This window comes from Triturus cristatus, chromosome 5_1 (assembly GCF_964204655.1).
Source record: "Triturus cristatus chromosome 5_1, aTriCri1.1, whole genome shotgun sequence".
Lineage (NCBI taxonomy): Eukaryota > Metazoa > Chordata > Amphibia > Caudata > Salamandridae > Triturus > Triturus cristatus.
In genome coordinates, this window is record NC_140587.1 from 417,320,402 (window position 1) to 417,392,490 (window position 72,089).

At 46.1% G+C, this 72,089-nt stretch overlaps 1 protein-coding gene across 1 annotated transcript; it reads right to left on the minus strand.

Annotated features, from left to right (window-relative positions):
- Window positions 1–2,189: 2,189 nt before the first annotated feature.
- Window positions 2,190–45,527, minus strand: POLR2K (RNA polymerase II, I and III subunit K). The gene is made up of 4 exons (XM_085605180.1): window positions 45,391–45,527; window positions 45,061–45,136; window positions 10,320–10,412; window positions 2,190–2,328 (listed from the first exon to the last, which is right to left on the minus strand). The coding sequence occupies exons 2-4, from the start codon at window positions 45,119–45,121 to the stop codon at window positions 2,306–2,308; spliced, it is 177 nt and encodes a 58-aa protein (XP_085461306.1). The 5' UTR covers window positions 45,122–45,136; window positions 45,391–45,527; the 3' UTR covers window positions 2,190–2,305.
- Window positions 45,528–72,089: the final 26,562 nt, after the last annotated feature.

Consider the following 72,089-nt stretch of genomic DNA (forward strand, 5'->3'; position numbering starts at 1 on the left):
TCTAACCATCCATCCATTTGTTGTTTCTATGAAGGTATCCCTCAATCTCCAAGGTCTAGGTCTGTGGTCTCTTTCAGATACAACACAATGTAGTCTCTCCCGGTGTAGTTAGGACTCTTCTTTGAATCCCCAGTTGACAACTGGCTCTCAAAGAGTGTCCCACAGACGTTTGTTACCGCCCAATGGATTCCCTGCTGTCCCTGTTTTTTTGTCACTCTGTCCTCTTACCTCAGTGCTTAAAGTTAGGCACCAGCCCCCCTACTGTCTGCTTCACTGTTCTGGTTTATAAAGGGTTAGGCTCTAGAAGATAAGCATAAGTATCCAGAGACCTCCCGTACCACCCTTCATGCTTCTGGAGGGTCTTAGGATACTACCAACCTCATTCTTTTTCAGGACTACCCATGCTTGCCACCCTCTTGGTTGTCACACCCTTCTTCAATTCCAGCCTCCAGGTGCTACTCAGATGGTGCAAGGGAGCGCCATTTGTCTTGCAATATTCTGCAGCAATGAACATGAGGGCGTGTAAGATTCAATGTGGCATGACAGACTTGAAAGGGACTGGTCTGTTGCCCCCGATCACAACAGTTGCAAGATCTGCAGAAGCTTCTTTCGTTAATCCTTTTTTATTCTTAGCTGCACATGCACACATGGATGAGCAGGAAGGAAGCAATAACTGAGCTAACCTGCCACCCAGGGGCACCAAAGGTGAACTCAGGGAGCTGGAAAATTAAAAGCAGCTGATTCCTACTGCTCCCAAAATGTTTGCATGCACCGACAAAATAAGAAAGCGGTAGAAGAGGTTGCACTATATCGCTGTCAATGCTGTTGTCTCAAAGTCCAGGGCAATACTCACAACAGGAAACTTCAGGGCTCAAGCGGAATACCTTTGTTATGTTGTTATCTGAGTTTATATAGTGCACAGCTGCCTCAGCAAAGAGGCGTCCCGGCGCTGCCAGCGTCAGAAGGATCAGGGCTAAGAGACAAAGCAAGGCGCAAGGAACATACCGAAGGACAAGAAATGACTAGGCAGAGGGAAAAAGAAAAGTTTTGATTGCTTTCCTAAAGTCCAGCAGGCGATCCTTGCTACGGATCTGGGGAGGCAAAGAATTCCATAGCTTGGCTGCCAAGCAACAAAAGGATCGGCCCACGGCCCAAAGGCGCTTCACACGGGGGACTCTAACCTTAAAAAGGTCATCATTTTTGATGGAACTCCTCCTCGAGATTGTGTAATTTTGTTCCAAATTTAGGTAACCGCCCTAAGCCCATAGTATTTGTAGGCAGTTACCTTCAGGAAATACTGGCAGCATTACACTGGAGCCAATATTGGTAAAACCTCAGCGTGCTGGTCAAATTTCCACCCTTTTCCTATCAAGTCTCCATTATCAATGACATTTTCTCATCGTGGCACGAACTTAGAACATTCTTCATTTTGGCCACGCACAAACTTCTGGTTTATACCCAGAGACTTTAGAAGGCCGGAGCAAGTAAACTAACCCACAATTCACTGGTTGTTAATTAAGCAGCAAATTAGGTTCAATGCAGTCTGGTATTTTAAGCTGAGCCAATAATCACAGAAGTCTTTCTCACCCACAGGTTTCACAGGCATATTGCTGCTTGAGTCCTCCGTTGTTACTTAACTCATAATCTGCTCAATGATCCAAAATTCAGTATACCCGAGGGTGGCAGAACTTCTAGAGTCAAGTCAATGGGCACTAACTTGACGCTCCATAACATCATGAACCTTGGCAAACCAGAAAGTAATCACCTCTAGGGATCCCTGTCCATTTGGATTCTAGGACCACGAAGCCACCAGAGTGGGAACATTAGTATTACATAAGCGCTAGAACTGAACAGGAGCATTAAATGCACATATTGTTTCTCAACAGAGCGAGGTCATAATTCAATTAATAAAAGTATGAAGCTGCAATAAGCCATGTTTTACAATTAAGGACTTAAACAGACTGCAAATCTCAAAGGAAAAACATCCTGCTGAAAGATTATTAGATTAACAACAATCTGTATGGAGATAAAAATTTGAAAACAAAAACAATGTTATTACTACAATGAAAAAAAACACACTGATTATTCCAAAGAAAGTGTTAATTTTTTAACAGTCCATTTTTAACGTTGAACTGCATTTCTAAAGGAGCTGTACCCACATCAGATACTGAATGATCAAATGAAACAAATCGTTTTAAAATGTTTAATAACAGTTTTAGAAAACACAGGTTCGTAAATCAGGACAAACATTTTGCATAATCCAACAGTGAAAGGGGAAATCAGATTCCAAAGTAATGCTGGTGCATCATCGTGCATCAAAAACGACCACTGGTACAAGATGAGTTAAGGAACAAATACTTGCAATTAGAAATATATTACAAATTACAAAGGTAGGACAACTCAACCAGGCCATTACCTTTTGTTTAGTGAAACCATGTTAGTGTCTATATACAAAGAGCGAAAGGCATTGCACATAGAGAATCTAGAATTTAATAGCAAATTTTGGGGCCCTTATATACCAGACCTGTTTGATCAAACTGGTTACTAGTGTCACCAGATGTTTCATTTATTAAGGCACCTATTCTTAGGAATAAAAACGCAGACAATCTAGAAAACCCACAAAACTTTGACCTTACAGGGTCTCCTCAAACTCAAAAGGAGTATGTTGGCAGCACTGAAAACATTACAAAGGACCTCATTTTTTGCATGCATATATACACGCCAAATAAAGTCACCTCTAACCTGGGTTTCCTATGAGACCTATATGAGAGTGAAGCTTTTGAAATGAAAAAAGCCCCAAAGTACTGATAAACAGGGAACTGAAGAAGCTAAAGCACTTCACTAAGAAGACAAAGATAAATAACTAATATTACCATCAAGGTGTTCTGATAACATTTATAAACCAGGATCGAATACAGAGTGGTTTATAAATGTTACCAGAACCCCGAGATGGCAATTTCGGACTATTAAACATTAGTCATTATATATTCTTTATATGGAAAGATTCTTGATTTTAGTACTCTTCAGAAAGATTCATATAACTTTGCTTTTTGCCTAAGACTGCAGATAGACTGTCAATGTTTTAGTAAAAATGTGTTTTGTTGGGGATAATATGCTTATATTTAAAATGCGATTTACGCAACGTGTATTGTTGCAAGTTAAATTTTAACTGGAATGTTCATTGTAAGGTAATTAAAAACATTGTGCTTTTCTTTTGGTGGTAGATTGCCACTATAGAAAATGTTTGGCCTGCAAGGCTGATTTTGTCAGTTGTACTGATCAATGCTCTGAGGGCAGCAGTCATTGTGTAAGCATTTTCCTTCTTTGTCAGCACAGAAAGAAAGACAAACTCCTCTGTTAACCATCCATTTAACTTTACTTTTTTAGGAAAAGCGAATTCAGCAATGCATTATGGGAACATTTTCAGTTAAGATCTCTTTTCTGTGAAATATGAGTTTTGAAACCACTGGCAAACATTTAATAAGAATGTTTACCCATGGTAGTATATATGGAGGAAGTCCGCCTTTTCTGTCTGATCACCCCAGTTTTTTAACCCATTTTTTTTTTTGCTGGCTTCAGAACTCCATACATTTTAGTCCTGCTAACCAGTAGTAAAGTACTTATGCTCTCAGATTATAACATGGTTGAATTAGCATATTCCTATTAGGCATATTTTCCTGCACTAGAAGGTACAAAGTGTACCCACGGCTTAGAAGTAACTGCCACTAGTGGACTGCAGCACCTATTATGCCATCTACTACAATGGCAATGCAAACATGGATTGAGGCCTATCATTGCTGCCCGACTATAGCAGTGTAATAAAATATTTCAATTCTATTAATTCTAATAAATCCTTTTTGACGGATAAAAAGTTCCTTCTAAATATTAACACAAGTTACCCATATGTAGGTCTTGTAGCCCAAAAAGGAATGTGCATGGTATTTAAAAAGTAGGACACAGTAACACTAGATTTCTACATGTCCTTAATGTGACCAGCACCCAAAAGCTATTTTCACAGTGGCAGTCGTAGCGGTCCTGTGTAGAAAACCAGAATACAGTATCTCTGAAAAAGGGCCAGCTAGCAAAATAATTTTTAAACAATTTTTATAAGTTAATAAAAATCCAATTCAATTGTGAAGCTGGATTTTGATAAATATTTAGGAAAGGTAACTACTAGACAGTTACCTTTTCCTTGCCTAAAGTTCCAGAAGGCTAAATTAGCATTAAATCGCAAGCTTCTCTCAGGCTATATTAAGGTGTGAAATTCTTCTCAGGAGTTACACAATAGGTCACTGATTGACAGGGTGATCTGAATGGGCAGTGATGATTCCTTTGAGCCCAGTGGAAGGGTGGGAGCTATGTCCATCCTGTTGTCAAAAGCTGGACAGGTCAGTTGAGCCACATAGAACCCCTGGGGCACACTTGAAAGGGGAGAGAACAGGATGCAACGACAATGCTTGTGGAGCCACAGTGTGGTTGCTGAGGGACTGGTTTTATTCTACGAGAACTCTCTCTGGGTTTATTATGGGTAGAGTGGCTGCATAAAATAGGATTTTAGTGCTGGGTGTGGGAGGACACTAGTATTACCATAGTACACACACCCAGCACTAGAGACCAAGCTTAGTGTGGCTGATGACTTTAGTCATCTTGCAAATGCCCAAAGTGGGTATGGTTGAACCCAGGAACTTTTATCCTATTGGTTCGGGCAGGCCCAGGAGCCATTCCCACACGCCAACTGGTGTCAGGCATAAATGTGGCACCTCTAGGCTCAAATTTCAAAAATATTATTTGGAACTGAGGAAGAACAGGACTGAACCTGCTGTGGAGACAAAAGAGGAGGCCTGAAGGAATGGACCTTTTTCCTCTAGTATCCAGGACAAAGTGGAGTCCATTGGTCATCAGGCTGAGCTCCTGTTCAAGCTACAGGGATACAAAAAGCTACAAGAGGCCTTTTTCTGGAAGTACCCAGCTGGAGCAGTGGCAAGTGGACTTGAGCCTGCTGCTGGCCTCTGCTAAGACCCTGTGAATCTCCAAGTGCCTCCCCTAATGTCCTGGGAAGCTTTAGAAGTGTACTCCTGTGGTGGACTGGTAATTATAAAACTAAGGGCCTGATTTATAAATGGCAGAGAGGATACTACTGGTACCTACGTGGCGCCAGGAGGGACGAATAGTCTGAGACGCGCTCACCGTGACGAAAGTGTGACTACAGGGAGCCGCTCTCGCTCCCCCGCCAGTTCAAGCGTAAAGATTGATGAAACTCGGTATTGCTCTGGGAGTGAGTTATGCTACACATTTGGCCTGAGCATTTTCTCAGACTGAGACTGCTCTACTCCACAAGGAAGGAGGTAGGAATACGGCTCAAGGGATCTATTTTCATAGTCCTGATGAAAGCAGAGGACAATGCATTAGCCGGCTGAAACATGTCAACATTTTGCAGATTGGAGGGGTAGAGGGTTCATCACAGCCCGGTATACCACCATCCATTGGGTTTTCAAAAACCTTTTTAATCCGACCAGGAGAATCCACCAATAAATGGTAGTTTGGAGACCCCTGTGTTAGTTTTATTATTCTCTGCACTTTCCTTTTCTTGATCCCCCCTCCCTATTCCTCCACCTTAGACGTTGGCTTGCAGGGAGGTGTGTTAGCAGCCCTATGATGAAGCATGCCACAGATTTCTATGGGTGAGGGCAGTATTAACAACGTATGTGTCTTGTTAATCCACCTCTAAACAATACTGACAATGTTTGTTAAGCCCCATACCTACATGTGTAAAGCTGTATACTGGTAGGTCGGTGTGGGGCTTTTCCTCCTACCGCTTACCTACCGTGTGTGAAAAAAGGAGAGGCTACTCAGTCACAACGGTGATGGAGTTCCCTCCTCGACAATGCACTGCCCCGCCCATCAAATTTAATTGCGGGTGGACCTTGTGTTTGGCCACAGCAGAGACTACTCAGTATCCTTAGTGGCCAAACTTCTCCAATTACCCTGGGGAGTAAGGGCAGTCAGAGAAATGTCTACATGTCCTCCCACCTAATTTAGACTGGCGACATGTAGTCAATTTTTACAGTTTCTTACCACCAGGTTTTGAAAAATGAAAAACATTAGACTGCTGTCCCCGCTATGGGAGAAGACCCCACAGAGAGGGGAGCATTTTTTTTTTTAAAGAAAAAGGTAAAGAAGAAAAATCCTGTGTAGGTATTTTCTTTTGAAAAGAATAAAAAAAAATACTGTTAGCTACAGAGCTGCATCCTTCCGATGCAGACCTGTAGCAAACAGTGAATGCACGGATAGGAACCGCCCTGACGGTTCCTGGCCTTTATAAATGACCGCCTGCTTAGAGGTCATTTATTATAAGATGGGCAGCCTCCACATGGCAGACCCACAGGCCGTTCACCATAATTTAAATCAGGCCCTAAACTGGAAGGTAAAATCTTTGACCAAGATGACCCTGGTCGGTGTATCTGATCTGCCCTGCATTGTGGTCAGCCTCAAATTGCGTCTAGGTTCCGGTCTACCACGAGCATTAACTATCATTAGTGCTCTGTGCTTTTGCACGCTATTTCTATTTAAAACTTTAAAGATTCACAGCTCTAGTTCAACTCATTGGATTTCTGTCATTTTGTTAATTACATTTTTATTCTATTGGTGTAATTTGGTTTGGGATTTTTATTGGTTTGCATTTTGAGTTTATTACTGTTTTTGTACTTCATAAATACCTTACACATTGTCCTAAGATAAGCCTGTCTGCTCTGCGCCATTGCTATCAGAGGGTTGAGCTCGGGTTAGTTTAATGACTTTGAGGGTTCACCCTGATAAGGGTTGTGATTATTCCTTGAGGTAGGTAGTCACCCACCCCAATCAAATGTCTTAAATATACACTATACACACTGAGAAAAAAACCCTTTGCAGTTATAGTTTAGTGAACTAACTAGAACCTGTGCTCTGTCATACTGCTCCTGATTCACATATTACATCACTGATGACATCCTGTAGCCATTGTGACAATGTCCTACATGGTTAGTAGACAAAGTAATTTGACAAGCTACACCTGTGCTTATCTTCTATCACCAATCAAGTGATAATGGACACATCCTTCGACCACATGCTAGACACAAAGCCTCACTTGATTCACCAATATTTGGTGATGTTTTTTTTGCAAAAACAATTTTTATTGCATTACTCAATCACAGTTGTCATCTACAATCAGGACAGTGGCCGCCACCTGCTTATATAACCCATGTCCAAGTACAATCCGAGCCACTTCCAACTACCAATGCACTGTCCCCCAACCCTCCCCTGAACAAACGCGCCCTCCCTCCACCCCCATGCAATATTTGGTGATGTTACCTTCTTCTTACTGATACTCGCCCAACTTCACAGACTTTAACCGCCCCCCCCTCACTTAAAACCTCGAACACCCTTCAAAAATAATTTGTACTCAATTCACCATAAGGGGGTCACAATCTGAAAGACTTCACACAAACTGACATTTTAAGCCAAGAGATTAACAGGTACGCAATTGCCACTAACGCCCCTTCTGCCAGGCATTATGAAAAACCCTCTGTAGTTTGGTAAACTACAATACACACATTCCTGAGAAGAATAAAATGGCACACAACCATAGAGCCATGCTTACAATTCCACTGTGATTTTAAATAACTGTCACCCTTATGTTCTACAAAAACCTGCAGTGCCGCAAAATTTGCATCTAATAAAAGGTCCTGGTTACATATAATTGGTCTACACCAAAGTATTACAACTATTTAACAAGTGCACGTGACCAGCCATCCACTGATAATCTATAGTAAACAGAAACTCACACTTTTTTCTTGCAACAGGCTTGGTCTTTAAGCCACAACCTACTTTCAAACATCCCTTTAAAACCCACATCAGGTTCCCTCAAGCCCTTTAGCTTAACACAGAGTACTTCTTACACCCCAAACTTTACTTGCTTGCAAATGGTGCAGCATATAAAACTTTCAATATGTACATTACTATTTCTATTCAATGCAACCACTCTTGTACATGCAGTAACTATGCTGTATATGGCATGAGGCACTTCACTAAACGTTCTTTTTTAAATAATGCAAGGGTTTATGGAATAACGTGAATAGCAGTATCATGTAAACACAAACAGTGATGCCATGTGATGTAATATTTGAGGTCATAAGCAGAGTATGACAATAGAGCAAGTTATATTTAGTTCACTACATTTTAACTAGGAAAGTAAATTTTTTTCCTGACCAGACCCTTTTCTTTTAATTAGGTTTTTTTTCAGCACTACATTATAAATATCAGCAGGGAGGTTTCTTTGGGCTATCTTCCCCACCTGCCAAAATAGTCGGGGGGGGGGGTGTTCATGTTTGCCCACTCTGCCCCTTATTTGGCCTTTGATAGGTGCCCAAGTCATAACTCACTGTGTCCAACATGCTGAAAACATACATTTTGCAAAGGTTCACAAACATTGAAAAAAACAGTTGTCAGGAGAAAAACATGGCTGTTGTATGCATAGCTAACCATTACTTACGATTCTCAGCGACTATGTACGTTTGAGTCCCATAACCAGAGCCACTGGAACTGTATGACTTTTCTGGCAGTGGCATTTTCCTCAATTATTGATTTGTCACTTTTGCCACATTAACCCATCGCTTATTGGTCTAGAAGGGTGTCAAACTGGTCTTAATGAAGTGAAATCTTTGCAAAGATAGTGCTCACATGTGTGAAAACCATTGACAAAGCCAGTATGTCTTGCCTATGTGGCAGCATGTCTAAAAGATGGAGATTGATTTTTGTTTTTAACCTTACCGTCCCCTTCAAGGGGACGGTAAGGTTAAAAAAAAAATATATGCTATAATGCTGCCAGTGCTGGCCGAGCCATAGCGCTTTTTTTCCTTACGGCGGATGAGACATAGACAGCAGAATAATGGAGGGAAGAAGCAACAAGAACAGTGGGACGAAAGAAGCAACAGGGGGATAGTGGGACAGAAGCAACAGGGATAATGGAAGGGTGGGTCAGAAGAAGCAACAGGGATAATGGAAGGGTGGGACAAATAAACCAACAGGGATAATGGAAGGAGCAACACAGATAAATGCGAGGGTGGGAGGGCAGGAGCATCACAAATAAGAGAGTGGGAGAACAAAGGGGGTGGGAAGGAAGAGGTAACAATGAAGGCAGGGAAAGATAATTTAAAAATACGGTGCCTCCATCAAAGCACCAAAAACAAAAGGAACAAATGATGGACTGAATGCTGAATAATGCAAACATTCACCCCAAGTCACAAAGATCTGGGTTTAATCCATCGTTCTTTTGCTCACCACACCACCCCAGTTTGGACCAAGCAATATGCAAATCAGTCTTGACCTTGTTCCTCACGGGAACAGTCCGCCAGAACGGCCAAGCCAGGTCCTCCCTGGACCGGAAACGAAGCATCTAGGGACCGGTTTCAGGGCATCGCCCCTCATCAGCCAGGCTGGTTCGAATCCAGTGGTGCAGTGAAGCTTCAAGTGACTCAGGGCTTATCCCCACTACTCAGGGGTTAATTAGAAGTCTATTTGTGGAAGCAAAGCAAACGATGTATATTGTTGAATCTGTGTATTTGCGAAAGATTACCATTCTAATTGCAACCAGGGCCCACTGTTAACTCAGAATTGCTGGCATAAGCTTAAACAATCCAAGAGTCAGAATCATAAAGCAACTGGCCCTCACCACTGGCTATTATTTTATCAACAATGTATTTCATAAACGGTAAGCAAAGCCTACACATTCTAATTCAAATCAGTGCCTATTGTTAGCCGCACTTTGATGAAACGTTCTTTTTTAGGTCAAACACCCCTAAATAACCATTTAACATACAAAAATACATGAAGGTTAACATTTGTAATATGGGTGTATAACATGTTATATGGCCACATTTATTTTCACTGGCATGGTACACATCGGCTAGTATTACGAACACCCTGATGCATGTGATGTAATAAGCAGACTCCAGTAGCAGAGTATTTTCAATCATATGCAGTCTAAATAAATGACAGTCATTCCTCAACCTAATTTTTATTTAATGAATTACGGATATTGTGGTGTTTTCTGTCAAATCATCTTTATAGTGAAGAAACTGTTGCCTCCTGTAATCATATTTTCTTGAGAAGATATTTTATTTTGGAGACATTTCAAATAAGTTTGATGATGACACATCTTCTAGTGTTTATTAATGTCAGAGACCCAGAGATAAGAAATAAAAATGTGTTGGTGTAATCAACAGTTAAAACCAAGTATATAAGGACTATGTTGAAGCTCACACAAAATTTTTGAAAAAGGATACATCTCTTTGTTCGTTTCTTGTACATTATTCTGTAGCCACATTCTCTGCATCGGATGGGGTCTCTGGCTTTAATTTCATTTTCGGTGTGACACTCTGTAGATAATAAAACCAGAACACTGTAAATCTAGTACCAACTTAAATATATGCTTTAGTCATTTTGCTAAAGAGAGAATGTGTTCAATGGGGTGCCAGATAGTTCTGCAGTGTATCCAGTCATCATTCTGATTGCCAGAGGACTCAAGGAGAAGCAGAGAAACCAGACAAAATCCCTGGTTAATAGGTACTCAGGAGCGCCATGCTTAAGGGTGGATATTCTACACCAAACTGAGTAAGTGTTTGGATCAAATCAATACATTCTTTATAAGAGGTCTTGCCTCCATGGTACAATTTGAGAGGCAGGTTATATGAAGGATACCTGCTATACATTTGCCTTTGGTAATTTAGCACTATCATTGTTTAGCATTAAGCAACTTGAAATTTCTATTTAAACAAACTAAAGGAAGTTTTAAAGGTCAAAAACAGGGAGGAGCATGCAATCTGTTACAGGCAGGTTAATAATTTCTCAGCGGTGCCAATTTTAACTCGATTCTCAATGTTACAGTTTTCAATGTGCATTTCCCGGCTGATATTTCAAGCAACTGCCCTTAAATAAGCAATTAATTGAAGAAACAAAAATACATAATGTGTAATATGCCCTTAATAGTCAGCTCTTGGTTCTGGTTAAATTTACAACAACCCACTTGTGAGATATCTCTCTCTGTATATAACAGCAAAGATTTCAATAAACAAGAAACCTATTGTTTGATCCAGCAACTGTGTCCGTGTCCTTTTCTAAATTGAAGGAATTGGAATGATTTTTTATATATTACACATACATATACACACATACATGTATATAATTCTGGACTGATTGCATGTTTATAATGTTGTGGGCAACAAAAACCAATAATGGAATTGTAAAGGTAGATCTGTAACAGGGAGGGACATGGGCAGTGTTCTTCCATGACTATGCACAACACGTCACTGTATAAATTGAGAATTTAGACTAGCACAGAGTGAAAAATATCCACTTGCACGGCCAAAACGCGTCCATGGCAACCCACGCTTGTATGAAGGATTGTGCAAAACGTGATTCTGTGCTGTGTTGGTCCTGTACTTGAAATCGGGTGGTGACAGCCACGATATAAAGCAAAAGAAGTAACCAAACCTTCAATCAATCAATCAATCAGTGACACTTATAAAGCGCGCTACATACCCGTAGGGTCTCAAGGCGCTGGGGGGGGGGGGGGTGCCGCTACTGCTCGAACAGCCAGGTCTTCAGCTTCTTCCTGAAGGAGAGGTGGTCTTGGGTCAGGCGCAGGTCGGACGGGAGGGAGTTCCAGGTCTTGGCGGCCAGGTAGGAGAAGGACCTTCCTCCTGTAGTCGTTCTTCGGATGCGGGGGACGGCGGCGAGGGCGTGGTTGGCTGATCGGAGGTGGCGTTTGGGGGCGTAGAAGTTGACTCGGCTGTTGAGGTAGCTCGGGCCTTGGTCGTGTAGGGCTTTGTGTGCGTGGGTGAGGAGGCGGAAGGTGATTCTCTTGTTGACGGGGAGCCAGTGAAGGTCTCTCAGATGTCCGGAGATGTGGCTGGATCGTGGGATGTCGAGGATGAGTCTGGCTGAGGAGTTTTGGATCCGCTGGAGTCTCTTCTGGAGCTTGACGGTGGTCCCGGCGTAGAGGGCGTTGCCGTAGTCCAGTCGGCTGGTGACGAGGGCCTGGGTGACGGTCTTCCTGGTCTCTGTGGGGATCCACCAGAAGATCTTCCGTAGCATGCGTAGGATGTTGAAGCACGCCGAGGAGACGCTGTTGACTTGTCTGGTCATGGAGAGGGAGGAGTCCAGGATGAAGCCCAGGTTTCGTGCATGGTCTGTCGGTTTGGGTGCGGTGCCCAGGGCGGGAGGCCACCAGGAGTCGTCCCAGGCGGAGGGTGAGGAGCCCAGGATGAGGACCTCCGTCTTGTCCGAGTTCAGTTTCAGGCGGCTGGTCGTCATCCACTCGGCTACCTCTTTCATCCCTTCGTGCAGGTTGGCTCTGGCGGCGGCGGGGTCGTTGGTCAGGGAGAGGATCAGCTGGGTGTCGTCGGCGTAGGAGATTATGCTGAGGTGGTGTTTGCGTACGATGGCCGCGAGGGGGCTCATGTAGACGTTGAAGAGGGTGAGGCTCAGGGATGATCCTTGGGGGACGCCGCAGATGACTTCGGAGGCCTCTGACTTGTACGGTGGTAGGCGGACTCTCTGTGTTCTTCCGTCGAGGAAGGAGATGATCCATTCCAGCGCCTTGTCCTGGATTCCGATGTTGCTGAGGCGCCGTACTAGGGTGCGGTGGCAGACCGTGTCGAATGCCGCGGAGAGGTCTAGGAGGATGAGGGCCGCTGTTTCTCCATTGTCCATCAGGGCTCGGATGTCATCGGTGGCGGCGATGAGGGCGGTCTCGGTGCTGTGTTTGGCTCGGAAGCCGGACTGTGAGGGGTCGAGGGATCCGTTCGTCTCGAGGAAGGCGGCCATCTGCTTGTTGACGGTCTTCTCGATGACCTTGGCTGGAAACGGGAGAAGCGAGATGGGGCGGTAATTCTTGAGGTCGGTGGGGTCCGCTGTTGGTTTCTTGAGTAGAGCGCTGAGTTCGGCGTGTTTCCAGCTTTCAGGGAAGATGGCGGTGTCGAAGGAGGTGTTGATGAGGTCTCGCAGGTGGGGTGCGATGACAGCGTCGGCCTTGTTGAAGACGTGGTGAGGGCAGGGGTCGGTCGGAGATCCGGAGTGGATGGAGTTCATCGTGCAGATGGTGTCTTCGGTGCTGATCGGGGTCCAGGCGTGGAGGGTGGTGGTGGGGGGGGGTGGCTGGTCGGCCGTGGTGTGCGTTGGTTGGTTGTTGAAACCTTAATCTAACTACTGTCTCAGGGTGGTGTGGAGCTTAGGGGAGGATATTCCTGTTGACTATCCCAGAGGATGCATGCAGACTGGTAGGGAGTGCAGTGGTGTAGAGTACTTTGGCATAGAGTAGAAAGTAGATTGTTTCAGCGTACAATGGAGTTGCATAGAATGGAGTGGTGCAGAGTTGAGTGGCATGGAGTGTAGTGGCATAGAGAGCATTGACCAGTAGAGAGCAGTGGCGTAGAGAGCAATGGCATATAGTGCAATTTTGCAGAGAAGAACAGAGTGGCAGGGTGCAGTGATGTAAAGTGCATTGGTGTAGAGTTCAGTGGAATAGAGCGCAGTGGCATGGAGTGTAGTGGCATAGAATGCAGTAGAGTGGTGCAGAGTAGAGTTGCACTGCATAGATTGCAGTGCCGTGGAGTGGTGCAGCAGAGTATGGAGTGGTGTAGTGGCACAGAGTGGCATAGACTGTAGTTGTGCAGAGTAGAATGGTGCAGAGTGGAGTGAGGTGCAGAGTGGCGTAGAGTGGATCAGAGTAGATGGTTTCAGAGTAAAGTGGAGTGGTGCCGGGTCCAGTGCAGTGGCATAAAATGTAGTGGAGTAGAGTGGATTGGTACAGAGTAGAGTGCAGTGGCACAGAGTGGTGGGGAGTAGAGTGCAGTGATGTAGAGCAGACTATTTCAGAGTAGAGTAAAATGGCATAGAATGGAGTTATGCAGGGTAGAGTGCAGTAGTATAGATTTGAGTGGCGCAGTATAGTGGTGTACAGTGCTGTAAAGTGGCGTACAGTGCTGTCGAGTAGAGTGCAGTGGTTAAAGTAAAGTGGCGTAGAATGCAGTGGTGTATTTGGTGTAGCGTGCCGTAAAGTAGATTGTTTCAGAGTAGAATGTTGTGGCATAGAGCAGATTGTTTCAGAGTAGAGTGCTGTGGCATACAGTTCTGTGGCATAATGTCGTGGTGTAGAGTAGATTGTTTCAGAACAGGGTGCCGTGGCTTAGTGCCATGGCACATGATAGAGTGCTGTGGCGCAGGACAGAGTGCCACGGGGAAGGACTGAGTGGCATAGAGGGCATTGCCATAGAGTAGAGAGGTGCAGTTTAGAGAGGCGTAGAGTGAGGGGGCTAGAGTGGAATGATGCACAGTAAAGTGCAGTGACGTAGAGTGGGGTGTTGCAGGGTAGAGTGCAGTGGCATGAGTGATGCAGAGTGATGTAAAGTGGAGTATGCATGGTGTGGTAGTGCACTGCCATTACAGACAACACAATTCAATTGAAATGACCATTACATTTAAATTTGGTTGTGTGCTAGAAAAAATAATATAATACAGCATTTCTTCAGCACACTCCCACGAGCTAGCATGATTGTCACATAAATCCTCTCACCTTGAAGTCAAAGTAAGAAAAGTAAACACCAAGCTCCCTTGGAAGACAGAGCCAAACATTCGACCTTTGTCTTTGTATGCACAGCAAATGTGAAAAGATAAAAACAAGATTTAAAGGCCTGTTTACAGAAAACAGGCACTTGTGGAAGAATACAGTAAATAGGGTATGATCCACAGGAGGGACGACCTTCTAGCTGGACAGCCTAAAACAAATAAACCCAGCAAATAGAAAGCAAGCAAATATGAGCTACAAACCACAAAACCAATGGTAAGCAATAAGAGGAATACATACCCAGGGAAACTTTCTGAATATCTCCAAGAGGTCTTTAACAAGCCAGACAGCTGTGCTGTCTATTAGGGTTCGACCTATAAAGGACACTTTCCATAGCAATCTATATTCCTGCCAAATTTCATGTAAAGCCATTTTCTCGCTAATTCGGTTTTAAGTCTATAGAGAATGGATTGGTGGACAAATGTGTTTTGTTCCCCTCACTTTTTTCCTTTGCAAACCCTTAACTAATCATCACGAAATTTTGCATCATCAGTCAATGTAGGAAAAATAAAAATCGGTCTGCAAGTTTCATTGAGATTCAAACGGTGAGAAAGCTATCAGCAAGCACAAATCTGAGGAATTAATTTATCTGACTACTAACTAGTACTAGAGTGGCCACAGCCACTCTGATCGATATAAATGCACTGCTTTCAACCTCACGCATGATATAATGGATTACATCACAAATGACACTGGTGGCATTGCATATCACATTAACATTATCATAAAGGTTACTTTGGATACAGTATCACGACTGTCTGGAGATGTGTCTAATGATATTAGGTTGTCCATACCCATTATTGATTTGTATACATATGGTGTGTTTGTAAGCAGTGCATATTGTTTTCATGGCAGAGATGCTAGTTATGATTTGTATAACCAAAACTCAGATTATTCTTAATAGTTCAAAACCATAACTAAACTTTAACTGTAGTTTATTTAACTCTAACTTCCATTTAACAAAGATGTTCATTATATTTCAGGCTTTTTGGGAGGGAGATGCTACGCTGCATCTATCTTCTATAAAATAAATCACCACTGTCTAAGGCAGAAGGCTGCACAAAGCCGGGGTTGATAACATAACCTGTGGGGAGGGGAGGGGGAGAGGGGGTGTCAGTCATACTCACCTTGGTTTGACCAAAGGACCTGGCCTGTGGTCAGGCTCTCCAGAATCCTTTCCAAAATATACCAGTACAGGACATTACACATCAGAGGACAGAGATGGTACCTGAAACAGTGTACGCTATTTTGAGCTTGGCACAGATTTAATTGATGAAAAATAGCACGACTCTTAAAACACTGGTCATGCTCGTTTCTGTTGGGAGTAGTGGTGGCTTGTTCTTGTTTGGTGAGCGCTGTTGTAGGAAGGTGCGATTTTCTCATCTCTGCCAGCTCCATTCACACTGCCCGGTTTTCGTAACCCGGTGAGCACCTTTTCAAGAAGCATGCTCTCCATACTTTAGTCATTTCAGTGTCAGTTCATTTCTGTGCCAGTTCAGGGCACAGAGGGATTTTTATTCCCAGGGAATACACATCTTTTGTAACTGAGCTTGGAATGTTTCTAAGGGAGCTGACACACACAGCACCATTACATTTGGAGGCGCAGACGCCAAGGTGATGACTGCCTGAAGAGTTTCACTGTGGACAATTGAGGTCCACAGGGGAGAAGGGTTTATCTGATCACACATCACAACACTCTGGGCGCAATCATCAATCAGAGCATTTGTAGAGCGCACTACTCACCCGTGAGGGTCTCAAGGCGATAAGGGGGGGGGGGGGGGGGGGGGGGTGGGGGGGGGGGGGCTAATGCTACTGCTCGAACAGCTAGGTCTTGAGAAGTCTCCTGAAGGTCAGCAGGTCCTGGGTCTGTCGCAGGTGGATGGGGATGGTGTTCCACGTCTTGGCGACGAGGTGGGAGAATGATCTGCCACCGGTGGTCGTTCGGTGGATGCGTGGAACTGTGGCGAGGGTGTGGTCAGTGGAGCAAAGCTGGCGGTTCGGGGTGTAGAAGGTGAGTCATTTGTGGAGGTATGCTGGTCCGGCATTGTGGAGTGCTTTGTGAGCGTGGATGAGGAGCTTGAAGGTGATCCACTTGTTTACTGGGAGCCAGTGCAGGTCTCTCAGGTGGGCAGTGATGTGGCTGTGGATGTCGAGGATGAGGCGTGCGGAGGCGTTCTGTATGCGTTTAAGTCTTTTCTGAAGTTTTGCCTTGGTTCCCGCGTGGAGGGCGTTGCCGTAGTCCAGCCTGCTGCTGACGAGGGCCTTGGTGACCGTCCTTCTGGTTCCGGTGGGGATCCATCTGTAGATCTTGCGAAGTATGCGGAGGGTGTTGAAGCAGGAAGAGGAGACGGCGTTGACTTGCTGGATCATTGATAGTGATGAGTCCAGGATGAACCCCAGGTTGCGTGCATGGTTGGTGGGTGTCAGTAAAGCTCCCAGCGTGGCCGGCCACCAGGAGTCGTCCCAGGCGGAGGGGGTGGAGCAGAGGATGAGGACCTCTGTTTTGTCAGAGTTCAGTTTCAGGCGACTGTTCTTCATCCATTCGGCGACGGCCTTCATTCCTTCGTGGAGGTTGGTTTTGGCGGTGTCCTTTGTGAGGGAGAGGATCAGCTGTGTGTCGTCGGCATATGAGACGATGTTGAGGTTGTGCGATCAGACCATGTTGGCGAGCGGTGCCATGTAGATGTTAAAAAGGGTCGGGCTGAGGGATGATTCTTTGGGTACGCCGCAGGTGATCTTGGTGGCTTTGGATCGGAATGGAGGGAGACGGACTCTCTGGGTTCTGACGGTGAGGAAGGAAGTGATCCAGTCCAGGGATTTGTTGCGGATCCCTGCGTCGTGGAGGCGTGTGCGTAGGGTGTGGTGGCAGACGGCGTCGAAGGTCCAGGAGGAGGAGGGCTGCGATTTCGCCGTTGTCCAGCAGGGTCCCGATGTCGTCGGTGGCGGCGATGTGAGCGGTTTCGGTGCTGGGGAATTCAGATTGGGATGAGTCCAGGGTGTTGTTCTCCTCGAGGAAGCGGGTCAGTTGCCTGTTGACAATCTTCTCAATGACTTTCGTCGGGAATGGGAGCAGGGAGATGGGCTGGAAGTTCTTCAGGTCCTTTGGGTTCGCCTTGGGATTCATGAATCTTAATTTCATAAATCCACCCGAGTGCGGTTTGGCGCTTTTTTTTACCACCAGCCAAAGATTTAACAGACAATGTTTCTTCCAGGGTGTAAGACTGAATCAGTCAGTGGGGGCCTTTAGGGCGGCTAACATCGAGAAGGCTTCAGATCTGAGACGCACATTTTTTGAGACTAAGTGCGAGCTCTGGAGTACTATTGATCTAGTTATTTCATTCTAATACACTGATGGGACATCACGTTATGCTTCTTATTTAATATCTTGACATAGCATGCGAGGACCTTTAGCACAGAGTGGAAGAACGCTTAACAAGAGCCAACCAAAGAAATAACAGTGAACAAACGAATTTCTCTCATAAGAACAGACGTTAAGGCTCTAGAAAGATATTAGTATCTTTGTAGTGCAGCCAGAGAAAGACCAAATTCAATAGGGGAGCAAGAAGATGTGGGCTGTGGACGTATGCAACTGTATCGTGCACTGCAGCGTTTACTCAAGGAAGCTGCTGAATGTATTGTTTGACTGAGATTAAATTCTTTCCAGGCACAATCAACTAACAGTGTGGATGCACAAACTATTCAGTAGTTGTGTCTGTCTGGTGTTTGACGCATAATCTGCAGACTGTCTCTGTAAGAATGTACAAGGGAAGAGCTGAGACAGCGCGGGCATAGTTTTGATAATTAATGTTTACAGAATCCCAAATCGTGCCATATCCACACTTTACTACTGCTTTGTTTTTTTAATTTTCAACTAGACGTTCCTTACATTATTCTTGGAGAAATTACTTAATCTGGTCCCATAAATCCCACAGTTTACAATTAATTTAGTGTATCTTTGTAGAAAACCCTCACATTCTGCATATGTCTACTGCAGTTTTTGTAAACTGTCCGATTGTGCAATACACAATTAAATCAAAGGTTGTACCTTGAGAATATATATATATATATATATATATATATATCCATCCATGCTGCAAACAAAGAAACATTTCAGCCTAGCAGCTAAATAAACTGTGTCTTGGCTTACACCATTTTAATTAAATATCTGTTTGATGGCTGCAAAGTTGAAAGGGCCCGTATTTTCTGAAGAAAAACATAGAAAGGTAAATAAGTTATCATATATATATATATATATATATATATATATATATGGAGTGTTAAATGGCTTTTATCATTTTACAGCTCGGCAAGGACAGCACTGTGCTACTCCTATGCTTAAAGACTTTGCTGTAGAAATGACAAAAGACTTTGTCCATTTCTATCTCGGCGTGGATAGCACTGTGCTAATCCTATGCTTAAAGACTTTGATAGAAAAGCAGACATTTGAGGTGAGCAGATCTAGAGTGTCGCTGGTGTTGAGAGTGCTCTATACAGGAACTGCTTTCCACCCAAACTTGAGAACTACCCAGAGTTCTCCACTTCTTTTTTGTGTGTGTGTGTATATATATATATATATATATATATATATATATATATATATATATTCACTGAAAAAACCATAGGTTTCACACGTTATACTTAGCTGGAGATTTTACTCATAAAAAACCAATGAAATTCCCCCGTTATAGTTAGTGCAGGCAACTATAACTCACGCGACCGCAATCCTCTGCTGATGCTAATACTGTATTTAGACACTTATTTGCCCATGTCTTCTTCCATTAAATTTTAGCTATACATATATTACAAATATTTGTTTTTCATAAAGACACATATGTCATCAGCAGAGGATTGCGGTCGCGTGAGTTATAGTTGCCTGCACTAACTATAACGGGGGAATTTCATTGGTTTTTTATGAGTAAAATCTCCAGCTAAGTATAACATGTGTGAAACCTATGGTTTTTTCAGTGAATTTGCAAGGTTTTTTAAATGCTAATTCCTAACTATAACGTGTGTGAAACCTATGGTTTTTTTCAGTGAATTTGTACGGTTTTTTAAATGCTAAGTTACTTTACACCGTTCGAGGCGTGCGCGCCCACTTAACGCAGTTCGTTCCGTGCGCGCACGGTGCGCTTCGCGCACCGTGCGCGCACAGTGAGCACGCGGCGCGCTTCGCGCACCGCGCGCTCGCTTTACGCAGTAAGTGCCGTGCACGCACGGTGGGCACGCGGTGCGCTACGCGCACCGCGTGCCCACGTTACGCTGGATGGGCAATGTATGCACGATGCGCTTCGCGCACCGTCCGCTCACGGAGAACATATTATGCCCTTCGTTATGAAAGGTAATCTATTAAAAGTTCAATTATATCATATGCCATGCACAAATGGTGCCCTGCAGGCATGATTTGCACACGGGTGTGGGAAAGTGTGGATACTGTTTTTTTTAAATTAATTTTTACCGTACGCGTACGGTAAGCGTAATCGGCGTTTTTTCGAAAAAAATTAAAATTGATTTTTTTGCTTGGGGGGTTCTTTTGGGACACCATGATCAAGTCTAGGTGGTTGGGAGCTGTTTAACCTGCCCCGTTGCATGTTTTCACCCTTTGTTTTTCCTCCCCCCCTCAGAGTGCGAGAGAGAAAATGGCGGACGCCTCTTCCTGGTTTCGACCGATTCGAATGTTTACTAAGATCTAACAGCCAAACAGAATCGCGCTCGCGCACGGCACCGTACGGTAAGCTTACCGTAAGCGCACGGTAAGCTGCCACAGATATATATATTGATTTAAATGCTATTTTCTCAGGAACTACTGAACAGATTTACACCAGACCTACAAAAGGCACTTCCTTGACCTGTACACTACCTCTCTGCCAAATTTCAAGTAACTCTGTTCAGCCGTTCGGGCTGTAGCTGTGTCTAAAGGTCCTATGGAAAAATGCATGGGAAAAACGCGTTTTGGGACCCCCCTTTTTACTCAGCCCCCGCTTGACGAATCCCCCCGAGACTTTCAGGGTAGGAGCGGAGCGTAGCGCCCCATTAGTTTTGAAAATTTCGCGAGGATTCGTCGACCGGCGCCAAAGTTATTCCAAATAGAATGTTGCGGTTTTCCTATGGAAACAGGGTCCTAACTATAACTACCTACTGGCGACCGCCAGTAGGTAATTATATATATATATATATATATTACCTACTGGCGGTCGCCAGTAGGTAGTTATAGTTAGGACCACGTTTCCATAGGAAATCCGCAACATTCTATTTTGAATAACTTTGGCGCCGGTCGACGAATCCTCGCGAATTTTTCAAAATAGGTGGGGCGCTCCGCTCCGCTCCTACCCTGAAAGTCTCGGGGGGATTCGTCAAGCGGGGGCTGAGATAAAAGGGGGGTTCCAAAACGCGTTTTTCCCATGCATTTTTCCATAGGACCTTTAGACAGGGCTACAGCCCGAACGGCTGAACAGAATTACTAGAAATTTGGCAGAGAGGTAGTCCTCAGGTCAAGGAAGTGCCTTTTGTAGGTTTGGTGTAAATCTGTTCAGTAGATTCTGAGAAAATAGCCTTTAAATCAATATATATATCTGAGACAGCTTACGGTGTGCTTACGGTACGCTTACCGTACGCGTATGGTGGCGTGCGCGATTCTGATTGGCTCTTAGATCTTAGTAAACATTCGAATCGGCCGAAACCAGGAAGTGGCGGCCGCCATTTTCTCTCTCGCACTGAGAGTGATGTTTAAAATATAAAGCACAAAAACATGTAAAGGGGCTGTTTAGACAGCTCCCACACACATAGCCATGTTGAGGGAGTCCCCAAAGATCCCCCAAGGCCAAAAACGGAATTTTTATTTTTTCGGTAATTTCGCCGATTACGCTTACGGTAAAAAATTATATAAAAAAAAAAATTAAAAAATTATATATATATATAAAAAAAAATTATCCACACTCTCCCCACCCCGTGTGCAATTGGTGCCCGAAGTGCACCAATTGTGCATTGCATATTAGAGTTAAGATAAACTAAATTTTTTTTTAAAAAAATAAAAAAAAAAAATTATCCACACTCACTCCACCCCGTGTGCAAATGGTGCCCGAAGGGCACCATTTGTGCATGGCTTATAACATATACGAAAAATTAAAATATTACCTTTCAAAACGAAGTGCATCATATGTCCTCCATGTGCGCACGGTGTGCGAAGCGCATCGTGCGCACATGGCCCATCTAGCGTAACGTGGGCACGCGGTGCGCGTAGCGCACCGCGTGCCCACCGTGCGTGCACGGCACTAACTGCATAAAGTGGGCGCGCGGTGCGCGAAGCGCACCGTGCGCGCACGGAACGAACTGCGTTAAGTGGGCGCGCACGCCACGAATGGCGTAAAGTAACTTAGCATTAAAAAAACCGTACAAATTCACTGAAAAAACCATAGGTTTCACACATGTTATAGTTAGCGGAAATTTTACTGATAAAAAACCAATGAAATTCCCCCGTTATAGTTAGTGCAGGCAACTATAACTCACGCGACCGCAATCTTCTGCTGATGACATATGTGTCTTTATGAAAAAAAAATATTTGTAATATATGTATAGCTAAAAATGTATGGAAGAAGACATGGGCAAATAAGTGTCTAAATACAGTATTAGCATCAGCAGAAGATTGCGGTCGCGTGAGTTATAGTTGCCTGCACTAACTATAACGGGGGAATTTCATTGGTTTTTTATCAGTAAAATTTCCGCTAACTATAACATGTGTGAAACCTATGGTTTTTTCTGTGAATTTGCAAGGTTTTTTAAATGCTAATTCCTAACTATAACGTGTGTGAAACCTATGGTTTTTTCAGTGAATATATATATATATATATATATATATATATATATACCAAGCGCATCCTTCCACTTCCCAGCGGGCGAGGAGGAAAAGCACACGGACACCAGACGTGCTTCACAGAGATTTATTCAGAAGTTAGTAACGGCGTGGCATGTCATTACGCGTTTCGGCCACCAAGTGGCCTTGATCACATAGAGTAACAACCTTACTGAATATCCTTTTATACAGCATTTTGAGATCACGTGATAATTAGTGCTGAACGATTTGGAAAAAATATCCTATTTACAATTGGAATACTCTTGATTTGCTTGTCAATATACATTAGTATGAGGGTGTACAAATACATGAACAATAATAAGGTGCAAATGCTTATTGTGCAAAATGCGTAGGTTAAAGTGCAAATTGCAATGATATTATGTGCAAAACATGCTGCAAGGTGCAAAATACAAATATTCGCATGTGGTATATAATTATATATAGGGGATGGCTATATAAAATATTTGAAAGTACAAAATACATTTAATAAAACCTTCATATCTGATCGCCTATAGATTAAAATACCAAGATGTTCTTGTGCAAAATACGCAATAATTATATCAACATTGATCAGCAAAGCAAAGAATGTCAACCTGATTCAAAAATGTTCATGAGTACAGGATACTATATATCCATCCAATAATTGACAAGCAAATAAAAAACCAAATAACAATATATCGTTCATATGAATCTTCATTTTCAAAAGAAATATGAATAGGTGCAAAATGTGACAAAATAACGGGATAGGAGAACACAAGAAAGAACCATTATGTATTTAACAATGGAAATTCTTGGAGTGCCATGGACTAAACATCAAATAAGTCCAAATTCAAAATCCAATTTCCAAATACAGGGACTGGTTCAATGAGCGTCTGCACAGGAGCAAATGATAATATGAATTTCTTCAATCGCGACGTTCCCAGACATATGGTGGCTTGTAGATTTTGAAAAGGCCAAATTGGGTGGATCATCCGTTGGTGATGCTACAAACATCGGCACCAGTAAAAATGTGTGCGACAACCAAAAGGAAATTGTGAATAGAGCAATAGGATAAGGGAAAATGACAGAAATACAAGACAAAAAAAAGGGGAGAAAAAAACAAAGAACAAATACGCATTTATAAGTAAGTGAATGATTCATCAATCATAAGCCCATATTACAATATTTGAACAGTAATAAATAAGGTTATACTCTGTTTTTCAAACTATATGTGGTTAAAATTGCAAGAGCATGGAAAGACTAAAATCAAGGAACAGCTAACCATACACATGAAATGTTGATGGATATCTTGTATTACATTCTCAGATTTGACCCTGAAAGAATGTGTGTATGTTCGCGCAAGGATGATCTAATTGTTGTCAAATGCAGTTGTACAAATCCTCAGTGTTGTTGAGTCCTGTAGGGGCCTTGCTGTCGAACTCAAGGATATACCTTGTTTCGAGCTGTCTTAAAGATTTTTCTCTATTGCCCCCTCTGCGTTGTGCAGGAATATTGTCAATAACAAAGTACTTAAGACAATTCAGGTCATTGTTATGGTATTTTTTAAAATGTCGCGCTACAGGGTAGCTGGAGTCATTATTGACAATGGCTCTTAAGTGCTGAAGGATCCCGATATGGGCTTGGAGTTTTGTACTGCCTATATAGTTTAATCCGCACGTGCAGTTTAGGACATATACCACGAATTCTGACCTACATGTGTAGTGGCCCTTAATTTGTCTTGCGATGGGGCTAAAGGGAACAAGGTATTCAGTGGTGTTCTGACCGAATTTGCATGCCCTGCAGCTTGTACATTTAAAGAATCCATTTTTTGGTTTAAGCCACATGCTATTAGCGGGTTTGTTCCTGTTGGATCCCATGAGTTCTGCCTTCATCGTTTTAGCCCTTCTGAATGTAATCACAGGTTTGGGAGGTAGCATTGGGGCCAGTACACCATCTGTAAGTAGAATGGGCCAATTTTTTGAAACAATGGCCCTTATTCTGTGGTGTTGCTTATTGTAGGTTGTAATTAAGCGTGGTGCGTCCGAAATTGGATCATCCACCACCAGATCAGGTTCATTGGTAATAGGGATACTTGACTTGTCAATTAATAAAGTGTCTCTAGGCATGATTTGTACTTTATCATAGGCCTGCCTCAGGGTCCTCTCAGTGTACCCTCTTTTCTTCATCCTTGTTATAGCCTCCTCCGAGCATTTTGTTCTCTCCTCTGGTGTACTACAAATACGCTTTATGCGGAGGAGTTCCCCATAGGGGATACTTCTTATGAGGTGCTGCGGATGAGCACTGCTGGCGTGCAGAATAGAGTTGCCAGCAGTGGGTTTTCTGTATAGGGTTGTCTCAATTTTGTTGTCAACGATCATAACTCAACTGAATTGTGATCTATGTGCGACGTGAATTTGAGATTAAAAGTATTATTATTTAAAATCTCAATAAAATTCATTACACTAGAAAAATCCCCATTCCAGACCATAAAAACATCATCAATAAACCTGAGCCATGTGACAATCTGGGAGTTGAATATTTCCGCATGTGTCCCTATGAGAACCTGCTACTCCCACCAGCCAACATGAAGACAGGCATAACTGGGGGAGAAGCAAGCTCCCATGGCGACTCCCCTCTTTTGGGAATACAGGTCGTTACCAAACATAAAATGATTATTACACAGAGCCCATTCAATTAATTCCAAAAGCATAGCATTATGGTTATGAAATTTGATCGGTCTGCGGTCCAGATAGTGTTTGGTGGCAACTAAACCTGTGACATGTTCGATGCTTGTATATAGTGACTCGATATCAAGAGTCACTAGCAGAAACCCAGATTGCCATTCAATGTTGTTCAACTTTCTAATGAAATCACTAGTGTCTCTAATGTAGGTGGATAAGTTCTTAACTAATGGCTGTAAAAAATAGTCCACATACCTACTGGTGTTCTCGCTGATGCTGTTGATGGCGGAAATGATGGGTCTGCCAGGTACCGGCCTTGTGGCTTTGTGAATTTTCGGTATGAGACGCAGCGAGGGGATTGTGGGGAATTCATTGTGCAAGAAGTTGAATTCGCTGTTAGAAATCAAACCCTGTCTCTTATAAGAGTGTAACATTCTCTTTAGGGATTCTTTGGCAGCATTGTAACGCTTTATGTTTATTTTTTCATAGCAGTTACTGTCGGAAAGCTGCCTTCTTGCTTCAGACTCATATTCATTCTTGGGCCAAACAACTACGTTTCCTATATATATATATATATATATATTCTTCTTTTTTTAAAGAGCAACACTCTTCATTACTGCACTACTGGTAACTTTACTCACGTTGTCGCTCCCGGATAGCTTTCTTTGTATTATTGCATATAGGTCGATTATTCATTCTTTGCACGCGAGCAGTTTATTTTTGCACATAAAAAAAGCAAAAGTAAAAAACATTGTCATTTTCAAACGCCAATAGCTCTAACTTTAACACATGCGAGACCTATTGCATTGCAAATGTTTATTTTACCTCGTTACATAGTCAGAAAAGGAACACTTGGATTATGTTTTTTCACGGGCCAAGTAGATTTCTGGAGAACCATGAGCAATGGCTTATTTGAATTAAATGTTATACACCAATTTGAATTTTTTGGGCCGTGCCGTAATACAGAATGCCCTCATCTAAAGCACTTAATATAATTAAAAAAATAACAGGCTTCCAAGTACCATGCATCTGGCGTGAGACTAACGCATTTCAGTGTGGTGGTGCACATCCCCGCACTGAAATGGAAAGTCACGCATTTATAGGGCCTCCTGGGCTCTCAAAACAGCCAAAGCATTGCTAAATTAAAACAGTAAAAAAAAAAAATATAAATAAAAGAGGGAGTGGAGAGGTGTAAGAGTAGAAACATCCTCCTATATAACGTTAATTAAACAAAGAGATTCTACCAATTTTCACTATATCCTTCCTTGTGTTGAAAAATTATAATGAAGGTGGTGGATAGTTGGTGTTTGACCCAGAAGGTTATCGTGGGAAACAATACGTGTTTTTAAAATATCCCTCACACACTAAGAATCCCTTAGTGTCATGCTTCATCATGGGAGTCTTCCTGTCCCTCTAAGGGGCGGGGCGTGCTGCAACCTACAGAGATGTGGGAGCACTTAATAAAGTGAAAAACGCTATGTGTAGTGCAGGAGTAAGAGTGATAGGGTCAAAAGAAATTAGTGGTGCAAGGTTAAAAGTTGCCTGGCTAGTGGAAAAAATAGACTTTATTCACTTCCCTAGCTGGAAACGTTAAAATACTGGGGAAACTAAGGTGGTCTACTGTTATGGGTAGCCTCCTACTTGGTCAACATGTTTCAAAAGCCATTCCCCTGGCTTTCTCTTCAGGACCGTGCACGATCCCCATGTCACTCACATTATCATTAATATGTAATATGTGCCTAATTTTGTTCAACCACATGCTCAATTAAGCATGCAAAAAAAAAAACATACCCATTTGGTATCATATTTAACCTGCGAAAAAAATTGGAAAAAATGATACAGTAATACATTATTATAAACATATCACCATCATGTGGAACAAGGTAGTTGGCAGTAAATACCACCGTGATATATTTTTAGGTCTTGCCTGAGCCAGCGCAGACATTTAGTAAGCGGGTTTTCGAAGTGCTACCCACAGGCGCCTCGCTCCGCCTCTCCAATGCTGCGCTCGCATCCCTCGCGTGCTTAGCACAGAGCGCGTCATCGCGATCACTTTCGCTTCCAATGCTGGTTAATTATTTGTTTCAAGTTTCTTAAATAACTTCCCCCTCCCCCCCGTCAATTTTGTCGTTTTGTTGCCTGTCTACATCAGTGTGGGTGCTAAGCTGCTTTCGAACGATTATCGACAAGAAGTTGGGCTTCTTTTCATACCGGTTGTTGGAGTAACCTTCTGGGAGGGGCGGATTGAGCTTTTGCGGTATCACCTACTCTAGCTTAATTTCAGTATAGTCGATGTGCTTTGCTCACTGATTACCTACCTGTATCGCACAGTTTACATTTCTTTCAGGAGCGGTACTGTGCTGCCCTACCTATCATACCCGCTCTCCCCTTTCCCTGAACCGCTGGTTTACTGTGTTTCTGGAATCGTAAATTCTACCCCACTTCCTGTATCACCAGACTGCGTCATTTCCGCTATCACCTGAGTCTTCCTTCGTTTACGACAGCACCTATCAACATTAGAGAGAGCTGTCCCGACCTGGAGCTGAGGAGGGGATGGGGCTCGGGAGGCTTCTGCTGATGTTACTGGGTGAGTCTCTTGAGCAGTGAGATGGCCCTTATTGGCAGGGCTGCCTGCCCCAACGTTGATGGGACCTTGGGATTAAACTGGCCCCTCATACCATGGCCTAATTCTCCTGACCCGCTCAGAAGAGGTCGCTCCCTACGCTCCCAAGGCTCCGTGGTATCGTAGCGCTTTCTGTACCTGTAGCGCTGTCTCAGCTGTGACAATTTTAAGCACCGCTCGCTCTGCTGCCATTATCTGTACCTGCAGCGTTATCTCAGTTGTGATTGTGCGCCATTGCCTGCTCTGTAACTGTAGCGCTCGCATTGCTCTGCTCGCATTAATTGTATTGCTGAAGTGATCCTTACCCGATTGTGCATCTGCCCATACAGTCCGCTTAGTTGGTGCCCCAGTCTCGCCCTGTTTCGCTTTCTTTTTGGTTCTGCCATTTTGTTGTTGTTGTTGCCTCACAGCCCGTCTCTCCACCCCGCTACCGCCTCCCAGCTGCTCCTCCCACGCCCCACCCCCCTCCACCATCCACTTATGACAGATGCGATTGCGCGCAGCGTCCACGCGCAGCGATCGCGCCCCATGCGCGCCGAAGGTGCGCCAAAGGTAAGCCCGTCTACGCCCGTCCGCGCCTGGACCGCGCCCAGCGCCAGACCCCCTGCCCCTCGCGCTGCTTTGCCCTCCCGCATCACCTACGATGCCGCCACCCTCCTAGCCCTTAACCCCGGTCGCGCCCCCAACTGCGTCCAAGCCGCTCCTGGACACACCCATGGACCTTTCTCTTGCTACTCCTGCAAATTTAGCGGCACCAACTGCATCTCCGCTACGACCACACCACAGATTCCCGACCCCACCCACCTACAATGCATCCTTCTCAACACCCGCTCGGTCCACAGACACGCCATTGACCTATGGAATCTACTAGACACCATCTCTCCAGACGTCGTCGCCTTCCTAACGGAAACATGGATGAACGCTTCCTCCGCCCCAGACATCACCATTGCCATCCCTGAAGACTATAAGATCACACGCAAGGACCGCATCGGCCACACAGGAGGAGGAATCGCTATCGTCCATAAGAAATCTATCCGCATCTCAACCAGCTCTGACGCCAACCTCGCCAACTCCGAACACCTTCACTTCCAAATACACATCGACCCCAAGACCACACTCAGAGGCACCCTCCTCTACAGACCACCAGGACCCCGCGCAAAATTCAGTGAAGACATCACGGACTTCGTCACTCCACACGCGCTCCCCTCCAAAGACTACATCCTTCTGGGAGACCTCAACTTTCACCTTGAAAAGATCAACGACCGCAACACCACCACCCTCTTGGACAACCTCACCAACCTCGGACTTAAACAACTAGTCACTTCCCCCACCCACATCGCAGGTCACACACTCGACCCCATCTTCACCTCCAGCAATCACGTCTCCTTCAGCCACACTACGGATCTCCTCTGGACTGACCACAGTTGCGTTCACTTCACCTACAACAAGCCAAAACCCATCAACCACCCCCAACCAACTCTGCAAAGAAACTGGAACAAAATCACCACCGACCAGATCTCCGCATCGCTCCTTCTAAACACCCCAGCCCACTCCTCTAACCCAAACCAAGCCGCCGCTAACCTCACCCTATGGTTATCCAACACCGCCGACACCTTAGCACCACTGAAAAAACGTCAAAGCAAACCTGGCAGCAAGAAGGCCTCATGGTTCAACGATGATCTTAAGAAGTCCAAGAAACTCTGCCGCTCCCTTGAAAAGGCCTGGAAAAAAGACCCAACCACTAGCACCAAGGACGCCTTCAAAAACGCCACCCGCACTCACCACCAACTAATCCGAAAGGCCAAGAAAACAGCATTCAAGGATCGACTCGACAACAACGCCCACAACAGCAAGGAACTTTTCAACATCGTCAAGGAATTCTCCAACCCCTCGGCCAACTCCAACGACATCACCCCCTCTCAAGCCCTCTGCGACTCCCTAGCCTCATTCTTCCACAACAAGATTGCAGACATCCACAACAGCTTCGACAACCAACCCAGAGACCAACCCACCCAACCATTTGCTGAACATTCTCCCCCCGTGAACACCCTTAACGACTGGAACCCAATCTCCACTGAGGACACAATCCGCCTGATGAACTCCATCCACTCAGGATCCCCCACAGACCCATGTCCTCATCACATCTTCAACAAAGCAGACTCCATCATAGCACCGCACCTCCGAGACATCATCAACTGCTCCTTCAACTCCGCCACCTTCCCGGAAGACTGGAAACACGCTGAACTCACCGCCCTTCTGAAAAAACCCACAGCGGACCCCACCGAACTCAAAAATTACCGCCCCATTTCGCTCCTTCCATTCCCGGCCAAAGTCATCGAGAAAGCCGTCAACAACCAGCTCGCCGCTTTCCTCGAAGCCAACAAATCCCTCGACTCCTCACAATCTGGCTTCCGAGCAAAACACAGCACTGAGACCGCCCTCATCGCAGCAACAGACGACATTCGAACTCTACTGGACAATGGAGACACAGTCGCCCTCATCCTCCTCGACCTTTCTGCAGCCTTCGACACAGTCTGCCACAGCACCCTGTTACAACGCCTCAATAACATCGGAATACAAGGAAAAGCACTTGAATGGATCACCTCGTTCCTCACTGGAAGAACCCAGAGAGTCCGCCTCCCACCATTCAAGTCCGAGGCCACTGAAGTCATCTGTGGCGTACCACAAGGATCATCACTCAGCCCCACCCTCTTCAACGTATACATGAGCCCCCTCGCGGCCATCGCCCGCCAACACAACCTCAACATCATCTCTTACGCGGATGACACTCAACTAATCCTTTCTCTCACCAATGACCCCAGCACCGCCAAAACTAACCTACACGAAGGAATGAAAGAGGTTGCCGAATGGATGAAACAAAGCCGTCTGAAACTGAACTCAGACAAAACAGAAGTCCTCATCTTAGGCACATCCCCCTCTGCATGGGACGACTCTTGGTGGCCGGAAGCCCTTGGAAAAGCACCCATCCCGACAGACCACGCACGGAACCTAGGCGTGATCCTGGATTCTTCACTTTCAATGAACAGACAAGTCAGCGCCGTATCCTCATCCTGCTTCAACATTCTCCGCATGCTCAGGAAAACATTTCGCTGGATCCCCACCGAAACAAGGAAAACAGTCACCCATGCTCTAGTCACGAGCCGACTGGACTACGGAAACACCCTCTACGCAGGTACTACCGCTAAACTCCAGAAGAAACGCCAACGAATCCAAAACGCCTCAGCCAGGATCATATTAGACATCCCGCGCAACGAACACATCTCTGGTCACCTGAAAGACCTCCACTGGCTACCCGTCAATAAGAGAATCACTTTTCGACTACTAACCCACGCACACAAATCACTCTACGACACCAGACCAGAATGCCTCAACTCACGACTGTCCTTCTACACCCCCTCCCGCCAACTACGTTCTTCCAGCCAAGCCCTCGCCACTGTACCTCGCATCAACAAGACCACCATGGGAGGCAGATCCTTCTCATACCTGGCTGCTAAAACATGGAACTCACTCCCCGCTTACCTTCGCCTCACCCAGAACCACCTAGCATTCAGAAAGCAACTTAAAACGTGGATATTTGACAAGTAATCCTCCTCCCCTTTCTAAGCGCCTTGAGACCCTCTGGGTAGGTAGTGCGCTATATAAATTCTCTGACTTGACTTGACTTGACTTATAGGAGTTTAACGCCACTTTTCAGCTAGTGTACGTATGGTACTTAATCAGCTCTTCTCGGCAGGGTTACTACACGTCTAATGGAACTTTCCCAGTACTTACTGGTACAGATTGTAACTTTGTACGGGACCCACACCAGCACTTACGTCAGGGTTGTTACGTTTTAATCGATTTCACCATCATTTCTGAGCTTCGCCGCTGCGTTTTTGATGGGTCTCAGCTTTGCCAGCACTTCTAAGCAGAGTTGCTTCAGTTTCAGCGGGACCTCACTAACACTTCACCACATAATTGTCATTTTAATGTGACATTATAACCACTTCTCGTAGTTTCCATGACATCAACCAGTTAGTAGGAGCACTTATGAGCAATGTCGTATGTTAATATTACCGCATTCATTTAAGCAACCTTTTTTCCTGTTACTTCACAAGTTATCATTTTAATGAGAAAGTGTCTACCCATCTTAGCGGGGCTCTCAGTACAGCAAGTGGCACAGAACTAGCTTTGCTCGCCAGGTTTTGTATCTATTTTGTGGTCCAGTACTTATACTTTTTGTTAGGGCTGCATTACAGTATTCGTACGAACCCCATTTCTGAGCACTATTGCTCAAGTGTGTGGAAGTGTTTCAGCCCACAGTGTGCGCTAGAATGCATTCATTCTTGGGATTTGAAACGGCTCTGGGATGATGGAGACAGCATGTTTCATCCGTAGAATGCCTGTATTGGACAATGTAAGTGAACCAGGGACAGCAACTTTATCAAAATATGTAAAACTTAATGATGAGTCAAAAGCTGCTTTTAGGGAAAAAGAGTAAATTACATGAGAAAGACCAGAAGCAGGCTCCATGGAACATAAATATTGAGTAGATGAGGGTAAAGTTGGAGACAGTGTGACATCTGTGTTTGTTCGGAATGGGCAAGTAAATGGGAACGTGATTGCGTCTAGGGTTTCTTAGGACCTGTTAAACGTTTGCTTGCTTCTATGCAATTAGTGCAAACGAATCTTAACGTGGAAGGTTTGTTGACCCTTTTAAAACCTTGTTTGACTATGAATTTCTTTAGCATGAAATCAGAGACAGTGGGTGAGATACAACCCACCGTGCAATTGTTATGGGGGATTGTTTGCTGGTCTCATGATATTTTTGTAGAACGTGTGACACTCTTGGACTCTATTGACTTTTTTTTAGTTATCAGAACTTTAAATTGTTGGCTCGACAGTGCAACGTGGGCTTTTATGAATCAACCTAAACATTACATTGTGTTCATTAAAATATTGAAATTCCGTCAAGCAGTATGAGGGTGTGAAATTTAAATTACAATTAACAGCCCTTCAGTAGCACATCTCAAGATACTTTACCACAGTGTGCAGGCATTAGCTTTAGGAATATAACTTTTTGCTATTTTCCACAACTATTATTGGTGTGTTTTGTTAAGTGATTTATCGCTTGTTCAATTTGTCTTTTTGAGTACTGTTGTCTTTTCATTATTTGTTGATTATTTTGCTGGTATTTATATGTAAAAAAGTCTTAAATAACATGAAATGACTGACAAGGTTGTTAATTTGATATATTCCTACCTTATAGCAAGTCAAGGTATGGCAGTGATGTGGCCCTAGTGCTACATGTCCTGAGAAGCATTACTTTACACACATTTACTGAATCAAACTATGTTCTCCTTCATCCCACTCTGATCATCACAAGGAAGGGAGAAGAGCATCTCTAGCAGAAACATTTTAAATACAGCATTCCTGTTTTTGCAATTTCCTTCCATAGGAGTTTACGGAATAATGAAGGCATATTTATTTTACTTTTATTTACCCCCCGAGTAATGGTGGTGTGCGTGCTGGTGTAACACATGCAAATATGGTTGCGTCTTTCCATAGTTTTGCTTTCTATCTCGGAAAGCCTCCACAGTATTCCTAAACAAGCATTGGCATTGCCAATAGGTCTCGCCTTTGGGACCTTATAAGTGTTTAGCCATGCAACAGTTGATGTTGTTGCACCAAGGATATTGTGCTGCATAACTAAATACTTATAAGGTCCCAAAAACGAGACCTATTGGCTATGCCAATGCTTGTTCTCAATGTGATCAAATCACACCACAGTAATACTATTAAAGTGGGTGCTGTGCTGCCCAATGGTAGTTGGTTTGTCACTTGTTACGTTTTTGCGACACACATAAAGACATTTAAAACACCTAAAAACACACACGCACATATTTATATGTACAAAAACATACAAAATGCCTGATTTTAATAAAAGGCATTTCATGCTCCCTTTACTCCTCATTCTTACGGGATTCTCAATGAGATTATGGATAATACATATGGATTCGTCTTCCTGGCCCACTTATTGGCCAAACGCTGTATAGCAATGCACTGGCGATCCCCCACTGGTCCTCCGCTTGCAGCCTGGGTGGGGGCGGTCCTTAAATGGGCTGCTGCGGAGGAGGACGCAATACGAGAGGAGGAGGCTAAAGGCATCCGTAAAACCACAGTCTCTTTAGAGTGGGCGCTCCTACTACACCAATTTAGACAATCTCAGACCCCAGCTGCATTGGTGGCCGACATGAATACCCCCGAAGCCACACCGCCTCACACGGTCCGAGTCTCCGCAGCGGGGGATCCCCCCCAGTGTCCCCCCGCACCACCCCCGGGCCAGCTGAGCTCCCCCCTCTGCTCACCTGATGCACCCTACGGCTCCTCATCCCGGATGGTGCACACACTCACCCCCCCTAGATGGGCGGCAGCTATATGGCCGGACGGGCAATGGCCGACTTGGTTATAGCCTAGAACTCATCACCTAGAACTCCATGGCATTCCCCAGTTTGGTCCTCCTCCCCAGTTTGGTCCTCCTCCCCAGTTCTCTTTACAGGCACTGCTTTGCAACCATACAGACCACTTCCGCACGGAACAAGGCATATATGTACCCTCTATATGGACGTTGGTCTATTTGTCCGCTAATGTGAAGTACCCAGTTTCACGGCAAGTGATGTATGTATGCTCATATTCTTAAATGCCAATAAAAAGAGAATGTTAAAAAAAAATGGATAATACATATGGATACATGGTATTAGTTACGTAGACATTAGTATTCTAGAGGCCGTGGGAGGGATATTTTTAAAGACCCGCCTGGGTTTTACTCACATCTTAAAGGCTGCACACTCGCTGATCCGTACCTTCGTGTAGCTCCGTGGAACGGTGACTAAACGTTCAGAGCTTCTATTTGTATGGATGGGTTCCTGAAAGCGCGCTCAAAAGGAGTTTGACCACTGGAGCGTCAAAGTCCCAAAATAGCCGCTGTAGGAAAGTGGCTCTGTATATACTGTTCCCAAATAGGTACAGGGTGTACAGAGTCCACAGTCTCCAGAGGTTTGGCAGAGGCTAAAGTTAGATATAACCTTGCTCTCTAAAGTGGTAGCTTGGTCGAGCAGTAAGGCAGTATCAGAGGAAAGTGTAAAGCATTTTTTGCACACACTCAGTCAGCAAATGGTCTCACACACTCAAGGACTGAACTCTAGGCCAATGGTTTTGTATAAAAATATATGGTGGTTTTTATTTTAGAACCAACAATAGATTTCAAAATATACTTTCTCTGAATGAGAGGCTTTATATAAATACTTTCAATATTCAGTAGGCTTTTGAATGCAATAGACAGTTGTTGCAATAGGCAACACAATTTCAAAAACAATACATTGAGCTCAATGGGAATTTCTAATTTAAATGCAATTAGTTACTTTGAGGATTACTTTTCTAACCACAGGACTGGATCCTGGATTCAATCCCGGGACATTTCCGGTAAACAGTTGAGTAAAAGCGTTTGGGTTACAGTAGTGATTTTTAAGCAATATTTTGGTATTTTAAAAGTGGACACTCAGAAACTTTTTCTCATAGAATCACCAATGTTATCCTATGGGAGGAATTTCACTTAGCGGGTAAGTGGGGTTATTGTTACTTTTTCTAACTCAGGGTTGGATTCTGGGTCCAGTACTGGGGGATCATCTGTAAACAGTTGAAAGAATGTGTTTTGGTGATACAGGCGATTTTTAACGAATATTTGTAAGTTTGCAAAATCAACACTTAGAAACTTTTTCAGCAAAAACCAGGCAATGTTATCCTATGGAAGGAAATTCAAGTTGCAGGTAAAGTATGTTCTCGTTACTTTTGTAATCCAGTGCTGGACTCCTTGGTTCAGCACTGGGACATCTATCTAAAACAGGTAAGTAATTACCTTTTCACATTTGGTGCGGTTTTTAAAGAATATTTGTAGTTTGCAAAAATCGACACTTAGAACAAATTTCACAGAAAAACAGTCATGATCTCCTTTGGAAGAAAATTGGGTTAGCAGTAAGTATGGTTACTTTTCAGGATCAATGCTGGGCACCAAGATCCAGCACTGCGATCTCTCCTGATATCATGTGAGTATTTTCGTTTTCGTTACTCGGGTGATTTTAGGTGAATATTTTAAAGTTTAGAAACTCCACACTTAGAAGAATTTCCAAGTGAAACCAGTCAATGTTAGCCTATGGAAGAAAGTGTTATCGGCTTTTGAGTAAGTACTCGACTGGTAGAGTTAAGGTTCTGGGCATAGACTCAGGGGTCTCCCAGGGTCAGTACAGTACAGTTGTTACACCCTCAGCGGCACAGGGGCAGCTGGGTGCAGAGTGAGTTAGGCCCAATGTTATTCTGTGGGAGTCAGGGGGCCTTGGTTGGTGGCTGCTGGCTAGCAGGCCACGCGGCTGTGGGAGCTGGGCTCCTGGTCACTTTCTCAGGGCAAATGGGGAAGTAGAGTAGAGATTGCACTGCCAGGGGCACTCGGGCGGCTGGGTGCAGGGTGCTTTTGAGCCGTCGGGCGCTCAATGGATTGCAACGGAGATACTCAAAAACGAACAAAGGCTGCATGCTCGGGGACGAAGATTCTGCAGGTGTGACCACCACTTCAAGAGGTAAGTTGGGTAGTTGGAGGATAAGTAGGCACCCAGGAGTTGGGCACAGGGGGTCACAGGGCGCCGGGTGCAGGGGTGCCTTTTGGTGTTGGGAAATCTTACCCTCGGCTGGTCGGGGTCACTGGTTCTGAGGCTGCAGGCGTCGTCAGGAGCGTCGAGGTGGGTCCTTGGGAGCTGGATTCGGGGTCACAGTTGCCGGGGGGACGTCCTTGTTCACTCCAGCACAGGCCAGGCTTGGCGGGCGCAGAGTGTGCAGGGTTCGCGGTTCCTGGCTAATGCCAGGGATCAGTTACTTGCTTTGAGCAGTACCTCTGCTCGTGGGAGTCTCAGTTGCTTAGAGTCACAAGGTAGCCAAGTCCTCCGGGGTTTGTGAGGTTGCTGGCCACTGGAGATGCCGGAGTTTTAGCAGGAGCAGGTTCGAGGGTCGACAGGCCAGTAGGGCTGGGGCCAAAGCAGTTGGTGTCTTCCTCTTGTGAGCAGCTGCACGGCAGGACTTCTTGTCTCTTGATCTTCTTTGCTGTTTCGGAATCTGGATCTAAGGAAGGAAGGTTCAGGGTGCCCCTAAATACTAAATTTAGGGGCGTTACAGGTAGCTAAAGTGGTCCCTTTCCAGGGCTCCCCATCTTCAAGATGGCGAGAGCCCGGTGATGTGCTTCACCTCGCCTCCCCCACCTGAGGGGTGGGGTTGGCAGAGGCTGGTACACCCCCTGTCCTTCCTTGGGGTTTCCGGTCAGTCTTCCCGCCAGAGTGGGGTTTTAGAACCGGTAGGGGCCAGTTGCCGAGTACAGCAAGTGGCCTGGAGAAGCTCACAAAGGCGGCATGCCTTTGAAGCTTCCCCTGCCCAACCTGGGGGAGGAGACCTAGCACCTCGCCCAGGATGTGCATTGTTCCAGGCCCAGGAGAGGGGATGGCTCTCTACCCAGGGGTCCAGCAACATGTCTGCTGTGTGGCAGCCTAGGCAGCTCCTCAGACAAGACGTGGATTGTAGGTTAGGTTCAGGGGGCATCTCTAAGATGCCCTCTGTCGTACATTGTACATTAAATCCTGCACTGGCATCAGTGCCGGTTTAATGTGCTGAGAAGTTTGATACCAAACCTCTCAGTCTTCAGTGGAGCCATCATGGTGCTGTGGAGTTCGTGTTGACTATCTCCCAGCACCATATACACTTAAAATGGCAGCAATGCACTTACAGTGCCCAGGAATGGACCTGGGTACTGTAGGGGCACATGGTTCATGCACCTGTACCCACACCACTGGCATAGGGCACTCAGCTAGAGGGGTGGCTGATGTATGCCAGGGCAGTGAGTGTTGTGGGCATGGCACACAGGGATGTGTGCCATGTCGACTCTGTTTTGTTCTGTACCCAGACACTCAGCCTGCAAGGGCAGTGTGTGTGTGTGTCAGGGTACAGGGCCTCTAAGGGTGGCACAATAAGTGCTGCAGCCCTTAGGGGCCTTCCCTGGTCACAAGGCCCTGGGTACCTAGTGTACCATTTACCAGGGGCTGACATGTGGCCAGGGTTTGCCAATTTGGGTTTAGGTTTCAGCACAGTTTTTAGGGAAGGAACATAGGCTCTGGGCACCCGATTGGCAGGAGCCCAGGGCACACTCAGTCAAAGTACATTTAGCAAAAAGTGGGGGCATACCATGCAAGAAAGATGCCACTTTCCTCACAGCCGCCCTTATTGTGCAGCTCTTAGGCTCCTGAAGTTTCTCTTACTGCTTAACCTCAACAGTGCGTTTTATGCCCAGTATTGGATAAGATCACTCCCGCATATGCCCAAGAACGCTCCCGCATGGTGGAGAAATTCAATATTTTGAAATAATGACGGAGTTAAATATATACACAATAAGCACCCTAATGTAGTTTTCTCATTGTTATGCGGTACTGCTGGGGCGCTGTGATTATTTTGTATACGAGAAGTACCCTGATGTAATTATTCTCATTCCGAAGCGGTATACACTAAAGAGCCCGTGATCATAACTAGAGCGCGTAATTTCTTTTAGAAAAGGACATACTGCCTATTGTGCTTAGTTGTCGCTGCTATATTATTAACTGATCATTAATGCCTACCCTTTTGTACTTGTTAGTTGAAAAAATGGAGTCCCACAAATCCTGCATCAATGTGCAATGGTGCTATTTCCTGCATAAATGCGCAAAAGTTTTGATGGATGTCCAATTATAAACTCTACGCCATCTATTTGCTTGAAAAAATGGTTCGCCTTGTAATGTGCAGAATCAATTGTACGATGTTTATCAATCATAATATGTGAGAAAGTGCCATCTTTCTTGCATGGTATGCCCCCACTTTTTGCTAAATTGCTGATGTACTTTGACTGAGTGTCAAAAATTATGAGACTCTGAATCATGATCCAACCGATCAAATAAAGGTACAGATAACGAGCATGGTGGAAGAAGCCTTAGCTCATGGATGGATCAAAGAAAGAAGGTGACTTTTTGGTCAAAGACTCTCCCAAGATACCATATCTATACACAATTCCCAAAATACATAAGGACCTGGAGAATCCACAAGGACGCCCAATAGTGTCAGGAATAGGATCCATCTTAGAATCGGTCTCAAAATTTGCAGATGCCTACCTACGACCAATGGTGCTAAAAACCTCCACATACTTGGACACTAAAGATGTTCTAGTACTTCTTAATGACATGCCTGTCAATCCCGAACACCAACTGTTGATTAGTTGTGATGTGGAAAGTTTGTACACCAGTCTTCCTCACAACGAGACTGTGACCGTCATTGAAGAGGTACTTTTTGATACATATTGGGACTATCAAACACCACAAAATGCGATCATGGAGTGCTGTAGCCTAGAACTAAAGAAGATTTTTTTGGGGTACAATAAGACCTTGTACCTCCAAAAGCACGGGACCAGCATGGGGAGCACTTTTGCTCCTAGCATAGCTGGTCTCTATGTTCACTATCTGGAAAGACATAAAATTCTGCCTACCAGCAATCCATTCCGTAAACACATCAATATATGCAAACGGTATATTGATGATATACTGATCATCTGGGACGGAGATGAAACCACAGACATTCCAAAACATGGCTAAATTACCAGTATACATTTTTGAATTTCACAAGAACCATTTCTAACAAAGAATTGGTCTCCCTCGACTTGAATATATATCCTAGAGAAGGAGGACTTGTGACCACTACACATTTCAAATCCACTTCTAAGAACTGCCTGTTGCTATATCAGAGCTTCCACCGAAGACACTTTCGAGACAAATTTCCGTTTGGCCAATTTTTACACCTAAGGAGGAATTGTACTGAAACCAATGACTTCAAAGATCAGTCGGAAGATTTGAAGAGGAAATTGAAGAAAAGATTGTACCCAAAGAAAGTGAGTGACCAGGCTTACAAAAGAGCACGGAACAACTGTAAGGAAAGTTTACTTGAACCCTCGTTTCTAAAGCAAGACCAAAAATGTCCCTTTCGTGTTACAACATTCAATACAAATTCTAATCAGATAACCAAGATTGTCAACAAACATTGGCGTATTTTAAACAGCGGCGGAATGAACCTACCGAAACCAATCTTCTCACACAGGAGAGGAAAGAGTATTAGAGACATGGTTGTACACACAAGGCCACGTAACAGGGAACAGACAGGCCTACCAAGATCGCTGTCTCCTAGCACAGGAAACCACCATTGTGGTGCGTGCAAAGTTTGCCCATTGGCAAAAAAAGAGCAGAGAACTCACCTTCCGTGATGGCACGAAGTGGGAACAAAGGAATTTCAGAGCATGTAACAGCAAGAACGTTATATATCTGATCACCTGTCCATGCTCAATGGAATATGTGGGTATGACCACACGGCCAGTGAAGACCAGGATCGGAGAGCACAATAGTAATGTCAAGTGCAAGAAGAGTACCACAAAAATTGCCTTACATTTTTGGGAAAAAGGACATGCACGACGAAATTGCATGGACGTGATGGAACAAGTGACAAACAAAAGATATCTCTTCAAAAAAGAACAAAGGTGGGTGTTCCGTATCTGTGAAACACTCTGTAAATATCACATATGTTTGTAAAAACATGGAACGTAGGATCCTGGGTTATACAAATGCGACAGGGGCATGTTTGCATAAGAATGGGAACAGCAATGTATCAAGGGCATTTTGGGTTAAAACAGTGCTTTAAGGAGCCCCCTCTCTCCTGTTTTCCATAGACTGGGAACAGCAATGTATCAATAGCCTCTGTGTTTCAAATAGTGTGCAAGCATAATAATTCTTATATTACTCTGACAGCATTATGATTGATAAACATCTTACAATTGGTTCTACACATTACAAGGCGAACCATTTTTTCAAACAAATACATGGCGTACAGTTTATAATTGGACATCCATCAAAACTTTTGTGCATTTATGCATGAAATAGCACCATTGCACATTGATGCAGGATTTGTGGGACCCCATTTTTTCAACTAAAAAGTACGAAAGGGTAGCCATTAATGATCAGTTAATAATATAACAGTGACATCTAAGCACAACAGGCAGTATGTCCTTTTCTAAAAGAAATTATGCGCTCTAGTTATGATCACAGCGCTTTAGTGTATACCCCTTCGGAATGAGAATAATTACATCAGGGTACTTATCGTATACAAAATAATCACAGCGCCCCAGCAGTACCGCATAACAATGAGAAATCTATATTAGGGTGCATATTGTATACATTTAACTCCGAGTCATTCCAAAATATTGAAGTTTTCCGCAATGCGGGAGCGTTCTTAGGCATATGCGGGAGTGATCTTATCCAATACTGGATATAAAACGCACTGTTGAGGTTAAACAGGAAGAGAAACTTCAAGAGTCTAAGAGCTGCACAATAAGGGCGGCTATTTTGGGACTTAGACGCTCTATGGTCAAACTCCTTTTGAGCGCGCTTTCAGAAAGCCATCATTACAAATAGAAGCTCTGAACGTTTAGTCACCGTTCTACGGAGCTACACGAAGGTACTGATTGGCTGGTGTGCAGCCTTTAAGATGCAAGACCCAGTCGGGTCTTTAAAAATAGCCCCCCCACAGCCTGTAGAATACTAATATCTACGTAACTAATACCATGTAACTTTCCTCTATGCAGTTTAACTACAGGCGCCCTCCCCTTCCGTGAAAGCTCATGGAACCCTAGAGCCTCTAAAAGAGAGTATGTATTATCCATAATCGCATTGAGAATCACATAAGAATGAGGAGCAAAGGGAGCATGAAATGCCTTTATTAACATCAGGCATTTTGTATGTTTTTGTACATATAAAAATGTGTGTGTGTGTTTAAGTGTTTTAAATGTCTTTATGTGTGTCGCAAAAACGTAACAAGTGACAAACTACCATTGGGCAGCACAGCACCCTCTTTAATAGTATGGTGGGTTGTGATTTGATCACATTGAGAAAAATATATCATGGTGGTATTTACAGCCAACTACCTTGTTCCACATGATGGTGATATGTTTATAATAATGCATTACTGTATAATTTTTTCCAATTGTTTTCGCAGGTTAAATATGATACCAAATAGGTATTTTTTTGCATGCTTAATTGAGCATGTGGTTGAACAAAATTAGGCACATATTACATATAAATGATATGTGAGTGACATAGGGATCACGCACGGTCCTGAAGAGAAAGCCAGGGGGGTGGCTTTTGAAACATGTTGACCAAGTAGGAGGCTACCCATAACAGTAGACCACCTACGTTTCCCCAGCCAGTATTTTAACGTTTCCAGCTAGGGAAGTGAATAAAGTCTATTTTTTCCACAATCCAGGCAACTTTTAACCTTGCACCACTCATTTCTTTTGACCTTATCACTCTTACTCCTTCACTACACATAGCCTTTTTCACTTTATTAAGTGCTCCAACATCTCTGTAGGTTGCAGCACGCCCTGCCCCGTAGAGGGACGGGAAGACCCCCATGATAAAGCATGACACTAAGGGATTCTTAGTGCGTGAGGGGCATTTTAAAAACACAGTGTTTCCCAAGATAACCTTCTGGGTCAAACACCAACTATCCACCACCTTCATTATAATTTTTCGACACAAGGAAGGATATATTGAAAATTGGTAGAATCGCTTTGTTTAATTTAAATTAACACAGAGACAGACAGAAAGCTGGCAGCCAAAAAAGACAGGGTAGCTTGGGGTGTGGGGGGCTGGCTCAGCTCGCTCTTAGGCAGGGGAGGTTACAATGTAACAAATTCACCCGCGCCGGCGCAGTTAGTTTCTGATCACACCGCGCATAACTGTTCACTTGACTCTACCATAATGTGGCGACGCTGTCACTTCCGATCCATCCGCCACCAAAGTGATGGTGCCTCAACAGACACTGCAGCCGGCAGCACTGAGACCATTATCAAAACGCCACGCCGGCGGCAGCCCTCGACTTGAGGCCTGGACGACAGCCGGCTCTGCTGCAGGGGAATATCATTGAGGAAGGCTGGCCCATCAATCCGAGTCATTGTGGCTATCCAGGCGCAGGAGCAGGCTTGCTGGCAGCTGCGGCAAAAGTAAGTGGCTGGTTATTAATCTTAGTTGCTTATGCTGCTATATAATGTTTTATAAACCTTTACTTTGAGCGCTGCGGCAGGCAAGGTCATGAATGTGTTCATTCTTTATCTGCTGCTCAACAGTTATCAGCGCTGTTAGTGACAGAGTCGCGGCATGGCTGAAATAGCTCAATTTGGTTGATTCAGCAATAACTAATTTTTGGTCAAGTGAAGCTGAGATGCAGTACAGACTGCACAATGGCGACCACTGTGGTGACGTCAATGGCCGACACTCCCAAGATCGTGTCCTCTTTCCACCGGAGCCTCCCTTCTCTCCACAACGCACAGTCTTCTCTCCTCCCTCACATGATTCTTGGGGAGGCTTTATTATACAGCATTAGGAGGGGCTAGTAGAACGGCCGTCAGTCACCTCCCAGCCCCACTGCAACAAATACTTCCTCCTCACAATAACCGTGTGTATCAGCATGCTTGCAGAACTCTGCCGATAGCCCCCAGGGGCCATGGGTCAACGGTCTGCCCTAAACAGACGTTAGCCCGTAACGTGTGCACTAAAGCAGAGCCCGATAAGAGAACTCCAAACCTCACAATCTGGCACTCACCGGTAAGGTCGATAAGAACCTGTCATGGGTAAGCGGGCTAGTGGTGAAAACAGGGAGCGGCACACGAGGGTGACCGCTTCCTCCCCTCTGGGCTGGGAACAAGGCCAGGGCATGTTTAAATGAGTTTTAAATGCCCAATGACTGCTTGTGTACACTGCACAGTAATGTGCGTGTGTTGGTTAGCAAAGACAAATGACACATTGATACCTCACACCCCCATATCAGGGCCCTCAATATTACAGACGCGGGGTTTAAAAGTCAAAAGGTCTGCCGCAGTAAATGTCACTGACAACTAGAGTTTGACAATAAACAGCCATGTGTAAGGAGATATGGCGAGGATAAGTAATGAAGGCGATGTACCAACACTATCTTGTGGTGGTAAACGTATAAGGAGTAACGTTGAAAAATGCTACCTGAGAATCAAGCCCTGGGGGATTAATGGTGGATAGGTGGTGAAGCATGTTGTACCACAGTGATGTGGGCAAAGAATGGTCAATGTTTCGAAATAAAGAAATGTGCAGGTCAAATAGATACAAAACAAAGACGACATGAAGCACATTAAGTGTGATTGTCAGCTGCTAAAATACAAGTACTACTGTGAAATACATCTAGATTAAAGGAAGTAGATGTACATAGCTTAATCTTGAGCAAACCAGTTAGCCTGCATTATGCTAAACTTACATGAGATGCTGTTGGGTGTGTCTGTTTAAATATATTGCCAAAATAATGCCACACATTATGACTAGATTAAAGTAGACAATGGCACAATCAAACTGAAAATGAAGGGTTGTAAAGCCATGGAATCGAACCCTGGATGTACATGAGATAATCGTGAAGATTACCGGATGGGCTGTATCGTGCTATGCTACTGTGACCCCCTGTTAGATGTGCCCATTAAAATATATTACCAACATAAGTTAAAATAATTTGAGTAAGCTACATCTGAATTATACATTAAAGAAGAAAATTGTGCTATCTACATGACTTATATGGGGGTCCTGCTAGAGAGATTCAAACATTGATGTGCATGAATAAGTCACAGATGATCCACAGTAAGCAGCGTTCTACTGTACATTGTTGTTTTGAGTAATTCCAACGTCAGTTGGTAAAGAGCAGCCTCAAAGTGCATAGCTGCCAAACTTTCAGATTGCTATGCGTGATATTTTCATAATTTTATTGTAATTATGAGTCCGCCGCCGCAGGCGTCTGCACCAGTTTTAAAGTCTTCTTAGAGTTTCTCATTGCTCACATGGGTGTAATTACTGATATGTATACGTTTCCCTCGTCTTCATTGCTTGAGTTTTGCTCACAAAAAAGTGTCACTCATAGTCGTTGAAATGTCACTCATAATTTCACTTTACTTATGAAAATGTCACACATAGCCATTTGAAACCTTGGCAGCTATAAAACAGACATTACTAATTTTACATACGATTTAAATTTACGTAAAGTAATCATACAACAACGCGATTTAAGTGGGCAGAGGACCACAAAAGCTCACGGGAAACGTTAATCTTACCGCCACAGATATAAATCATGGGTTGCTGCTTTGGGGGCGGTGCATCCTTCGGAGGCTCCATATCGTGCCCTTAAAACTGAAAAGTAAATACTAAATGGATAAAACGTAACGCTACAAAATAAAAACATTTACAAGAACCTTTGTAAATTATTCGCGCCAATGATCAGAATCTATATGACTAGAAGAAAACATGACACACTAAAGCATTGGATGGATGTCTCTAAAAGAACAGTGGTTATGAATTTGAAGGCGCAAAGGATAGCTACTGATAAGAATAGGAAATGGAGAGCTTATTTTCTGGGGGTGAGTCAGTTGGCAAGTGGTTTTTACCTCTCTCATCACATCCAGAGACGCTATCCAAGCCTGTATTTTCGCAGCACTTTAGAGCACGAACACCGGATATCACTCGTGCGAACGGCGCATAACGACTTACGTCACGAGGCACGTCGTTTTCCAGCGCAGGCACTGCTTGTTTGAGACTGCGAATGAGCATCAACAATCAGAATTGAGCTCAGGCTGGCACCCCCGGGGCATTGAACGGCCTACTGAAGTGCTGGGCGTGGCGGTGTGGTTGAAATGTTGGGGCGCAGATGAGAACGGGCACAAAGTCGCTCTCGCTCCCACTGTTGACTTGTAAAATGTTGGTAAAATGTCGGTATGAATTTGTGGAACCTGTTTTAGCACTTTTCGGTTGCTTAACAGGACGTTTTAAAGTACTTAATGAATTCACCAAACCCTTCCGATGAGGTCTAGGAGAACTTTGATCCAGGCCCTCATTATGAGTCGCCTGATTATGAAAATCCTCTTCTAGAAGCCAATGAGAGACCATTCTTTCCAAATTACAGGTGGTACAAAATACGGTGACTCGTCTAGTCTGTAAACTTTCTCCTGGCTCCCCTTCGGTACCCAACTTAAGGGCACTACACTGGTTACGGGTCAGACAGCACAGTTTGTTTAAGCTCCTATCTTTGGCGCACAAATCCCAGGTAAGGAATGGCTCCTCATACCTTCGAACTAGGCTCATTCTGTATTGTCTGAGTAGAAATATGAGGTCTAAGGATAAAGCCTTGTTATGTCCTTGCCGCATTCTAACCTCTAGGTTTGGAGTTTTTTTTTATTTTCCTGCCTAGCTCCTTATCATTGGGACATCCTTTCTCTCCATGTTCATTCTTGTCCTAATTCCGGAAGTTTAAACAAGCATTGGCATAGCCAATAGGTCTCGCCTTTGGGACCTTATAAGTGTTTAGCCATGGAACAGTTGATGTTGTTGCACCAAGGATATTGTGCTGCATAACTAAATACTTATAAGGTCCCAAAGGCGAGACCTATTTGCTATGCCAATGCTTGTTATGGTTTATTTTATTCTTTTTTATATAGCGCAGACTTTACCCGAAGGTGTCAGAGCACTTCACAATAGGAACAGTAATGATACATGAGGAGAAAATTACAAGTGAGCATGTTACAAAAGCAAACGTTACGTTACATGAGGCAATAGTGACAATTGTGCATGTATCAAGAGCAAACAAAATACAAGAGGTAGCAAACGATACGTTACAAGAGGAAAAGTGACGTGTGCATGTTACAAAAGAGTACAAAATACAAGTAGAAGTAGAATACTGCAATAAATGGCAGACACTCAAACCACAAGAACACACTGGGAAGGCACTTCTATAGTCATGGAGAACAGAATTTCCTATAATGGAAGGACTTCCTTCAGATAATAGAGAGGGCGTGAATTAAATCTGGAAGTGTCTTTGAAGGAGGAAAACTTTGAGGTCAGTTTTGAAGGCCTGGGAAGAGGTGGTGGTCCGGAGCTGAGGCGGAAGTGAGTTCCAGATTCTCACCGCGTCGCCTGAAAAAGATTGGGCCATCGATCTTTCCTTCTTGAAAGTGGGAGGTTCAAGCAATACATTTTCCGCATTATGCATTGGTCATGCGAGATTGTCAATACTCAACTTCCTAGGATCTGACAGTTGTTGGGAGAGTGGTCAATGTTCTGATGGATCTTGTATTTTGAAATGATTATTTACAGCAACATGAAAATGCTGGATGCCTCTGCACAGTGCCACATTCAATTTATTAGAGACATCCTGCATTCTTCGATTTTCACTGCTTATTGTGAGGGCCACTGGAATTGGAGCAGGAACCAGTGAGAATGGAGACTCTTAGCATTGAGTACTAGGAGATATATCTCTTGAAGCATGACTATGTCTACCTCCTTAGTATGAAGCCGTTTCAAGTGTGCTTTCCTTTCCATCGGAGAACTAAACCCCTGTAAATTCAAGGAGACTGTGTTAAGGTGGTGTGCCATTTAGATATATGATGGTATAGTCTCACTGTCGCTAGGATCCGTGAGTGCAGGGTAGGCCTTCTTAGTTGTGATGCAGCCTTCATCATCATCCCCCTGAAAGCGCGTAGTGCCCAAGTCAAGTGTGTCCCAAAAGATTGTGTGCACCTGGAATTATAAGTGGGGGAGAAAACAACAACCATAGAACTAGGCTGTGCAACAGTGAAAAAGGCAAACCATAATCAACGTGATAGCAAAGCATGACTGCTGGATGAGGTACATCAGCCATGTGGAGGGGGCAGCTCACAAGAGAGCTCCATGGCCCCCACCCGTCCACCAAACCAAATGAAACTAATGATAAAATGTTGGGTCAGTGTTCGTCTGCCACATGGGGGGGTCAGTCTCAACAAGTAGCGGGCAGCTCACTAATTCATGGACCACCAGGCAAAACATCGAGTTCAAAGGAGGCATATATCTATAGATTAGTCAGTCATTATCCATCACAGAGAGGCCCATCCATTGGTCGAGCCAGCGCGTGGTTTTCTTGAAGGCCATGCGAGTCGTCTTCAAGGGTGTTCATTGCCATATGTCCATTTTTGGAGAGCCTGGGGCTGCCAGCGGGTCCCCGCTGTCTTCAACAGTGGAGGCCATCTGAAATAGGATCCAGGCTTCGTCTGGTGTTCGAGCGCAGCCCACTTGTTGTAGATTAGCAAGTAAAGATAAAGCCCACCAGGAAACCCAGGTAGTGCAGGATTTTCTTTTCGTCTAGTTTGGACAATGCCTCTTAAAAAGTCACAGTGGGTGGCGTGGCTTGGCACCAGCCAAGATGGCAGCATAGAGCGAGTGCTCCGCCTTGGCCTTTAAGAAAGCCCACATCATCCGTTCACAATTCGGCAGTTGTGTCACTGGACGATGATAAACAAAGACACAGGGGAACGGCCCCGGGGCTGGCAGCCGGCAGCTCGGTCCGTAGAAAGCTATTTCTGAGACGGACGGAGACGGGCCTGTGTGATCGGCAGGCCCGGAAAGCTGCAATGACATTCTGGCAGCGTTCACAAGAAAAGGAGATACATGTTCTTCAATACTAGATTACGTAATTAGTAGCCAAGATCCATTTCTGAAATTTCAAAACTCTATTTATACAAGGAAGTGATCATGCAATACTTCATCTAACACTCAAATTAAATCTACAGGCTATATCTTCATGGTCCCTATTGAATGGTGTAAGAAAGTGGCTCTGTATATACTGTTCCCAAATAGGTACAGTGTGCACAAAGTCCACAGTCCCCAGAGGTTTGGCAGAGGCTAAAGTTAGATATAACCTTACTCTCTAAAGTGGTAGCTTGGTCGAGCAGTAAGGCAGTATCAGAGGACAGTGTAAAGCATTTGTTGTACACACTCAGTCAGCAAATGGTCTCACACACTCAAGAACTGAACTCTAGGCCAATGGTTTGTATATAAAAATATATGGTTGTTTTACTTTAGAACCAACAATAGGTATCAAAATATACTTTCTCAGAATGAGATGCTTTAGATAAATACTTTCAATAGGCAATAGACTTTTGAATGCAATAGATACAGTTGTTGCAATGGGCAACACAATTTCAAACACAATTATACATTGAGCTCAATGGGAATTTCTAGTTAAATGCAATTGATAACTTTTTGGATTACTTTTCTTACCACAGGACTGGATTCTAGATTCAGTCCTGGGACATCTCCTGTAAACAGTTGAGCAAAAACGTTTTAGTTACAGGTATGATTTTTAAGGAAAATTATTGTATTTTAAAAGTTGTCACTTAGAAACTTTTTCACATAGAATCATCAATGTTATCCTATGGGAGGAAATTCACTTAGCAGGTAAGTAGGGTTATCGTTACTTTTTCTTACTCAGTGTTGGATCCTGGATCCAGCACTGGTGCATCTCCTGTACACAGTTGAAAGAATACGTTTTTGTGATACAGGCGATTTTTAACGAATATGTGTAAGTTTAAAAAATCGACACTTAGAAGAATTTCTGGTGAAAACCAGGCAATGTTATCCTATGGAGGAAAATTAATTTAGCGGTAAGTGTGAGAAAGTGCCATCTTTCTTGCATGGTTTGCTCCCACTTTTTGCTGAATTGCTGAATGTACTTTGACTGAGTGTGCCCTGGACTCCTGCCAATCAGGTGCCCAGGGCCTATGTTCCTTCCCTAAAACCCAAAACCCAAATTGGCAGACCCTGGCCACATGTCAGCCCCTGGTAAATGGTACCCTAGGTACCCAGGGCCTAGTGACCAGGGAAGGCCTCCCTTAGAGACCCTGTACCCTTAGACACACACACTGCCCTTGCAGGCTGGGTGTCTGGGTACAAGACAAAAGAAAGAGTCGACATGGCACACATCCCTGTGTGCCATGCCCACCACCTACACTGCCATGGCATACATCAGCCACCCCTCTAGCTGGGTGCCCTATGCCAGTGGTGTGGGCACAGGAGCAGGAGCCCTGTGCCCCTACAGTACCCAGGTCCATTCCTGGGCACTGTAAGTGCAGTGCTGCCATTTAAGAGCACATGGTGTTGAGAGCTCGTCAAACACGAACTCCACAGCACCATAATGGCAACACTGAAGACTGAGAAGTTTGGTATCAAACTTCTCAGCACATTAAACCCGCACTGATGCCAGTGTGTGATTTAATGTACCAAGCACCCCAGAGGGCATCTTAGAGATGCCCCCTAAAACCTAACCTTCAATCCACGTCTGTTCTGAGGCTGCCTAGGCTGCCACACAGCAGACATCTTGCTGGACCCTTGGGTAGGAGAGCCCCTGCTCTGCTGGACCTGCAACAATGCACATCCTGGGCGAGGTGCTAAATCTCCTCCCCCAGGATGGGCAGGGGGAAGCTTCAAAGGCATGCCGCCTCTGTGAGCTTCCCCAGGCCACTGCAACCCCCCACTCTGGCGGGAAGCTTGGCCGGAAACCCCAAATAAGGACAGGGGATGTGCCAGCCTGCCAACCCCACCCCTCAGGTGGGGGAGGCGAGGTGAAGCACATCTCCGGGCTCTCACCGTCTTGAAGATGGGAAGCCCTGCCCAATCAGGATTAGGCTACTGCTCCCCTCCCACAGGAGAGAGGCAGGATAGGGGGTGTACCCACCCCAGGACAGGGACCCATTGGTCTCTGCCCGTCACCTACCTGTAACGCCCCTAAATCTAGTATTAAGGGGCACCCTGAACCTTCCTTCCCCAGATTCCAGATCCAAAATCCAAAGAAGAGCTAGAATAAAGAACACCTGCCCTGCAGCTGCTAAGAAGAGGAAGACACCAACTGCTTTGGCCCCAGCCATACCGGCCTGTTGACCCTCGAACCTGCTCCAACCCGGCATCTCTTGTGGCCAGCATCCTCACAAACCCCGGAGGACCTGGCTACCTCTTGACTCTAAGCCCACTGGGACTCCCATGAGTAGAGGCTCTACTCAAAATCTACTTCTAATCCCTGGCAGCAGCCCGGAACCGCAAACCCAGCACACTCTGCACCCGCCAAGCCTGGCCTGTGCCGGAGTAAACAAAGACCACGAGGACAACCCCACGGCGACTGTGACCCCGAGTCCGGCACCCAAGGACCTCCCTCGACACTCCTGTGTATAACTACGCAGATGACCTCCAGCTCGTCCTCGATCTTTCCTCCTCCCCTGACTCCCTTCCTAAGTTCAGTTCCACCTTAATCTTCATTTCCGAGTGGATGAGCGCTAACCATCTTAAGCTCAACCCCGATAAGACGGAACTTGTTCTCACGGGTGGTTCATCTAACCCCTGGTCCCCAGCACATTGGCCCCTTTCCTTCGGTCCCCCTCCCACGCCCTCTCCCTCTGTTCGCACCCTTGGTATCAAAGTCAGCTCTGACTTAACAATGCATAGTCAGATTAGCTCCGTTGTGTCTTCCTGCTTTCTTTCCCTTCGTCTCATCAGGAAAATCTCTCGTTTTTTCACTACGGAGGCACTTAAAACCATAGTCCTGGCTTTAGTCATCTCTCGCCTCGACTATGGGAATGGCCTTTACGTGGGCATTCCTGCCTACGAGTCTCGACGTTTACAGGCCATTCAAAATCAAGCTGCCCGTCTTATTTTCTCCCTTCCCAAATTCTCTCACATTACTTCTGTCCTTAAATCTCTTCACTGGCTCCCTATCCGTTTCAGATCTCTTTTCAAATTAGCTTGCTTCGCTTTTCGAGCTCACTCCCGCTCTGCCCCTCCCTACATCACCTCCCTTATTACATCCCACGTCACTAGTCGAACCCTCCGCTCTTCTTCTCTTTCTCTTTTGCACATCCCCCGTTTTCGTAAACTCAGAACTGGTGGCACTCGCCTCTCCGTTTTGGCCCCCCAGTTCTGGAACACCCTTCCACTTCATATTCGCTCCATCCCCATTTATTCCCACTTTCGAAAAGCCCTTAAAACTTTTCTTTTCACCCAGGCCTTTTCTTCATAAGTCCCCGGATCCCTTCTGTGAGCTCTGACCAGGTCCCCAGCGCCAGGAAGCCGCTTGGCCACAGTGCGCTTTATTAAATACTTTTTTCATTTCATTTCATTTCATTTCTCTACTCAAAATCTACTTCTAATCCCTGGCAGCAGCCCGGAACCGCAAACCCAGCACACTCTGCACCCGCCAAGCTTGGCCTGTGCCGGAGTAAACAAAGACCACGAGGACAACCCCACGGCGACTGTGACCCCGAGTCCGGCACCCAAGGACCTCCCTCGACACTCCTGAAGAAGCCTGCAGCCTCAGAACCAGGTGCCCCCCCAATTGCGATCAACAGAGGGTAAGATTTCCCGACACCAAAAGGCACCCCTGCACCCGGCGCCCCGCGGCCCCCTGTGTCCAATCCCGGGGTACCTACCTATCCTCCAACTACCCAACTTACCTCTCGAAGTGGTGGTGCCACCTGAAGAATCTTCGTCCCCGAGCTTGCAGTCTTTTTCTAAACCGGATTTTACCCATTGAAATCAATTGAGCGCCCGAAGGCTCAAAAGCACCCTGCACCCAGCCGCCCGAGTGGCCCTGGCAGTGCAACCTCTACACCTATCTACTTCCCCACTTGCCCTGAGTAAGTGACCAGGAGCCCAGCTCCCACAGCCGCGTGGCCTGCTAGTCAGCAGCCACCAACCAAGGCCCCCTTACCTCTCATAGGATAACATTGGGCCTAGCTCTCTCTGCACCCGGCCGCCCTTGTGCTGCTGAGGGTGAACCAACTGTACCTACCTGACCCTGGAGGACCCCTGAGTCTATGCCCAGAACCTTAACTCTGCCAGTCGAGTACTTACCTTTAAACCGATAACTCAATTTTCTACATAGGGTAACATTGACTGGCTTTTCCTGAAATTTCTTCCAAATGTGGACTTTTCAAAACTTAAAATATTCACGAAAAATCAGCCATGTAACGAAAACGAAAATACTCACCTGCTCTTAGGTGAGCTCCCAGTGCTGGATCTTGGTGCCCAGCACTGACTCTGAAAAATACTTACAACTGTACTTACCAGTAACCCAATTTTCTCCCATAGGAAACCATTGACTGTTTTTCTGTGAAATTTCTTCTAAGTGTCAATTTCTGCAAACTTTAAATATTCTTTAAAAGTCGTATAATATCTGAAAACGTAATTACTTACCTGTTTTGGATAATGGTCCCAGTACTGAGTCTAGCCACCCAGTACTGGATTACAAAAGTAACGAGAACATACTATACCTGCAACTTGAATTTTCTGCCATAGGGAATCATTGACTGCTTTCTATGAAATATTTTCCAAGTGTCAACTTTTAAAATAGCAAAATATTGTCTAAAAATCATCACAGTAATTAAGCCGCCTATTGTTGGTTCTAAAATAAAACAAGCATATATATTTTGTATATAAACCATTGGCCTAGAGTTCAGTTATTGAGTGTGTGAGACCATTTGCTGGCTGAGTGTGTGCAACAAATGCTTTACAGTATCCTCTGATACTGCTTTACTGCTCAACCAAGCTACCACTTTAGAGAGTAAGGTTATATCTAACTTTAGCCTCTGCCAAACCTCTGGGGACTGTGGACTCTGTACACCCTGTACCTATTTGGGAACAGTATATACAGAGCCACTTTCTCACAGTAAGTACAGTTGTAATTACTTTTCAGGGTCAGTGCTGGGCACCAAGAGCCAGCACTGGGATCTCTCCTGATAGCAGGTGAGTAAATTAATTTTTGTTGCTCGGCTGATTTTTAGTGAATATTTTAAAGTTTCAAACCTCGACACTTAGAAGAATTTCCAAGTGAAACCAGTCAATGTTACCCTATAGAAGAAAAGTGAGTTATCGGCTTTTGGGTAAGTACTCGACTGGCAGAGTTAAGATTCTGGGCATAGACTCAGGGGTCTCCCAGGGTCAGGTAGGTACAGTTGTTACATCCTCAGTGGCACAGGGGCAGCCGGGTACAGAGAGAGTTAGGCCCTATGTTAGCCTAAGGCGGGCAGGGGGCCTTTGGTTGGTGGCTGCTGCCATGCAGGTCACGTGGCTGTGGGAGCTGGGCTCCTGGTCACTTGCTCAGGGCAAGTGGAGAAGTAGATTAGGGTAGAGGTTGCACTCCCAGGGGCACTTGGGCGGCTGGGTGCAGGGTGCTTTTGAGCCGTCGGGCGCTCAATAGATTTCAATGGAGAAGCTCAGTGACGAACAAAGGCTGCAAGCTCGGAGACGAAGATTCTTCAGGTGCCACCACCACTTCGAGAGATAAGTTGGGAAGCTGTAGGTTAGGTAGGCACCCAGGAGCTGGGCACAGGGGGCCGCAGGGCGCCGGGTGCAGGGGTGTCTTTTCGCGTTGGAAAATCTTACCCTCAGCTGGTCGCGGTTGGAGGGGTCCCTGGTTCTGAGGCTGCAGGCGTCATCAGGAGCGTCGAGGTGGGTCCTTGGGTGCTGGATTCGGGGTCACAGTCGCCGGGGGGACGTCCTCGTGGTCTTTGTCCACTCAGGCTTGGCAGGTGCAGAGTGTGCAGGTGCAGGAGTGTGCAAGTAACAAGCCCCTGGTGCCAACCAGGAACCGCGGTTCCTGGTTGGCACCAGGGGCTTGTTACTTGCTTTGAGCAGAACCACTGCTCGTGGGAATCCCAGTCTTTAAGAGTCACAAGGCAGGCAGGTCCTCCAGGGTTTTTGAGGTTGCTGACCACTGGAGACGCTGGGTTTTAGCAGGAGCAGGTTTGAGGGTCGACAGGCCTGTAGGGCCATGGCCAAATCAGTTGGTGTCTTCCTCTTGCACTGCAGGTCTTCTTGTTTCTTGATCTTCTTGCTTATTTCGGATTCAGGATCTGAGGAAGGAAGGTTCAGGGTGCCCCTAAATACTAAATTTAGGGGTGTTACAGGTAGGTAAAGGGCAGAGACAAAGGGGTCCCTTCCCTGAGTTGGGTACACCCCCTATCCTGCCACTCTCCAGTGGGAAGGGGGCAGGAGCCTAATCCTGATTGGGCAGGGCTCCGCATCCTCAAGATGGCGAGAGCCCGGAGTTGTGCTTCACCTCGCCTCCCCCACCTGAGGGGTGGGGTTGGCAGAGGCTGGTGCACCCCCTTTCCTCACTTGGGCTTTCCCGCCAGTCTTCCCGCCAGAGTGGGGGTCAGAACCGGTGGGGACCAGTTGCTGAGTACAGCAAGTGGCCTGGAGAAGCTCACAAAGGCAGCATGCCTTTGAAACTTCCCCTGCCCATCCTGGGGGAGGAGACCTAGCACCTCGCCCAGGATGTGCATTGTTGTAGGCCCAGGAGAGCGGATGGCTCTCTACTCAGGGGTCCAGCAACATGTCTGCTGTGTGGCAGCCTAGGCAGCCTCTCAGACAGGACGTGGATTGTAGGTTAGGTTCAGGGGGCAACTCTAAGTTGCCCTCTGTCGTGCATCTTACATGGGCTCATGCACCTATACCCACACCACTGGCATAGTGCACCCACCTAGAGGGGTGACTGAGGTATGCCAGGGCAGTGTGCTGGTGGGCATAGCACACAGGGATGTGAAGATGGCAGCCACCTTCAACTTTACAGCTTTAAGAAAGAAAAAAACTGTAGAGAGTGGCCTCACGTACGCTGAATAAGTTAATCAGAGAACAATTTATTGACTTCTCAGCCTCCAGGAGGTAAGAAATTTCCATTCTACAAAAAAATTAGAAAAGAATCTATAGGAAAAGCAGTAGAAATATAATAGATAAAAACCGGGTTGACCTACAAGAGGCAGTCTTGCAAAAAACAGTAAGATTTTTTGTGCCTCATCGCTAAAGTAATTGGAAGCAGGAAACCACATAATACCTCACTGATTCCCCAGAACGAATGTTAAAAGTATCTCTCCGAACTCTATGGAACAAATCCTGTTAATCTTGACAGCAGTGAATCTCTCATCCTCAAGCTACCGAACAAGCTAGACCAGCAAATAACAGTGTTACCCGAGAAGCAAAACCAACTATACATGAGGAAGGCTAGAGATTCAGCAGCGATGGGTCCAGATAAGATCCCCGTAAAAGTTCTTCAGAGCAACCCGGAAGGATGTACACGTTTTTAGCCCCTCTTTTTACCTACTGCTACAAAACCGGCCATATTCCAGGCTCCTGGTTAGGAAGTATAGTTGTTACACTCCTTAAAAAAGGCTCCTGCCTTTCTCCTAGCAATTATCATCAAATCACTCTCCTGGACGCAACAGGGAAGATTTTTGAAGCCAGCGTCTTAGATCATCTAAAAGACTGGGCCTTTTCCGGGGGTTTGATTCCTATGGTTCTAGCTGGTTTTCGACCAAAACATTCAGTGATTGAAGTATGTGATGAGTAAATCGCAGGTGGTGTACAGTGTGTTTTTTGGGCTTTTCAACAGCCCTCAACAGGGTAGAGAGACTCACCCTGTGGAGGAAACTAATGAAAATGGGGGTTCCAGAAGCTCTTTAAGGCTAATAGTTGCTTTTCATCCATCAACCTTGTGTGGAGTTCAGATGGGGCAAGGGGTAAAGGATTGACTTAGAAGATACCCATTCTGAACGGCCTGAAGCAGGGATGTCTACTAGCCCCTCTCTTGTTTCCCTTATTTCTAAGTGATTTACCTAACTGCTTTTTTAAAGTAAACAACTTCCCTCCAAAAATAGCTTCCCGCAATATGCATATTCTAATGTTCGCTGATGACGTGGTCATTTTTGACTGCACACCTATCGGTCTACAGATAACATAGATACTCTTTTTAGATATTCTGAAGCAAATTTCTTAAAAGTAAACATCTCTAAAACAAAAGTGCTACATTTTAGGGTGAGGAAACATTATAGACCGTTCGATTGGAAATTGGGTGGGAGACCAACTAGTTAGCAAGGACGAATACCTATCTGGGGTAGGCTCTTTTCATAGACACTTGAAACCACTTCCCATTTCCAATACGTGGAGTCTAAGGATGGCGCCAAAATATGCGTCCTATAGAGATTTTACTCTACGTCAGGTAATAGACATTTTCATTCCCTTCTTGAAATGTATCACGCTATGATTCCCTCTACTCTGCCATATGCACTAGAATATATTTCTTTAAATAAGTGGTTTATCCTGAACTTGAATGAAGGAAAGTTTCTCTGCAAGATAACCACAATGAACTAAGCTACACCGGTTCAAGCACTACGTTTAGGGCTCACAGTAGTTAGCACCTACACAAGAGCTTTGGCCAGTGTAATAAGATGGCCATATTACTTATTGCATGTGGAAAAAGGTTCCTTGAGAGCCCTCTTAAAGAGCAAAACTTTTAAAGTCTGAGCAAGACAGGATATTTTTATTGAAAATCTTGTGACAGCTTTAGAACATTTTCAATGATCTGCAGCCTTGGTCACCTGCACTTTTGATGTTATTCCTGAAAAAAGTGACACAGAGACTGAGTTTCAACTTTGACATCGCACATTGTTCCCAATTATCCCATTAATGGCTTTAAATTGTTAATTTAGAGTATAAGATTGATAAAAAATACTTGAGATTCATACTAGATTACAGCGTTCGACGTGGCGTCATTATGCTCCGCTTAGGGATCCTACCAGTAAAAGCATACACTAAACACTGGAGTAACACATGTGGTGAGTCAGGATCATGTGAAGTATGTAGAGTAGGCGTTCAAGATATTGCATGTTTTATATATCTGCCCCAACAAAGTCTTGGTAGAAGCTCGGCGTCATTTTATGAAGCCTATATGTTTTAGATATAATTTAATTAGCACTCACAATCTGATCGATTTAATTAGATGGCCTAATTCATTTGTGTGTTATAATCTGTATAAACATTTTTACACATTTATACCACTGTTTTAAAAAAAGTCATGTATTTGAACTGTTATATTTATAATACTGCATTAATTTTGAATACATTTTATATTGTTGATCTCTGGTGAGGTCTAAATCAAAAAACAAAACTGAATGCAGCTTCTCACTTTTTCCATCTCCCATCTCCCACTGCCCACCTCCTCAATGCTGCATTCCCCACTTCCCTTCCCATCTCATCTTGATATATATATTTCTTTATTTCTGGCAGCTGAAAAGTGCTACTCGGCCACTTACTAGCATTTTCTTGCTTCTACGTAACTTGCTTTAAAAAAAAATGTATCTACAGTCTAACTTGGTCATTAGCCTGGTTAGATCAGTAAATTAAAGATTACCATCTGTGTTAGTAAGCATGCACACACAAGTCAACGGATGACTGAACATCGGCGACCATCTTGGAATAGGTTTTCTTTACCATATAACCCATTCCAAGATTGCCAGTCATGCATGCTCATGCTTCTTGAAGCCTACATGCATGCATTTGGGAAAACAATAGCATTGGCAAAGCCAATAGCTCAAGATGTTATAGAACAACACATTGTATTTGCCAATGCTTTTTGTAATGTTATTAACTTTGACATAAAATACTGGCTAGGTCTACAAAATACTGTTCTTGTGGCAACATCAGTTCTGTTTTACTAAGTGGTAGTAGAACAGAAATCACTTAAAAAATAAATCAAAATTAATCAAATTTAGGCAAGTCGTATTAAAATACAACAACCCTGTTTAATCTTTAAGCCTTTTTTTCTTGAAGACCCCCACGTATGTCTTGCAGAAGCTGGCCATTTATGAGTACTCCTTTATGATCAGAAGCAAGAGTAACCTTAGCCTTCAAAGGAAACCTTTAAAAAAAAGTTAATCCTTGCTCCTTTCTCCTCAAGCCATGCACTTAAGGTATGAAACTCCCTACCATTATCCATCAAGCTGCTCAGTTCCTTACACTTACTTAAACGTTCCCTGAAATCTCACTGGAAAAATTCCTCAGTAATGAAACATTTCCTAGCTAACGTAAAGGAAAGTTTCAATTCTATTAAGGACACGGAATTGAGGATTAATCCACTGTGACAAGGTGGGGTCAACGGCAGAGGGATGCCCCAATGATGTGGACTGGTGGACTGCAACATCCCTCTCTCCCCCTCTTGTCTCTCCCCAACAGGACGAGTGGAGTTCACCGTCCCTCCCACTGCTGGACACCTCAGAGGAATACGGAGAGGGCTCCTTTAACTAGGGAATCTCTCACTACGAGACTCCGCCCCCAGATGATGTCACCGCGTTCAGCGCGATAAGGAGAGGCGACTCCAGGAAGTCGGTGTGTGATAACACCGGAGAGGAGGAAGGCGTTGGTGAGCTGAGCGTTGTGTGTTACGAAGGGAAAGAAGTATCCGAGGAGAGACCAGACAGTGCGGCCATACCATCAGGAGCCCCGGGAGTGCCAGGAGGCCAACGGCACTGCAAATCGCCCAGCCACGCTCCAGGAGGAGCGTGGCTTTCTAAGGTACGGGAGCGATTCACGGGCTGGATTGGGAGGAGGGATAGGCGTATGGTTTACAAGCCGGGTCCCTCTCTATTCTGTCCATCTTCACCCTTCCCTGAACACCATCACTGTATCACAGTGTGTGGTGTCCCTTCACTTCCCTCCCCGCGACTTTGTTATCAGCCATACCCTTTTACCTGTTCTCCTTTCCTAAAACCCTCATTACCCCGACTTGGTTTCCGTCCCGTTCTTACCACCCCCAACACTCACCCTATGCTTCATCCTGAAAGGTTTCCCCCCCTAACTGAGGCACAATATGCAATGCGATTTATGTGTCATGGGATTGTCCATCAAGGTGCAAGTACATGCCAGATTTCATTCTATGTCAGGACCCGAAGGCGAGGATTAGGCTAGTTTAAAACTCGTTCACCACTACGCTTGCCAGAGATGGAATCGGTTTGAAATAAAAGGTCTTAAAGGTAGTGTCAGAGGACCAGTTTGCAGCTTTGAGGATATCCTCAAGTCTTGCTCCCAGAGAAAAAGCCTTAGAAGCCATTGCCCCTCTCACTGAATGGGCTCCAAAATGGGATGGGTCAATCCTGCTTCCTGCATGACCTATCTTGCAATCGTAGGGGAAGAAACTGCCCTGTGGGGCTTCATGAGAGCAATCAGTAGTTGTCTTTCTCTGTGGGGCCGTATATCGTCAGTAATCACTTCATATCTTTTGATGGTGCGGACTACACACAATTTAGGAACTTGCAAAAAAGCCGGATAAGAGACCAACTTAAAGTTACATTTTGTTCGGGGAGTAATATGGGAAGTCACCCAGACCGGGGTTAAAACTCTACCTGTAATATCCAAGGCCCGAACATCCGAGACAGGGCGGCGAGAAACTAAACACAATAACATTGCCAATTTTACTGACAGCTGTTTCCTAGACAGGTATTTATTAGAAGGCCAAGACTGAAACAGTGAAATGACTTTATTAATGTCCCATAATGTTGAATATCTGGGTTCAGGTGTAACTGAGAGCCTGATCCCCCTCAGTAACTTACAGATCAACGGGTGTTCTCCCACCGGGTGGCCGTCCACCCAAAGGTGGCCAGCGGGAATTGCCGATATGAAGGTATTAATTGATCTGTAAGCAAAACCCTGGGAAGCCAAGCTCGGCAGCAAGTTCAAAACCTGGACAATATCTGCCCCCATGGGATCCACCTGCTGTTGAATACACCAACCCAACCATCTGGACCAGGCAGATCGGTATCTGTAGGAAGCTGGCTCTGTATATATTATTCCAAAGTAAGGTATAGTGTGCACAGAGTCCAGTGGAACCCCAAAGGTAGGAAGGGGTAAAAGTAGATAACACCATACTCTCTATTTGTGGTAGTGTGGGCGAGCAGTAAGGCTTTATCAGAGGGTAGTGGTAAGCATTTATTGTACAAACTCAGGCAAGAAATAATGTCACACACTCAAAGACTGAACTCAGACCAATTTGTTTGTATCAAAAATATTATTTAGTTATTTTATTTCAAGAACTAAGCCAAGCCTGGTGCAGGTAAGTGAAATAATACTTTGGAGGTTTTTATGCAGTGAATTACAGTTGGACGCAGGTTCAAATGCAGTAGTTGATGTACAGGTAAGTCAACAGTTCGAAATTACTTTTCAGTTACTTTACAGATTACTGTGCCTATTACTTATTGAATTACTTTTAAGTTACTTTTGCTAACCAGTGTGATATTCCTAGATATCACACTGGGACATCTCCTAGACAAAAGGTAATTAATAAAGTTTTTGTATATTTGCAGTTTTTCAAGTGTTCATACAAACCAACTCCACACTTGGAAGATTTTTCAAAGAAAGGCAGTCAATGCAATCCTATGGGAGGAAATTAAGTTATTGGTTTACAGTTAAGTACTTTGTTGTGGGAGTTGGTATTTTGGGGTTAGCACCAGGGTTCCCCCAGGGTCTAGGATGCACTCTTCAAGCACCCTTAGCAGCACTAGAGCGGCCAGGTGTAGAGTGCTGAGGCCCAATGTTATCCAATGGGGTATCAGGGGCCTCCGGTTGGTGGCTGCTCACGGGCAGGTCACAAGGTTGTGGGAGCAAAGCTCCTTGTGTTAGGCTCAGGGCAAAGGGGATCCGAGTTAGCACACAAAGTGCACCCGCAGCGGCACAGGGGCGGCTGGGTGCAGGGTGCAGGGTGCTGTTTTGGCATTGGGTGCCCTGTTGATTTCAATGGGTATTCTCTGGTTACCACAAGCACTGTAGGCTCGGGGACAAAGATCTTCTGTGGGTGACTACTGGTTGGAGAAGTAAGTTGGGATGCCTGGGGATGCAGGGACACCGTTGGTTGGGCCACTCAAGGCCCTGGGACGTAGGGTGCAGGGGTGTCTTTAGGCATTGGGTTTTTCTTACCAGCTCCGGTCGGGGGGATCCTACAGAATGGGGTTGCAGGGGTTGATTGGAGATTTGAGGCAGGTCAGAGATCACCAGATCTCAGGTCAGGATCGCCGGGGAGTCCTCCTCGTGGTGTTGGGCCACTCAAATTCGGGCTTTGAGCATCAGGTGCCGAGTGGTGCAGACTCGCGGGTTTGTCTGGAGCCAGAGTTTGTGGGTGAGCAAATCAGGTTCTCACGGGAGGCAAAATCTTGGTTTGGTCTTGGGGGCTGCTGGCTGCAGGACACATCGGGATTTCGCTGGAGCAGGTTCAAGGTGGGGACAGGCTGGTAGAGCTGGGGCCAAGTCAGTGGGCGTCCTCCTCTTCTTAGATCAGCACAGCTTCTTCGGTCCTTCTTCTGGTCGGTTCTTGTCTAAGGAGGCAAGGTTCAGGGTTGCCCCTAAATACTAAATTTAGGGGCGTTACAGGTGGTATAGGTCGGGACAAATGGGTCCCTTCCTTGGGATGGGTACACCCCCTTTTAAGCCACCCTCCAGTGGGAGTGTGGCATATGCCTCTCTCTAGTTGGCTGGGTCCCCAATCTGCAAGATGGCGGGGACTGAGAGTTGTGCTTCACCTCGCCTCCCCCACCTGCGGGGTAGGGCTAGCAAAGGTGGGCACACCTTCCTTCCTCACTTGGTTTTCCAGCTGATTCTCCCGCCCAAAGCGGGGGTGTTAGACCTGTCAGCCCTTTGGGTAGTCCCTCCTCATCATTATTTATTTTGTCCCACTTTTGCCTCAAACCCTGTTAGTATTTTTCCTTTTTGGGAACCACCAGACTTTTTCGTATTGATGCAGATTCAGGGAGCCATTTTATCTACCCCTGGAACTTCTGTCTGAGGGCCTGGAGCACAAAATGGTGGCCACCTGTGACATCAGCAGAACCCACTGGAACCTACTAGAACCTTCTGCAACATTCTGGAACCCTGTGACAGTTGGAGGCGGTTTAGAATGTTGGGAAGCTAAAGCCAGAGTTGACAGTTGGAGCTGGCAGTTGGCACCTGACTGGTGAAGAGAGAGCAGCAGAAACCTGAAGGAGGAAGGAGTGAGGCAGCAGGGGTGGAAACTTGTGCCTGGAGTGGGGTCCATAAACCCACCCTTGATACTAGTCCCTACTGACTGAGCCCAGCCTGGAGCCCTGTGTGGGAAAAAGCAAGAAAAACCATCTTAAGGACCTGGACAGCAGGAACAGGCCTTAGAAGTAAAGAAAAGCAAGAATCTGACCTGTTTATTGGTTTCCCTGGAGTCCGACGTCGAGAAGCCTGAGACCTGGAGCCCGAGGTGGAGAAGCGGCGCTGACTGGAAAGTAGACGTCGTACCCGGAGCCGCCAGAGGTCGAGAGAGGGCGCCGACGGAGGTCGTGGAGAGTACCAGAGGTCGAGGAGGAAGACACCTGAGGTCAAGTGAGCGGCGTCGACGGGGGAGTGAAGTCCGCCCTCCGGAGTCGCCGGAGACCGAGGTGAAGCGTGCCGGAGGTCGGGAGTGGAGATCGCACTCCGGAGTCGCCGGAACCTGAAGAGAATCGAACCGGAGGTCGACATTGAGCTGAGGCCGCCGACATCGAACCGGAGCTGCCCGAAGTCGACATCGAGCCAAGACAGCCCGACGTCATCGAATCGGAGATCGACATCGAGCCGAGGCCGCCGACATCGAACCGGAGCCGCCTATCGACGTCGTCAAGAACTGACATTGTGCCGAGGCCGCCAACATCGAACCGGAACCGCCTCACGGCGTCGACACGACTCCAGCGGCGTCGGAGCTTCATAAAAAGGGCAGTAAGTGGAATAGAGGGCGCCTAAGGCCCTGTGGAGCTCTAAGAGACCATCCTAAGGGATAAAGAGGTGTTAGAACCAGCCTGGAAGTGCCAGGGGTGGACTGAGACTGATACAGTGACCTGTGTGAGGGGTGGTGTAGTTTGGGAGAGCCAGATTCCTAGATTACCCTTGATCTACCTCAGTTTTAGCCTCAGCCTTACCCAAGCTAGGTGAGACACCCTCAGGCCATCCACCTAACCACAAGCTGTGACTGGGCCAAATCAGCCCATAGTATTTTAAATGTGATCTGATTTTACAAATGTCATTGTTGGCTGGTATTATTTATTGAGGGTACTGTATTTATTGTATTTATCTAAATTATTCCTGTAATGTATTTATTGTCCTGAGCTAACTTATTCCTGCACAGTATTTATTCCCTCACAGTATTTATTTGACCTGAACCTATTTATTGCACCTGGAAAGTGTTACTATTTATTTGACCTGCACTTTTTAAGGAGTGACCTGAACCTATTTATTGCACCTGTAAAGTGTTACTATTTATTTGACCTGCACTTTGTAAGGAGAAGCCTTGTGTTCTGTGATTGTATTATTATTTATTTAATCAGCAACTAAGAGAAAAGAAGATAAACACAGAGATATTTTCATAATTTTTAAGGTGTAGTGTCGTTTTTGGAACGGATGCACGCATGGTTATTGTGTGGGTATGACGTATGCTTAACACGGTGCCTGACCCCTGACCACTCGAGCCAAGCTACCACTGTGTATGTCTGGAAAGACCCCGTTACCACCACCCTTTCCGGTGTGGGAGTGGGGTTTTTCTAACATAATTGGTGTTCAGCGGCGGGATTGAGCTGTGCCTACGCATACTCGACAATAACTGTGGGTAGTCCATAGGCCTACACCTGGAGTTTTCTCAAAGCGGCCTTCCTAATTGTGAGTTTTTGTTTTTTCCAAATTTACTCTGGTGGTGGGAGGAGGTATTATATAAGGTACCCCCCTGCATTGCTTCTGTAAAAACCTGTCTTCTGTTCTGAGTGGGCAAAATGGAGTTTGTGCTAGAAGACCTGGAAACCTATACTGTGGCCCAACTCAGGGAGTTTTGTCAGCGGGAGGGGGTGTATTGTCCCCCAGGAGCAAAGAAGGGTGCACTCCAAACCAGCTTAAGGGCTTGGGGGGAGGCACGACGAGAGAGTAAGGCTGAGCAGGAAGACAGGGATGGAGAGCCTGACAGCGAGAGGGCTGGGATGTACCAACCTGAGGTGGGGAACCTGTTAGCGGGGCCCAGAACCATTTCCAGGAAGGGCAGCAGTGCCTCTAGCGGTGGCTTGTCTGAAGTGGAGTTAACAGACCGGAGGGAGAAAAGACAGCTCACATGGGACTTAGCAAGGCTAGAGAAAGAGAAGGAGGAACAGAGGATGGCTCATGAGCTAAGGCTGAAAGAGATAGATCTTCAGATCCTAAGAGTCGGGGCACACACTGTTCCTAATGGTGGCAGCAAAGACCAAGAAAGAGAGTTCACTAGGGAACCCAAACCCTACCTGCCGAAGGACATCGTAGCTAGCTATGGAGTGGGCGACGATATTGCCAAGTGGCTAGCGGCCTATGAGGTCTCGTTAAGGGCCCATGGGGTTCCAGAGAAGTACTGGGGAGCGGGATTGTACAAGTACATGCCTCCAGCTGGTAGGGATGCTTTATTGGCCCTAGAGGAGGATGAGCAGACCCACTACCCCACCATGAAGGTGGCGCTCATAAGAAAGTTTGGACTAACACCCGAAAAGTACAGACAGAAGTTCCGGGGTAGTCACAAACTGGGCACACAGAATTGGGTGGACTTCCTGGACTATGCAAAGAAGGCACTAGAGGGTTGGATTCAGGGCAGTGAAGTGAGGAACTACGAGGGGTTGTTTGATTTAGTACTGAAGGAACACCTGCTCGAAAAATGTTTCCCTGAACTGCGTCAACACCTGGTGGATAGCAAGCTGACCAATCCCCGGAAGCTTGCTGAGGAGGCGGAAATTTGGGCTAGTACCCGGGTGTCCACAAGGGGGACTGGAGGGGATACTCAAAAGGCCGGACAGGGCGCCCCCAGAAGAAAGAGGGAGGGGAAAAGAAGAAGGAGTTCTCCAAAGGCCCCCAAAATAACTTCCAAGGGAAGGGAACAGGATTCACCCCTAGGGCTAACCCACCCAGAAACCCTAATCCTGGCCAGAGTCAGCAGCCAAGGGTTGTCCATTGCTACGAGTGCGGTGGCGTTGGACACTATAAGGGAGATGCGAAGTGCCCGAAACGACCACCCCCTCCCATTGGAGGAAAGACCCCCGGAGTAGCTAGTGCAGTGCTCGGGGAGGAGATGCCCTTAACTAAGGGAAGGGAGTGGGCGGGTGTCACTTTAGTGTCCCTGGGAGAACGGGAGATGGTTCCTAAGATCCAGGTGCCCGCAAATACCGTAAAGTATGGGCAGTGGGTCACCATCAACGGCCAAAGAGGGGAGGCTCTGAGAGACACAGGAGCCAGTATGACTATGGTACGTAGCCAACTGGTGTCTCCAGAGCAGGTAATTCCCGATGTACTCCACCCAGCCGCGATGGCTGACGGCAGAACAGGCCACTATCCGGTGGCCAAGGTTCCCTTTGAATGGGGGGGGGTTGCAGGTTCACTTCGAGTTGCCGTAAGCCCTGCCGTGCCAGTCGATTGTCTACTGGGGAATGACATGGAGCACAATGCTTGGAAGGAGGTGGAATACCGGACTCATACTGAGATGCTGGGTACACCTGACTGGGCCTGTGTGAGCACAAGGTCCGTGACTACCCGGAGAGGGAGTTCATTTCGGCTGGAGCCTGGAACAAAGGCCGAGCCAGCTGCCAGTCAAGGGAAGAACCGAGGACAGGAGGAGCCTGCCTCGGCGTCCACACCCCGTAGGACGGATAGGCCACCGGAGGTGGTGGACCAGGAGTCTGCGGTGGGGGATGTTACCAAACTGGAGGACCTACCCATCCCGGCCGAGTGGCACGTGGAGGGAGGCCCGACCAGGGAGGAATTCTGCCGGGGCCAGAGGGAGTGCCCTACCCTTGAGGGGCTGAGGCGTCAGGCCAAAGCCCAGGCAGCAGGGAACGTTGAAGGGAACTACAGTGTTTACTGGGAGGATGGCCTCCTCTACAGTGAACCCAAGGCACCCCTACATGGATCGTCACGAGCCTTGGTAGTCCCTCAACGTTATCGAGCCTTCCTTTTGGAGTTGGCTCACGAGATCCCATTGGCAGGACACCTGGGGCAAGACAAGACCTTCGCCCGTCTTGTCCCACACTTTTATTGGCCTCAGATGAAAGTGTCGTCTGATACCTACTGCCGGACATGTGTGTCTTGCCAAGCCAGTGGGAAAACAGGGGTGAAGCTGAAAGCTCCCCTGGAACCACTTCCTGTCGTTAGCACCCCCTTTGAAAGGGTGGGCATCGACATTGTGGGTCCGTTAGATCCACCTACTACAGCTGGTCACAGGTTTATCCTGGTTCTGGTGGATCATGCCACACGGTACCCAGAGGCAATACCTCTGAGGACCATTACAGCACCTGTTGTGGCTAGGGCCCTGATGGGAATCTTTACCCGAGTGGGTTTTCCCAAGGAAGTTGTGTCCGACAGGGGGACCAACTTCATGTCAGCGTACATGCGGGCCATGTGGAAGGAGTGCGGAGTTACATACCGGTTCACCACTCCTTACCACCCCCAGACCAATGGTCTGGTGGAGAGGTTTAACAAAACCTTGAAAGGCATGATCAGAAGTCTGCCTGAAAGCCTGCGGAGGAAATGGGACGTCCTCCTACCCTGTCTACTCTTTTCCTACAGGGAAGTGCCACAGAAGGGAGTGGGCTTCAGCCCCTTCGAGCTTCTGTATGGGCACCCTGTACGTGGACCTCTCAACCTGGTGAGAGACGGATGGGAAAGAACTCCCAGAAAGCTTCCCCAGGATGTGGTGAGCTACATGCTGGCCTTCCGGAGCCAAATGGCTAAGTTGTGGAAGCAAGCTTCTGACAACTTGGAAGCCAGCCAAGCAGTAATGAAGGCGTGGTATGACCACAACGCTCACCCGGTGGAGTTGGAGCCTGGCCAGAAGGTGTGGGTGATCGAACCAGGAGAGCTTAGCGCCCTCCAGGATCGCTGGTCAGGACCCTTTGAGGTGTTGGAGAAGAAGGGTAAGGCTACCTACTTGGTGGATCTTAAGACCCCTCGTCAGCCCCTACGGGTGCTGCACGCCAACCGCCTCAAACCCCACCACGAGAGGCCCGAAGTCATCTTGATGATGGTGACTGACGGAGCAGAGGACGCGGAAAGCGAGCCTCTCCCCGATTTGTTTGCGTCTCAAGAAAAGGATGGGTCGGTGGAGGGAGTGATTCTCTCCCCATCTCTAACTCCTGAACAGCAGGAGGACTGCCGCCAGGTCCTGGGACAGTACTCCTCGTTGTTCTCCCTTGTTCCGGGTAGGACTCACCTGTGCGTCCATGACGTGGACACAGGAGACAGCCCACCTGTGAAGTCCAAGATCTACCGGATGTCAAACAAGTTGAAGGCCAGCATTAACGGTGAAGTCACTAAGATGCTGGAGCTAGGAGTGATCGAACCTTCTAGCAGCCCCTGGTCCAGTCCGGTGGTGTTAGTACCAAAAGCTGCACCACCGGGTGCCCAACCGGAACTGAGGTTCTGTGTGGACTACCGGGGACTGAATTCAGTAACCAAAACTGATGCTCATCCGATCCCTAGGGCGGATGAATTGATTGACCGGCTGGGAGCTGCCCAATATCTAAGTACCTTTGACCTTACTTCTGGGTACTGGCAGATCTCTTTGACTGATGGAGCAAGGGAAAGGTCAGCCTTCTCCACGCCCAATGGCCACTACCAGTTCTGTGTGATGCCCTTTGGGCTCAAGAACGCACCTGCCACGTTTCAGCGCCTGGTAAACCAGATCCTCACCGGAATGGAGAGTTTCTCTGCTGCTTATCTGGATGACATAGCCGTCTTCAGTAACAGCTGGGAGGATCACTTGCGTCACCTGCAAGCTGTTCTCCAGGCCCTGAGACAAGCTGGGTTAACGATCAAGGCCAGCAAGTGCCAGATCGGGCAGGGGTCGGTAGTGTACCTTGGACACTTGGTGGGCAGGGGAGAAGTGCAACCCCTCCAGGCGAAGATCGAGGCCATCATGGCCTGGGAACCCCCCAAGACACAGACTGAGGTCCGAGCTTTTCTGGGCCTCACGGGATACTACCGCCGCTTCGTGAAGGGGTACGGTACCATCGTAGCCCCCCTCACGGAGCTCACGTCCAAGAAACAACCTCGACGGGTAGTCTGGACGGAGGCTTGTCAGCAGGCCTTTGTGAAGCTGAAGCAAGCCATGTGCGAGGCCCCGGTCTTAAGGGCCCCAGACTTTTCCAAGGAGTTCATTGTCCACACAGATGCATCAGAACATGGCATTGGGGCAGTGTTATCGCAACTCAATGAAGAGGGTCTGGATCAACCCGTGGTCTTCCTATCCCGGAGACTACTTCCCAGGGAACAGAAGTGGAGTGCAATAGAGCGTGAAGCCTTTGCAGTGGTATGGGCTCTGAAGAAGTTGCGGCCATACCTGTTTGGCTCGCACTTCCTGGTTCAGACCGACCACAGACCCCTTCGTTGGCTGATGCAGATGAAGGGGGAAAATCCCAAGTTGTTGAGGTGGTCTATTTCCCTACAGGGAATGGACTTTCAGGTGGAACATCGGCCTGGAGTGGACCACGCCAATGCAGACGGTCTCTCAAGGTATTTCCGCCTTAGTGATGAGAACTCCCAAGGGGTTGGGTAGCTCTCCCCACTTTCAGCTGGGGGGGACGCGTGTTAGACCTGTCAGCCCTTTGGGTAGTCCCTCCTCATCATTATTTATTTTGTCCCACTTTTGCCTCAAACCCTGTTAGTATTTTTCCTTTTTGGGAACCACCAGACTTTTTCGTATTGATGCAGATTCAGGGAGCCATTTTATCTACCCCTGGAACTTCTGTCTGAGGGCCTGGAGCACAAAATGGTGGCCACCTGTGACATCAGCAGAACCCAATGGAACCTACTAGAACCTTCTGCAACATTCTGGAACCCTGTGACAGTTGGAGGCGGTTTAGAATGTTGGGAAGCTAAAGCCAGAGTTGACAGTTGGAGCTGGCAGTTGGCACCTGACTGGTGAAGAGAGAGCAGCAGAAACCTGAAGGAGGAAGGAGTGAGGCAGCAGGGGTGGAAACTTGTGCCTGGAGTGGGGTCCATAAACCCACCCTTGATACTAGTCCCTACTGACTGAGCCCAGCCTGGAGCCCTGTGTGGGAAAAAGCAAGAAAAACCATCTTAAGGACCTGGACAGCAGGAACAGGCCTTAGAAGTAAAGAAAAGCAAGAATCTGACCTGTTTATTGGTTTCCCTGGAGTCCAACGTCGAGAAGCCTGAGACCTGGAGCCCGAGGTGGAGAAGCGGCGCTGACTGGAGAGTAGACGTCGTACCCGGAGCCGCCAGAGGTCGAGAGAGGGCGCCGACGGAGGTCGTGGAGAGTACCAGAGGTCGAGGAGGAAGACACCTGAGGTCAAGTGAGCGGCGTCGACGGGGGAGTGAAGTCCGCCCTCCGGAGTCGCCGGAGACCGAGGTGAAGCGTGCCGGAGGTCGGGAGTGGAGATCGCACTCCGGAGTCGCCGGAACCTGAAGAGAATCGAACCGGAGGTCGACATCGAGCTGAGGCCGCCGACATCGAAACGGAGCTGCCCGAAGTCGACATCGAGCCAAGACAGCCCGACGTCATCGAATCGGAGATCGACATCGAGCCGAGGCCGCCGACATCGAACCGGAGCCGCCTATCGACGTCGTCAAGAACTGACATTGTGCCGAGGCCGCCGACATCGAACCGGAACCGCCTCACGGCGTCGACACGACTCCAGCGGCGTCGGAGCTTCATAAAAAGGGCAGTAAGTGGAATAGAGGGCGCCTAAGGCCCTGTGGAGCTCTAAGAGACCATCCTAAGGGATAAAGAGGTGTTAGAACCAGCCTGGAAGTGCCAGGGGTGGACTGAGACTGATACAGTGACCTGTGTGAGGGGTGGTGTAGTTTGGGAGAGCCAGATTCCTAGATTACCCTTGATCTACCTCAGTTTTAGCCTCAGCCTTACCCAAGCTAGGTGAGACACCCTCAGGCCATCCACCTAACCACAAGCTGTGACTGGGCCAAATCAGCCCATAGTATTTTAAATGTGATCTGATTTTACAAATGTCATTGTTGGCTGGTATTATTTATTGAGGGTACTGTATTTATTGTATTTATCTAAATTATTCCTGTAATGTATTTATTGTCCTGAGCTAACTTATTCCTGCACAGTATTTATTCCCTCACAGTATTTATTTGACCTGAACCTATTTATTGCACCTGTAACGTGTTACTATTTATTTGACCTGCACTTTTTAAGGAGTGACCTGAACCTATTTATTGCACCTGTAAAGTGTTACTATTTATTTGACCTGCACTTTTTAAGGAGAAGCCTTGTGTTCTGTGATTGTATTATTATTTATTTAATCAGCAACTAAGAGAAAAGAAGATAAACACAGAGATATTTTCATAATTTTTAAGGTGTAGTGTCGTTTTTGGAACGGATGCACGCATGGTTATTGTGTGGGTATGACGTATGCTTAACACGGTGCCTGACCCCTGACCACTCGAGCCAAGCTACCACTGTGTATGTCTGGAAAGACCCCGTTACCACCACCCTTTCCGGTGTGGGAGTGGGGTTTTTCTAACAGGGGGTCAGAACCGGCAGGGGCCAGTTGCTTGAAGCAGCAAATGGCTGAGGTAGCTCACAAAGGCGGCAAGCCTTTGAAGCTTCCCCTTCGTGGACCCTACCCATCCTGGGGGAGAAGGCCTGCCACCTCGCCCTAGGATGTGCATTGTTTCTGGTGCCTGAGAGCAGCAGGCTCTCAACCCAGGTGTCCAGAAACATGTCTGGCGGTGGCAGCTGGCGAGCAGCCACTCAGAATTGGTTTAGACATTGTAGGGGTACAAGGCTCATGCACCTGTACCCCCACCACTAGAATAATGCACCCATTTACAGGGGGGGTGTACCTATGCCAGGGCAGTGGGATGTAGGCATGGTACACAGGGATGTGTGCCATGTTGACTCTTCACTTTGTTCTGCATCAAAACACGCAGCCTGCAATGGCAGAGTGTGTGTGTGTGTAAAGGTTTAGAGCCTCTAAGGGTGGCATAATAAGTGCTGCAGCCCTTAGAGGCCTTCCCTGTCCACAGTTTCCTTGGTACCTACGGTACCATCTACAAGGGACTTACATGAGGCCAAAGAGTGCCAACTGGGTTTTGTATTAATGCAGTTGAGGGAAAGAACAAAGGCCTTGGGTACCTGGTTGGCAGGAACCAGGGTACATTCAGTCAAAGTATATCAACAGTTTGCACGCAAAGATACAAAAAGAGGGCACTTTCTTACAGTATTGTTTGTTTGTGCCATCTGCCCAAGCCCTGGCAAGTATGGAGGAAGCCTCTTGTGAAAGGCCCGGGACTTTCCAATGTTCCCAGTAACCCTCCAAGCCAGGAAGCGGAGAGATCCCACTAGGACCAGCGGGTGAAGGTTGTTCTGGGGATCCCTGAGAAGATTGTGAAACGGGTAGAGGGATTGGAAAATCCCAGGAAAGTTCCATCATTGCTGGAAACCAGACTTGTGACCTTTATATTGGGTTAATCACCACCAGGTCCACCTGTTGTCTGC

Bases quoted from the DNA above. Each gene is read 5' to 3' on its own strand.
- POLR2K (XM_085605180.1), bottom strand. From the start codon at position 45,121: ATGGAGCCTCCGAAGGATGCACCGCCCCCAAAGCAGCAACCCATGATT. The intron at 10,413-45,060 runs GTAAGATTAACG...TATTATCTACAG, and splicing joins CATGATTTATATCTGTGGCG to AGTGTCACACCGAAAATGAA. The intron at 2,329-10,319 runs GTATCCTTTTTC...ATCTTGTACCAG, and splicing joins CAAGAAACGAACAAAGAGAT to TGGTCGTTTTTGATGCACGA.